Here is a 68,269-nt window from a genome sequence, read left to right as displayed (position 1 = left end):
TACCATGGTGAGTTAGTTTACACAGTTCAAGTCACGGTTACACTTTCCATTAAGGTGTCGACCATAAAGGATTTATAAATGGTTTATAACCTACAGTTTACTTGTTCATGAATAATTTTTTAACCATTAAAGGATGGGTTTGAATTTCTTGAACCAAACCACTATTTTTGATGTAAATAGAATGTTGTAGAAGGACACAGACAATTATGTGATTTCACTTGGTTTTGAGAACCGCACTGGGCACTAGCAATGCCCTCTTCAGTCTTCAATGGAAAGAATAGGGGCAGAATGGAAACCGCAAACAACGGTTCCAACAAGCTACAATTGGACAACAAAGTGGACTTACTGGTCAGGATAAATCAATACGTTATACCATGATAGCCAAACCAAACATTGGTGGGGAGCTATGATTTTTAACAATGTAATGTGTAGTTCCTTTAAGAGTGCAGTTATTGCACTTATAAAGCATAAACTATGCGCCTAATTGTAGGCTCACTATTTGGCAAGCACCAAGTGGCTATTGAAAAATGTCAATTCATGAGTTATAACTGTTTGATAATGGTTTACTAATTATTATTGAACAAATAAACTGCAGTTTATAAACTAGTTATAAACCAGGTAAAGTACCTAGTAAAATAAAGTGTCACCTAGTCTACTCTCTGCGGCTATGTTTACCATAACAGGTTGCTCAGTTGCAGAGTAAAACTGACAATCAGTTGTGGTAATTTCTGTTGAAAATCTACTTGAACTTCCTTGCATCAAACAGCAACATCAGTAAATGATTTCTCTCTATTCTCCACAGTGGACATCACTCTGGACCGTGATACAGGACATCTCAGTCACCTTCATGTGGAAGACAAATGTGTGAGATACAAATATAATGCTAATAATCCCTGGAAGTTTAAGAAGTCACCATGCGTCCTGGGAAGGGAAGGGTTCCCCTCAGGGAAACGTTACTTTGTTGTGGAGGTAACAGGTGCCTGGATTCTAGGAGTTGTCAGAGAGAATGTTGTCGGCAGGGAGAATGTTGGAGATGGTGCCTGGACTCTGAGGTGTGTGAAGGGGAACATACTTGTCCATGTTGGCAGTTTAATCTCTCTGTCACTGACCAAGGAGCTGAAGAGGGTGGGGGTGTTTGTGGATTATGAAGAGGGTCTGGTCTCCTTCTACAATGCTACCAACACAGTAGCTGAACACATCTTCTCTTACATAGAATGCCCATTTCAAAAGAAAGTCTATCCATTCTTCAGTTTTAAGCCTTTTAAGGGCCACAAAGATGAGCTTTACAAGATGGTGATTGTTCCTGTAGATGTCCAACAAAAAGATTAGAGATCATTTTACCAGGCATTATAGATGGAGACCAAAATGGGTTCATTGTGGGTCGTCAGGGTTTTCATAACGTAAGAAGGGTTTTAAACATCTTACATGCCCAGAGAGAGATACCAGATACAGCTTTTCTGTCACTAGATGCGTAGAAAGCTTTTGACAGGGTGGAATGGAAATACCTATTTGAGCTTCTCAAACGGTTTGGACTTGGAGAAAAGGTTTGTAATTGGGTGAAATTATTATATAAAGAACCATATGCAGAAATTGTTACTAACAACAATCTATCCGAGCCAATTAAAATCAATAGAGGATGCAGACAGGGTTGTTCATTATCACCTCTCTTATTTATTATGGCAATTGAGCCCTTAGCAATTGCAGTAAGAAACCATACACTGATTTCGGGCATATGGATAGGTCAACTTGAACATCGCATTGCTCTCTATGCAGACGATGTAATCCTTTTTCTTAAAAATCTTGGAGAATCAGTTCCAGCTATTATGGATCTCATTAAAAGATTTGGCAATATTTCTGGGTACAAAGTTAATAGCGGCAAATCATCCATCTTGATGCTTAATTCGGGGGAGAGAGATAGCCCACCCGAGCATGTTGGCCACTTTAAATCGGTTGACAGTTTTACCTATTTGGGAATACAAATAACTCATAGGTTAGAAGAAGTGGTACAAGCTAATTATAACCCTATTATAGCATCTATTTGTGAGTCAATTGACAGATGGTCATCACTTCCTATCTCTAAGATAGGTAGAATTAATATACTGAAATTGAATACTCTACCAAAGTTATGTGTTTTTTCTGGACTTCTTTGTTGATATTCTGTTTCTATTTGTTAAAATAAAAGTACCATAAAAATTATAGACCGCTCATTTCTTTGTAATCGGGCAAACTAACAAAATCAGCAGGGGATCAAATAATTATTTCCCCTACTGTATATATTCATATTATTATATGTATTATTATATATATTATTATATATATAATATATTATTATATTATTATAATACTGGTGATTTGTAAATCTGCATACATGTTTGTATTTTTGGTATTTTAGGTGTGATTGTATTTTTTATATTGGTTTTTATAACTTTCATAAAATGTAAAAACTCAATAAACATATTGTTGGAAAAAAAAAAGAATCCCAAACGAACAAGGCTACATCCAATTCGTAGTGTATGTAGAACGTAATCACTGTCACTGTTTTATTATTACTATACTGTATTGTTGATTTGTTGGTTGTTGTTGAACGAGGATCAAGATTCCCATATCAGTTACGGCCGTATACGATGTGCATGACAAATACAATTGTATTTAATTTAATTTGATTTTGTGATGACTGCACCTGCCTGAGCGGCCAATCATGTGGCCAATCATGTGGCTTTTCCCATTGGCCAGCATGGCCACATGCAACGGCACACAAACGCAACACAAAGCCTAAATCATCATCCAATGTATGACAGATATACCTCTCTTTCTGTACCTCCCCTCTCTCATCTACTTTCGTTCAGCTACCCAGAACATCTTCATTAACCCTGATAAAAGCTTTCTGATACCTATTAAACTTTTTAAAGTATTATGCTTTTTTTAACTCCAAAAACTCCCGGTTAACCATCAACTCTACCACTCAACCAACCAACTCTCTACCCACTCTACCCCTGGCATCCTAGATATCTAGATATCTATCTATTGAAACATATTTAAACCTTTTCCACTACCAAAATAAGACTTTGCAAGCCCACAAAGTTTGCTGAAGCAAGCCCACCTAATAACAAATAAAAAATGCATGATCCTCATCTATCTAAATGAAGGAGGATCACACAATATTCATCATCTGCCGTTCATGGCATACAGCTGATATTCATGGCAGGACCTAATGGGATTTTTTAATTCCCAACAATTTCTGTAGTTTCTGTAGATCTGCGAAAACAGGATAGGTCAAATTTGTCATCTGATTGGCTGGTTTGAGATTTCTCCATGTTGCTTACACCTATCCAATGCTCTCAGATCTAAGGGACCGTGGCTAGCCTAGTGTTGAAGCAGCACGCATGCGCTGTTGTTTGGGATTTAGCTAGCTAGTCAGCTAGCACACTGTGACTGTGAGTTGTTGACAGCCTTGTCCAAACGTAGAAGATCTCTTTCAATTCCCTTTTATTTACCGTATTTTCTTTTACTAGTGGCATATCTTGTTGTTGTCATTAGGCCTACCCTTATCTAGATTACATAAAATGAGTGATCAATCATCACTGCTGCTTCGGAAACAACTGGCAGGTAAGCTAGCTAGCTAGCCAACTCGAGTCGAAATTTAGACGCCAGGAAGTTTAGCTTGCTAATAGAAATGACATCTTAAAGTTAGCAATCTGACCACTCGTGGTCCACTTGTTATGTACTCGTTCTGGCGTCTTTGTATTATTTGGCTAACAGGAGTTAAAGGATCAAATTCGCTGATACACTGTGAAATTGTAGCATGTTACCTAACGTAGCACAAGGTGCCAGCGTGAGTCGCGCTGTCTGGTCACAGCTGATCATGTTCACACTGGTACACCGCACCTGATCTTGTCAAGTCTACCTAGTTTAAGATTGACGAAAGGATTTGAGGGGGGGGGGATAGCTATAGATCGTGTGAGAAATGACAATTTATCAGAGCTCTTTATATTTAGCATATTAGTCATGCCTTTGAACTTGCCTTGTCTGCTCAAGAATACATCTGTTAGGGCCTTATATAGAGGAGAGTGTCAGTTATGTATTATAACCCTGTGTCCTGTAATTGTAGAGCTCAACAAGAACCCAGTGGAAGGCTTCTCTGCTGGTCTTATAGATGATGATGACATCTATCAGTGGGAGGTGGTCGTCATTGGACCCCAAGATACGCTGTTGTAAGTCTGAGTGATTTTACTGTCTTGTCATTGTTGTGTGTCTAACACTCCATGCTTGCTTAAGGTAATTACCACCTCTCTGACGCTCATTGTCTCACTTTGTGTCCTTCGCAGCGAGGGAGGTTTCTTCAAAGCATACCTGATCTTTCCCCATGACTACCCTCACAGACCCCCAAAGATGAAGTTCATTACAGAGCTCTGGCACCCCAATGGTGAGAGTGACCCTGCTACACACACACACACACTCACTCACACTCACTCACTGTTGTCAGTCTCCTCATAAACCAAACTAAACTGTAACCTCTGACCCTGTAGACCTTTGTAAGGGTAACACTTGATCGGCAGGCAGAGCAATTGTATAGTGTTTGCAAAGTGAATGGTGACCATTGTGTGTTTTAACACCATGTGGCTGGACTGAACAATGACTTTTTTTTTCTTTTTCTTTTTTTTGCTGATTGACCATCCTATTGTTAAACAATCCATATCTACAATTAAAGACAAAATATTCCATGAACTAATGACCAGTGTGCCAGCTCAGGTGATGATGATTCCTCTACTCACCCTCCCCATGTTCTCTTTTCAGTGGCAAAGAATGGTGACGTGTGTATCTCTATCCTGCACGAGCCTGGAGAGGACAAGTTTGGCTATGAGAAGCCTGAGGAGCGCTGGCTGCCCATCCACACCGTAGAGACTATCATGATCAGTGTCATCTCTATGCTGGCCGACCCCAACGGTGACTCCCCTGCCAATGTGGACGCAGCGGTAAGCCCAGACGTCACTACGTCCCAATTCCGTCACCCTTTTTCCAGAAAAGTTTGCACACTCCTCCCCTACATGCAAGGGGATTCTATGCTTTTTAAATCCATGTTGGGGACTGCACAAGTGCACACTTCATGGAAAAGTGTGGAGGGAATTGGGACACAAGGGTGGACAGGGGTGTTCATTGTGAGGGTTAATCCCAGCAGGTGGTCTGTTGTGAGGCCCAGTGTTTTGATGTACGGCTGTTGTGTTGTCGTGCCCTGCAGAAAGAGTGGAGGGAGGATCCCTGCGGAGAGTTCAAGAGGAAAGTGGCACGCTGTGTACGCAAGAGTCAGGAGATGGCGTTTGACTAGGACTTCTCTCTCACCACTACGACTCAAAGTAAGTACCTGCCTGGATCGACACTTCTCAGCTAGAAATGTGCGTCTCTCACATTCGCACAGTCCACATTTAAACTGACCCTGATACTGCTTTATGTTCAGTCTCACAACCATACTAAATTTCACACAAGCAATATATATATATATATATATATTTATTATTTTATTTATTTTTTTCTTTTAACTGGGTTTGCATAGCTGGTACAGTGACCACACGATGTGTGAGATTTAAAGGTGTTTTACTGTGCTCTTTTATTTTGCTTTTCAGCTTCTAACAAACAGAGGATGAAATCATGTCTTCAGTAAAGACTTTTGCACCAGTGTTCTTCTCATAGGGGGGTTATGGAATAAAAAGCCTTTTTTCTTTTCACAATGTAAATAGGATCAACAGATTTCTTCCCGGAGAAAAACGTCCCCTCACGGTTCTGCCCAGTTTCCTCACCATAACGCGTTCCCACTCCGGCTTATTTATTTAGATGATGATGATTACGACAACCCAGGATGCATGTCTCTTTTGGTTTGTTTTGATGCGCTTATTACTCTTTATTTTTAACCTGCCTCTGAGCCATCTACCCTAGAACTATTGTCTCTTATGCAATTTTTGGAGTTTGACGCAATTGTGGTCATTGAGGGGATTATAGCAGACCAACAATAGCTTTCCTAGTCCCCGTTCTTTACCTCTGGAACCCCCGTCTCCCCCATCCCCCACCCCAAGTGTTCTGCAAAGTCCTTTCTCTCAAAAGGGGTCAACACACTCTGCTGCCTTAAGTTGTTTCCCTGTAAGCGAAGGAAACCGTCTCCGGTGATGTCAACGTCTGCGCCAGGTTGCGTTTCTTCAGTTTTTTGATCAAGAAAATTAATAAACCAAAAAAAAGAAACTACGATTATTAGCATGAGGGACAGAGAATATTTTTTGTAATAAAGATCTCAGCTCTAAAATTGTATTTTTTGTGTGTAAATATGTACTACTGTGTATCATAGATATCAAATGATTTGTCTTTTGTGTTTTCCCTTTAAGTATTAGTTTGTGCATTTGAGTCTCCTTCCTGTTGTAGTCTTGACTTCCTCTTAGGGTTGCTTTTCCAGGAAGCACACTTCTGACATGTTCAGTATAGTTCTGTCCTATATGTAATTTTTTTGACTTGTGACTTGAGTTCTAATGTTAGCATAGCATACCATAAACATGTACAGAGAGAAAATGTATCCCATTTCATTCAAATGACTTCAGCCATTTTGTCTGTTGTTTTATCTCTGTATTGATGGTGTGATCAATGAGGTGATGAAAATATTTTTTAGAAAAGCCCACAGTTATGTTGTCATTTTCTCCTGTGCAAGTGGTTAAGAAATCCCCAGAGGAGGTCCATGTGTGGAACACCCTGTCTAGATGCAATCCCTAGTCCCTGGACACAAATCAGAAAGGTTTGGATCAGTAAGGTGGAGCTACCACCATATTTCTTGAACCTTTCAGATCTACGCAAGTGTCCAGCAAGAATGGGCTATGGGTTGCTTCTAGTCAGGGTCGTAGTATTATTATTCAGGATAGATCAAAATGGTGATGAATTATTAAAACAAGCAATAAAAGCTCTTTAGCTCATATGACTGACAGTGGTCCTCAGTATTGACCCCTTCACCTGTGTGGATTTTCCTGGTTGGCATTAGGAGTTGTAAAACTGCAGACAATTCTCATCACATTTTGTTAGCGAATCTAAGTGTTTTCACCCACAATTGCTGTGTATGACTTGTGTGCCCAATAAAGTTTTTGAAAGAATTGCCCATGTCCTTGCTCATTGTACATAATGCTCATTATACATCAAGGCATACTGTGTCCACCTTTAGTATTTTGGACAAATTTGGAACATAATATACCTCCAAGATTCATAACACCCATGAATTCAAGGTGACAATTTATGTTTGCCTCATTTTTATTTATCGAAGTATCAAATCCAAGTTGCTGGAGTGAAGAGCCAACATTTCAACATTGGCTTCACTCTCCATATACTTATTGATTGTGAGGTGCAGTAAGAAAGAAAGAAAGAAAGGCAACATACTTTAATTGTTGATTTAATGTATTAAGCACCAGCTTAACATGATCATTGAAACAGTCGGATAACAATGTTATGTCCACGTTCTTATTCAGTATAAAATCATCTTAGCCACACAAAAGCGGAGGCACAAAAAAGGGGGAAAAACATGACAACACAAAAAAAAAAAGCATCTTCCGAATCCTAGAATTAGCTTCGATTCAGCTTCCTTGCATTAGTAGAATAACTACTGGTAGTCCTGAGTCATCTACTGTCCAGGAGCCGACAGGCTTTTGTTCATGAACTGTTTCTTGGTGAAGCACACCCACCACTGAAAAAAAGAAGTCACAGTCTGAGTTAAACCCAAGCTCAAATACCCTCACAACAGCCACACTGTCAAATTGCTAGCTTTTCGATAGGGCAGCTGGTTTACATCAGGTATTTGAGGAGACGGTCACGTGTGTTGGCAAGCCAGAGGTCGCAAGTTCGAGGCTCAGTCGGAGCAAGTCGAATTGCGGGGCGACTGTTTGCAACAACGTCTGTTTCACCCTCACATGAGATCTGACAGGTAGGGAGATGTATAAGTAAGTTATAAAGAGGTTTGACGTCTCACCTTGCTTGGCTTGTCTGTCTGGGGGTCAAACACACGGTCACACAGCCTCAGACCCGTCTCCTGGCGGACCTGCTGCAGGTACGCCCTCATGGACTCTGACAGGGGAACATCAGATCAACAACATCAGATACATCTGTCCAAACAAATTACTGCTAACTGAGCAGCCATAAACAGCTAAATAACAATGTCGTTCATGAGTGCAACACATCAGGACCTTCAGTCCCTTCTCTACTCAACAGTACTTTAATGTGAGGAAACATAGGAAATGAGCCGAGGTGCCGTCACACCTGCTGCCGTTGATAAGGCCCAAAAAGGGATGATTTTAAACCCCTCTCCCCAGTCCCCACACCTCGTCTTGAAGACATATCATAGTCCTGGTCCTTACCCTCTTCCTGCTTGTTGCTGGGCTTGGCGTACATGGCGTTCAGGGGGAAGCCAGGCTCTCCGGGGATGGGGAAGTTAGTGATGCCAAGAGTGTACATCTCCTTCTCTCCCTGGCCTCTGGAGCTGCACTGGAAACACAAGAACCAGAAATGCAGGGGTTGTGAAGTTAGCCATACAAAACAACCCTATGGAGGAGGGAGGGATACAATTTCAAATTGGTATATTTCCAAGTATTCAAATTGGGCCCATATCACATTACTGAAGGAGCGCAAAACTTGGCCTTTCAGTCATTTTAACCGTTAAATCGGAAATGTACGTTGGTAATTAATCAGATGCAGTTACCTTCTGTAGCTTCTTTAGGCATTCAGAGATGTACAGGGTGACGTAAATCAATGTCCTGTCTGCCTCGTTCTGAAAACACAAACAAATACAGTAACTTGTGAATTCCTGGGATACACCAAAACATCAAGACAGCCTAAACCTCAGTATCAATCTGTTGTCTGGGGGTTGCACACATCATTTCCAGATATGTCTACAGATCTACAAGAGCAGAGCCTAGTTCCAGTCAGGGCAGAGAGCTGTGAAGCAGAACTATGGGAAGACTGTATAGCCAAGGGCAATCTTCAGACAGGTTGCTGAGACATGTCGGAAAACCAGAGGCAAACCTCTAGGAAGAGGTCTAAAGGGGGAGGGAGGGGCTGCTCAGGAGCATTCCATTCCCTGAAATATAGTCTACTTAACAGAGCACACAATTAGGGCAACATAGGCAGTATGTATGTAGTATATACCACAGAGCAGTTATGCCATACATTCACCTTTTTCAATAAACATTTGAATAAACCGTCTGATAATCAAATAATCAAATGTTCCATACCTTGATTTCGTAATTCTTAAAGAAGACGTTGGCTTTGAAGTAGTAGATGGCCTCGTCAATTATGTCTGAGTCTTTGGCTGGAACGAGAAGGAAGAGAGTCGTTTACACTCTACAGTCGTTTTTTAGAGGATGCTGGTCAAGTTCTTCAAAATTAAGAGGGTGATGACTTCACAGACTTATGATAACACCAAATAAGGAAGCAAGATGCATTAACCACAGAGTGAGACAGAAATGTAATGACAGAGAATCTGACAGCAAATGCAGGTTCGATAATGGATATCAATCCAAATATGTGGTATCTCACTTAAGGGTTTGTATGCCATCATCTTGCAGTCCGGGACATTTAGTCAATTCTATGATGAATGGGTAGGAGCGGCTATGCGAAACCACATTCGGTCTTTATGAAGGCATTTTTTCCCCCAATATTCATACACATTTTCAAGTTCTGTGACTTACTCTCTTTCGGTGCAGGGCCCTTGAACTGGGTTTTGAGGGGAAGCATAGCCATATTCCCCACCATTTTGGTGTCAGAATCCATCAGGCCTGAGTGATATGCCTGCGGAGACAGAAGAAGTTGAGGGCTTTCATACTGATGATCTTTTTATCAGACAATGGTCTTTTTAACTGACGAGATACACTACGAGAAGACCCAGCTATGGATGAGATTGCTCGTTAGCTGTCATCACCACAACATAAGCAGCAAGCCAGAAGTACCACCATCAATTTGTTAGCTAGCTATCTGGCTAGCGCGATGTATTAAGATAGCTAGACGCTCATTTGTCAGACAAATAATCACATTTTAACGTATACATATTATAGAGGTGAATACATTGGGACATTGTGACAAAAGTAGGTTCCACTTACCGGCATTTTGAATGATAAATACCAATCTTTCAGCCCAGCAAAAAAAAAATATGTCAGCGTTGCAGGACGCTGCTTCCTGCTTGTCCCACCCAACAGAATTTACAGGAAATGGACAGATGTTGTGTGTAGTGTTGTCCACAGGGTGGCGACATACAAACACCATTCTCAGAGCTGACAGCTTGACATTGTTTTCCAAGTTTTATTGACAAAATATTTTTATTTATTTTTATTGAGAAAATAGCTTTTTTCAATTGTGGCAATAGAGTTCTGGTGAAATTAAGTAAAACAAATATCCTGGTTGTCACTGAGTGAGGAAACGTAACGGAAAATGATAAATAATGCATCTTAAAAACATCACAAATGGACAAATAATTATTCTAGGATTAGGAATAAATAACATTCAATGTCAAGGCATGATATTTGAAATCTGCACGGAGCGCTTCCCTTTGATTCTCAAATGTCCTTGTCAAAGTGGGAGTATCTGCTTTTTTTCTTGGCAGAGCCCCCCTTCCTGTCATTCCTCAGCCCTGAAAGAACTCGTCGTAGTTTGTGTTGCTCGGTTCCCCTTCCTCAGTCTCCTGGAGAGAGAAGGACAAGGAAAGTGAGTGGGACGACTGTTATAATATTGAGTTGTGTGTGCAAGGCTCCAGGCACAACTTTCGGTCCACAAGGAGACAGTGCAGTTTTCACCTTTGGCTCCTTGAACTCCAGGTCTTCTCCGTACTGTATGGAGAAGTCGATGTGCTGCAGCACAATGTTGATGCCTTCCTCATCTGTGCGGTCGAAGGGCAGGAACCTCACCATGCTATAGTCATCAATCTGGGAGAGCAAGAACATTTTCAATGTGATTTTTTCAAGGGTTCTAGCGTTGACACTTGGTTTGCCATTGTTGTTGTGTTGGTAATTCTATGAACTTCTGTAACGCATTAGGAAGTTACCCGCACAGATCAATAAAGAAATAAGAGGTTAACAGTCCGGCTTAAGAGGTTAACAGGGTCTGAACACGGCGTGATCTTACCAGTCCAACGATGGCCTCAGTCAGCTTCTTGAACTTCTTGCTCCTGTGGGAGCAATTGTCCTGCATCAACGAATACATGTCTGGGTCCAAGTACCTGTATGGAGAGAGAGCAAGATCCCTCAGCGCCAGCCAAAACAGAACTGCTTAGCATATATGAGCTAGAGATGAGGCAATCCAACACACAGAAAAGACACCCATCCAACCCTAGGAACACATGCATTCAGACACATGCAATTACGTGCACACGCACACACACATACATAATAGGAGGGATTATATCCCATCTGGCACATACTTTTCTATTTCCTTCTTGGCGTTGGGACCGAGTAGGTCAATTTTGGTCATAATGTTGACCGAAGGGATCTCCAAGGACACCATGGCACTCAAAGCAGCCATGACACCCGAGATGAACTGGGAAGGGAGACAAAGCAAGAGCTCATCATAATTGAACTGGCATCTGAAAATCCCTCAGATAATACTTACAGTTATTACATTGTAATTAACTGGTCTCGTATCATTATGTATTGAGACAGCGAGTGAAGAGCTGTGTGTGACAGGGCCTGAAGGAATGAAGTCAAGATGGTTGACATCAGAGACGGCGGCCATCTTGTTTGTTACCTTGAAGGTCTCCACCATGAACTGAGAATCGACCAGAAAGACGCCACACACACGGAACTCCCACTGCTGGAGCTGGTCCACCAGCTGCCTCATCACAGGGAGGTGTGTGTACAGCTCTATCTGACCTGCAGACATCACAGACACAGACAGGGTCAACCTTGTTGTCCTCGTCGTCCTCATCCTCATCATCATCGCCGTCCTCATCATTTCCACCACAATCATCATCATCAATACCATAATTTCCACCACAAACATCATCATCATCCTCACCATTACATCAACCATTACCAACCATGTGCTTCACTAGAACCAGTCAGACTGTCACTGTAATCATCATCATTGATCGTCCATACTCATCCCCCTCTTTTACTAGAACCTTACCAGGGCAGTCAAACAGAACCTTACCAGGACAGTCAAACAGAACCTTACCAGGGCAGTCAAACAGAACCTTACCAGGACAGTCAAACAGAACCTTACCAGGGCAGTCAAACAGAACCTTACCAGGACAGTCAAACAGAACCTTACCAGGGCAGTCAAACAGAACCTTACCAGGACAGTCAAACAGGATGTAGTCATCCTCCACATGACCCAGGCTTTCCTCCAGCCAATCAAAGTTGTTGGCGAAGTACTCCATGCAGAAAACTAGTCCTCCGTTAGGGCCGAACCGCATGGAGTCATCCTCCATCACATCATCCACCATGATCAGCTCTCTGATGTCTGAGGACGGGAAAACTGCCTGTCAGGACCTTTCTTTTCTCTTTTAAGATAATTTTTGGAGTGGGGCAGTCCCACTCTTATATTTTTTATTGGATAGAGACAGTGAAGATAGACTAAATTAAGGAGGAGAGGGTATGTCAGCAGGGCATGGGCCGGAACCCATGCCAACATGGGCATATGTGTGCACTATAGGCCATGATGCTAGATCACCCCAGGACATTACTAATGAACAGACAGAAGTGTCATTTTGTCCTGTATGACCCAGCTGATGAAATGTGCCTGGGGTTTCTCACCTGCCATGACCGGATAATCAAAGTGTTCAGCTGCTGGGTCCAGGTTGACCACCTGTACTGAGCGGTTGATGGCTTCAGCATGCTTGATCAGGGTAGAGCAGTAGGTACTCTGATATGGGGGGTAGGAGGAAGATACAAGTATTAGCTACGAAACAAACAGAACTGGTTTGAACAAAAGTCACAAACATGCATGGATGAGCTAGTATGTGAAAATAATGAGAACAAATAAGTGTGAGAAAGAAAATCATAAGATCTTGGAATGTCAAAACTGACACTTGTGCTGGTCTTTAGCGTGCAAGCAAGTCAAGTGTTGTTAGTCTGTTTAGCTGTAAAAGCCACATTGCATTTGTTGGATTCAGCAAGCAAAGAAGAAAGCTAGCTAGCTGACACTTTGAGCACATACTCAAAGTGCTTTGAGGTTTAGCGATAGCATTTCAGCACCACCAGACTGGATAGCTGATGGCATGGATAGCTAGCAGGCTAGTCGGCTACTACCACCAACCTTTCCACTTCCCGCTGGGCCCATCACCAGTTGTGCGTAACGAGGCATTTTAACACTCCCGTCCCAGACAATACGATGACTTAAACCACAGAGGATGAACTCTCCGAAACAATAAGACGTCGCCTGATGGGTTTGTCTAGAAAAGTCGGCTACACCATCTCCTGTACTTCGGCATCCCCTCCTGTCAGTAAATCGTGGCGCAGTTCACCGCTAACAACATGCTTGCTCGTTTCGCGCACAACCGTAAACTACGGATAGTGAATTGGGCCAATTGGGCTGTCGTTCCTAGAGAAATGTAGTTCTCGAAGGACTTCGGTAGATTACTATCTATCTGCGGACCCTAGTCTGTGCTGAATTCGGCAGGCAAGCTGTATTTCTGTATATGCGGTTATAGTCAATATTATAATTGGTATAGGCTTAGGTGTTTCTTGGTGTGTCACTGACTTGGCCCATGAAAAAGCAAGTGACATTTGTTGAAAATGCCCAAGGCAACAGAGCGCATCGGATGCAACAGGGTAGGAGTGTCTTCTTGCCATCAAGGTAAACATGCATCACTCACTGTCACTCGTTGCAATGGTCTTGCCTGACATTGTGTTCGTCTACCTGTGTTTCAAACATGTTGGACAAGTATTTGAATTGAACGTTTTCCAATTTTTCCAACGTTTTCCACGTTTTTGTTTGGCCTCCTTATTTTGTTGCAAGAACAATTTCCACATCATGTCGGATGAATTAAAGTGTCTAGGTCTTGCTGTAATTATGATTCTAAAGTCATCATCATGTAATCAAATCATTAAATGGGATTCAATGAAAAGGACTTCTTTGATCAATCAAATAAAAATGAACTGATTTGCATTGCAGGTCTGCACATCAGTCAAAGAGGGGTAAGTTCATACGCTTCAAGATAAATATATATTTTTAGAAAAACAACAACATTGCTTTCAATATGGTATGTAGATTGCAACCTGAGGACACTCTGTGGCGTGCCTTAATCAGAGGAAACACTACACCTGAGATTGGTCTGGAGACATCGGTTGGAACAAGAAGACAGCTCCATTGTGCTGTGTTCTCATTTAGGCTATAAGGGGCCGTTAACCTATATTCTGTCATGAAATGTCCCAATTTGTCATCAACTCATAGATAATCAAGTGCTATGACATTACCTTTGAGAAAGGGTGATGAAAACTACATTTGGGGGAGATAATTGATAGACTTGACCTAGTCATTAATCAGTTGAAGTCTGAATTTTTATTTCATGTCCTGTCTGTGCAGCATTGGTCAATGTGAACCTTGACAATGGGACGAGAATCCAGAGAACTGCAACGGCAGGGCAGACACCAAAGATCCAACACATACAAACCATACAGATTCCCAGGACGATGGCTGGGGCCCCTTTCCTACAGGTGCGTCCAGGAGAAAAGACTGTCGCACACAATAGGTCGCATTCTGCTCTTGTTAAATCACACTCCCTCCTGAGAGCCACATCTGTTGCATTTCAGATGTTCCCCCTGGTGCTATAGTGTGATGTCAGATGTGCAACCCTATCCTGTATCCCTGTTCCTCTCCTAGCACTCAGGGCTGACACCAGGGCAGAAGCGTTATCTGTACACCATTGCGGATGCCTCCAGCACAGACCACGTGCGTAAACTCATGCATCAGCATTACCTCAACATTCTACACAGGTGCATCAGCACAGGTATTAAAGTCCTCGTACATAAACACATACATAAACACATCTTTCAATGGGTATGCTGTTCCATTGGTCCATATGCAGTATGCTCCCATGCCTTATATACATTAATAAGAGGTGTCCATATGATTTTCACGCTATTTCTGTTTGAAGGCCTCAACTCTGTCAGGGACAGGAATCTAGTAATGAGTCCTGAAGTTGGATCAACACTATATCTAAATGAGGAGAGTGAGAAACAGTCCAAAGTTCCCAACAGGACCATGCCAAGGGGACAGAGACGCATCAGTGCAAAGCATTCTGGGAAAACCATTCTACCAAAAATCCCCAATCAGACAATGAGGTAGAGTGATATTGCTTTTAACTTAAAAAAAAAAGAAAAAAAAAAGAGGCTCCAGGAGGAAAGAAATATCAGACATCATGTTTGAATCATTTTTGTCTGTGCCGAATACTACAGGAATTCAACTGGTACCTCACCATCAAAAGACAGAAAGACCAAAAAACACAGGGCAGAAGTGTCCCCCCGCACAAGAAGTACGTCTCAGGTTGTAAAGAAGCTTTAGTCTATTGGGCAGTTGTTAATTCTCGGTTAATTTTCAGCTCATATCTACGCCTTTTGTTGTCAGGGTGTTTTATTATTACTATATTATATTGCTGATTTGTTGATTGTTGTGATTGTTGTTGAACGAGGAGCAAGATTCCAAAACTTCTCGGTTCATTTTCAGCTCATATTTACACCTTTTGTTGTCAGGGTCCAAACCTCGGGAGGATGACCTTGACTTGGAAGAGATGGCTGACAACTCTCTGAGCGATTGCATGAGCTCACTGTCCATGGGGGACGGGACGGGGACATGTTCTCCCATACTGTATGACACCCTAATGCCTGGAAATACTCCTGGCTCCTTCGCATGTCACAGTGATTTTATAAATAGTGACTTGAATTAGGTTATTGGTCTGCTACACCTTTGAAAACATTGTATCATTAACAATCGTGATTTATTGTTATGTAATAAGAACAAGTGAGTGAGAGTAAAATAGGATTTTATTATGGGGAAATTGGAAAATGAGTGAAAGAAGGTAAACTAATAACGTACTAAAGGCCTGGAGCTACATGTACTGTACGTAAAGGGAAATTTACATGACAATAAGTAAAAAATAAAAAAAAAAGTGGCACCAAATATTTCTTTAATGACATTTTGCAAATTCATGTGACATTATTGCATTCTCTACATACACTCGATGTTAGGTCAATCACAAGCAAATGCTGATGACATATAAAGGATATTATACATTTCATTGTTAAGTTAGCAGACAGTTATGGTACAGCATTAGCATTGTGGTGACGATGATGGAGCTGCAGGGAAAAAGGAATGAAATGATACACATAGTGAACGACAGCGCCCCTGCCTCACCCCTCCCTCCCTCCCACCCTCCCTCCCTCCCTCCCTCCCTCCCTCCCTCCCTCCCCTCTTGCACTGGACTGGACTTAGGATTTCTTGTATTCGATTCTCTCCACTTTGACATCATCTCCGATGAGCTGATAGACGTACGTGACCACCGTGGATGCTTGGATGTCCATCAATACAAATGATGGGATGATGTTGCTGAAAAGAAAGATCGGTTTATCAAGATTATATGTCACACTAGTCATACAACCTATTATGAACTAAGCAGGCCACTATGGACCAGAGCTTTTGTTAAATGTCTGAAACGTAGAGGTAAATATCAAATGAACAACTCCATCTTCCTCCATACCTCTCCAGGGGGTTGTAGGCTCCGGTGGCCGAGCCAGGGTTGATGTAGAACTTGTTCTCGTTCTCGAAGGCCTCAAACTTGTGCGTGTGTCCAGAGATGAGGATGTCGACGTCCAGCTGCCTCTGCAGCAGCGCCAGGCTGGCCATGTCTCCCCAGGGGATCACCTGGTGCCCGTGGATCAGGCCGATTTTAAACTGTCCCACCGTCACCACCTTCTGCTCCGGGTAGTTTAGGTTCTGGAGGACAGAGAAGGAAGGAATCTGACAATTATTGCTACTTCATTCATTGCACCTTTGCACTAATACTGTAAATTATTGCTGCTTGACATTGTATTACTATTGTTATTATTATTACAGTCATTACTGCTGCTACTGACACTACACCCTTAAGCACTACTACTGTCACTGTTGTATTGCTGATTTGTTGATTGTTGTACGAGGAGCAAGATTCCAAAGCAATCAATTACAGCTGTATGCGATGTACGTGACAAATAAAACTAGAACATTTAGATTAGATTCAAATGAAAATAAACAAACATCCACTGTTTTGATGGTCATGCCCAATGGACCTTCTCATAACCCATAGGACTATTTCTTCTTCTATAGCCAGTCACATGCATGTCTAAGGAGGAGTAGCATTTAGTACTGCTAGATTGCATTTCTAGGCCCGGCCAGGAAGCAGAGCTCACTAACTTCCAGGTGAAACAGGAAGGTTAGCCCCAGCTAGTTGTTGGTATTGGTCAATGCTCAAGGGTGAAATAGTGATTTGTGTCTGAATCATTTGGTCTATAGTATCAACAGATCAGATATAGGTAGTGAGACATGTAATAATTCTATAATAAAGAGAGCAAGGTGGATAATGACCTCGTCAAAGTCTCCTCTGACAATGTGGACGTCCCCAGCCAGAGTCTTCAGGTAGTCATAGCTCTCCTTGGTGCAGAGGTTGCCTGTACAGAGGATGTGCTGGATCTTGCCTGGCACCAGCAGTTTCTTGAACTTGGCTGGGAGGGTGTTGCATCGGTGGGGAATGTGCAGGTCACCTAACACCAGGACCAACTGGCAGCGCACAGTTCACAGAGGCTTGGGTTAGCAATGAATAAAGGATAGAGTTTGTCTGAGCCAGAATTAGGCCTAATTGAATCAGCCTCCTTTTAGATAAACAAGAGTCAGCTGATTTGATTTTGGACCATCATTTGAACAATGGCATAGAAATAGCATAGCCTGTTTCTTTCATGTAATCTAACCAACATTCCACTTGTTTCTCTTCTACTGTGTAGCCTGAATTGAAATTAAACTGGTACATAAGAGAACAGTGGGGGTGAGTGAACCAGGGTCTCCAGGGACTGAGTGGCTGAATCCAAACTGTGCCTCTCGTATACGCTACAGAACAGCAGCTAGGATTAGATTGTATCATAAAGAAAAATAGTAAAATAGTCATGTCTATGAGCAATGAAATAATACAAAGTTTTTACAAGTCTAAAATTAGAATAATATAAAGGAGACACAAATGGATTGGGACACTCAATAACAGGAGACACTAGAAGGGTTCGCCTAATTCACCATCAAACCACCAACACACAAGGTATCCAACACTACAGATCACAAACTGTGAAACACTAAGACTCATTCACTAACTAATTTGAACATAGTGTGTGCAGAGTGTCTTTGTGTGCACATGTGTGGGTGAGCTAGTAAATAATAGAAATGCAGTAAAGACTTTGTTACCATCCTCACAAGTGTTCCAAGCAGAGAAATACACCCTCACTGTGAATCTGCAGCCCTGACAGTGCAGTGTTACCATGACAGCCACCCACCACCATTAGAGTGCAAGACAAGCCTCCACAAGCAGGGTGAGGAGAACAGGCAGAGGACAGGGTCCAACACAGAGAGCGGGGAACTTACCCGGTGACCAGCCTGAATACAACGCAGTGGTTGATTGGAGACGAGGCGGGGGGGAGGGAGGAAGGGAGGGACGTGGGGGTGAGGGACGTGGGAAGTAGGATGTGTGTGAAGATGTCAGGATGAGGCGTGATAAAAGATTTTTTTGGGGGGGGAGAGAAAAGAAAGAAAAACAGATGGGACAAGAAGGAAAACTGAAATTAGAAATTAAAAGTGGATGGATTAAGTAATTAGGCATTCCAAACACATAAGAAACGTTAGGTGACACAATGGCAGGCTAAAGGTTGCTGGTTAGTGATCGACACTGAGGCGTGAGAGAGTGAATCATGGTACCGGGATTAGACAGGTGCCAGGGGCCGGCCATGGTCTGGTCTGGTAAACATCAACTATGGTTGGTTAGCTAGCGAGCTAGTCATGCAACTTGAAGCTACGGTTTCCTCCTTATCACACAGATAACAAAAAGGCATTGATAATGAACAAATAATAACCAACTGATACTAGGACACCGTGCGGGTGGAGAGGGTGAGTGGAGAGCATAGCTGCAGCTTGTTGCTTTCGGTTTATTTACTGATCAGTCCAGTAGTCTGAACACTTCTTCAGCTGTCATGTGATCGTTCATCCATCTCGGGCCAGCTAACCAACATCCTGTACAAACTACAGGCTTCCAGAGAAGGAGTTTTCCATAACAAGGCAGCTAGCCTCACCACCAACATGCAAGCGAAGTTCACAAAACACCCCGTTATAAAGAGAACGCTACAAAATAGAGAATTGACGGTGTTTCGGGCTTACCATCTTCTATTTTGCTGTATCTGCCTGGCTCCAGGAAGCGACTACGACGCACGGAAACGTAATGCACGTAGTCACAACGTAACGCCCACAGCCAATGAATGGCGAGTAATTTCTACGGATTCCAATGTAGGACCCAAGGAGCGAAGCCTTCGTTCGATAGGGATTCTTCGCATCTTCTTCATCTGCTCTGTCATTTTTTTGACGACCCAGGGCAGACAGGACCACTTTCACTGAGTTCATGTTGCTTGCCGAATCTTACAACTGCAAGTCGTTCTCAAGCCTCATCTTGTTCATAAAGGGACTGTTAGCCAGCAAGTAAGCCTACTGTTTCTGCTAAAAGTCAACTGACATACCAGAAACTTGAAGTCACCATTTCTAAAACATCAAATCATCATGTGACAATGACACTATAAATCAAGGTGATTTTTTTTTTTTTTTTTTTACAAAGGTTTATTGAAGTACAGTACAATTCATCAAAAAGCAGAACAGGGAAAATGAAAGGGTGGGCAGAAGAAAAGTAGGGATGGAGGAAGTGAAAGTGCATGTTCAAGATTTAAGATTTTGCACATCTACGCAGATGCTGTAGAAACATGAACAGCAACATATCAGTTTGCTATAATAATCCCATGATCTGTATCTGTGTATCCAAAACACACACACACACACACACACAATGTGAGTCCAGAGATCTTGGTGGTGTGCGAGTCTCCTGGTGCTGGCTGGCTGGCTGGCTAGCTGGCTAGCTGGCTGCCATGCTCTACTCCAGAGAGAAGTGCAGGGCCAGGAGCCCTCCAGAGCCCTGCAGGAGCTGGGTGGCAGGGTCAAACTCCAGTGGCACAGTCCTGGCCTTCGTTGTAGGCTTCAGGTCGCGCTCCATCAGCTGAGTGCACATACAGAAATGGATAGGCACACGTCAGTGACAGAAGAGATACATGCGCGCGCGCGCGCACACACACACTGCACGATTTATGGTGACAGACATGCATGCACTTGAGTATATATATTAGTCAATAGGACAGAAGAGTGGGGGGGGGGGAGTAAGGCCTTGTGACTTCACCTCATAGGTCGATAGTTCCAGCAGCTCGCTGATGTCCACCTCCTGCTGTGACAGGGGCTTGTTAATCGCCATGGCAGCCTTGGCCACGTCAGGGTGGTAATGCTTCTGCAGGGTCTATAACCAGGAGAACAGGACAGGAAATAAAGTTTGTTTTTATTTATTCTTCCTGTAATGCGCATTGTATGATTCTATTTGTCTCGCAAGTGTGCTATATCAATAAAGTTTGATTTGAAAGTAGTAAGTGAGTGAGTGAGTGAGACTGTCTGTGTTTATCCATATGAATGAACGATGTCTTGTCTATCTGGAGGGATCTACACACCTGAAGCTCCCATAGGCTGCTCTCCAGGGCGTGGCACTGGGTGGGGTCCTCCTCCTCCATCAGGTACGGGTCATCACAGGGTTCTGTTGGAACAGAAACAAAAGCAGTTAAACATTTGTCTCTGTAAACACAGGCAATGACACCAGCTATGACACCACCACGGTGTGTGACACTGATAAATCAATATTGTACCCATTGTAAAGCACTTTGCATGAGGAAGCAGAATACCCCAGGCATTTCTTATCACCAAAATCGTTATCAAAATGCCTGACAGGCTGATTGGAACCCGTCTTCAGAGCATGTGTGGGTATTGGAGCAGACGTGTACGGTTTAGCCAGTTAAGTGTAAGGGGGTGAAATAAGGAAGGGACACCCACCGGCTGCTGCACTGGGGCGGTGAATCAGGACGCGGCAGGAGGGGTGACGGCGGATCAGGTTGCAGATGAAGGGCAGTATCATGAGCAGGGCAGCAGGGGGCGCTGTGAGGGCCAGCCGGGCCAGGCGTTTGGCAAACGCAGCCACCAAGTAGACAGGCAGGTGACTGAGGGGAGAGAGGGGGAGGAAGAGGTGGGGGGGGGGGGGGGGGGGGGGGGGGGGAGAGAGAGAGAGTGTGTGTGTGTGTGTGTGTGTGAGAGAGAGAGAGAGAGAGATGGTTACTTCTCTACAGCAAGACAAACGTTCAAATTAAAATGGCTGTCGTCAATAGAGAATGGAGTGAAAACGGAGGAGAGGTCTTACGTGGAGGAGAGGAAGAGGTTGGCCAAATGGAAGAACCGTGCTCTGTACTTGACATGGAAAACAGACGGCTCCAGCAGATTGTACAAGTTCTTGTAGAAATCTGGGTAATCTCTGTAGACAGACAGACACACTGACTTTGTCAGAGGGGGGGGGGGTCGTAGCTGGAAAAATTACACCACACCGTAGAAAAGCAGCTTCAACCTGAACAAGCGGAGTGGACCAGGAGGACCCCTTCTCATGGTTGACCATGTGGAATACTCACAGGTTGTGTTGGTGGATGAGCACAAACAAGCCGTTGAGGGCCAGCAGACTGATCGCTCCTCCTGTAAACACACACACACACACACACACACACACACACACACACACACGTCAGATGACCTACTCCATACAACATTAACCACATTGTACACATTCACAAAAATACTCTCTGCAGAGAACTAGGAACACAGCACGTAATGAAAGGCCCACTCACCAACTTCATAGGCTGCAGAGAGGAAGTCGATCATCAGCGTGGGCTTGCTCATGTGGGGCAGGATGGAGTCATGGAGGATCACCAGCACCCTCTTGTACATGCTGCTTGGCAACTACAGGGGGCGACAGACAGACAGACAGACAGACAGACAGACATGAGAGGGGAACTGGACAAGTGTATGCCACTGCAACCTGCGTTTATGTCTGTGTGGATAGAAATGCTTGCCAGGAAAATGTTACTCTGGGCTTGTAAAGACCCCAATGAATAAACACAGGCCAAGGTGGTGTACATGGTATACAGGGGACAGTTTACCTTGTACTTCAGAAATCCAAGCCACATCCGCTCAAAGGCACGCTTATGTTCCTGGAGGGAGAGGAGATGGCATCTCAGTACAGATTTATCATTCAGTGATAAACAAGGCTGAATTGTGAGATTATGCTTACTTTCAGTTTAGCTGCTTTCCAGTCCTCGTGTTTAGCTGTAGAATGAAATAGCTTGAATTAAAAAAAAAAAGTGTTGCATAAGTGTACTGGAAAAATGCTGAAGCAAGGAGTAACCATGCACATTTTCACCCATGAGACCTTGTGACAACCAAGCAATGACCAATACCAACAAGCGGCTGGGACTAACCTTCCTGTTTCACCAGGAAGTTGGTGAGCTCTGCTTCCTGGCTGGGCATGTTGATGTTGGACAGCAGGGTGAACACGTTGTTTTGGTAGACGGGCATCACTGCCTGAGGACAACAACAACAACAACAACAACAACAACAACAACAACAACACACACACACACACACACACACACACACACAACGTTGGTCGGCCGACAACACGGACAAGCATGTCAGTAGAAGAGACTTTGGAAGAGTTTTAAGTCATTTAGCAGACGCTAAGTAAGTGAATCAACGACACAACAGTCATCGTAAGTAAAAGCCGATGATAAGAATAAGAACAAGTGCCATCGGCAGTCACAGCGCTGGAGAAAGGAAGAGAAAATGTTTGGCCACATGGCCAAACAATCACTTGGCCAATAGCAGACCCGGTGGAATTAGAGCTTACCCCTTTGTTTTTGTCCAGGACCTTGGCCACGTTCTCCCGTAAGGAGCTCATCACATAGAAGCGCACATCCTCCATCTCCAGGAACTCCTGGAACCTGGATATGAGGAGTGCCATGTCTTCTGTCTGAGAGAGAAGCTTCTCCACCAATGCCTGGCGATCACAGAGCAATGGATCAATACAGACAGCAGTAGCCAATATTAATCTCACACAGATCCAGACATGTGCTGAAGCAAGGCAAGGCTACTAACATAAGGAGAACGCCAAACATGGACATATAAATATAATATATATATATACACAAATACACACAGCAATTCATTATGGAGTTCATGAACAATTTCCCACAATGATTGATTCCACAGTGTGTGACTCTGAAACTCAGAACTGCCTCAAAAGCATTATGGTGCCTATGATTGAGCTATGCCTCTGGTCTCACCTGTATGAGCTCTCTTGGGAAGCTGTAGTGTTCACTCCAGTCCAGGTCCTGCAGGGGAAACTTCCCTTCCACGGAAGCAAACTTCATCAGCGCACACACGGCACTCTCCTGCAGCAGACGAGAGACAGCGTCACAAACCCAGTCAGCATTCTACCAACACCTTCACAAGGACTCTCTGAACAGCAGTAACAGCTACTCATACATAACCCGTTTGCTCGTACGCTGCGTCCCATTTGTCCCCCTTTTCTTCTGAAGTATGGACTTTTCCGCTCTCTGATATGGACCGATGCTTACACCAAACCTATTCTTACAGTGTTGCAGCCACCAGTGACACAGTCACAACACAAAGGACAAGTGCAAAGACGTTACAAAGTACACACTAAATAAACACAAAATGTATACTTTCATACTTTGTATTTGTGTACTTTGTTACGTCTTTACACTTGTCATTCGTGGTGTGATTATGTGTCACTGGTGGCTGCAACACTGTAATTTTCCCTCAGGGAAGTATTATCTATCTCTCTTATTCATCCATGTTGAGGAAGCACAAGCACACACGACAGGATAAGGGTGGAGGATAAGGATGTAGCAATAAATAACGCATTGACAGCAGGACCCAGAATCCTTTCCCCTGTAGATGATGGTATCTCGTGTTGACGGAGAGACGCCTCACCTTGACCTGGAAGGACTCATGGCTGATGTGCTCCAGGAGCATCTCCACACAGCTGTTGTAACGATGGCGCACGAACATGCTGTACTTCTCCTCGCCGCTGCGCTCTCCTGCCACATATCAACACAGAGCACAAGTCTGTCACTGGCTCAGCCCGAAACATGACAAGACCTGCAACTACAGCATCCATTTGCTGAGTCCCATGAATGATGCCCGATTTGATATGATTTCATCATCAGTTTTATTTGTGTTACTGTTTATATTTCATCTATTATCCTTGTCACATTCTCTTGTTGATGATGATTGATGTTGTAGAGCTGCTCTGCCCTCAAGCATTTCGTTGCCTTGTCTACTTGCATTCAATGTAATGACAAATAAACGAGACTTGACATCATGCCACTAAGATAAAGCAATCTTTCAATTCATGTGTAAGGCCACTCACAACCAGTAGCCTAGCTGGCCGGCTCTTTGAGACAGATAAGAGTTTAAACTCAGAGGCACGGCTTGTGCCACACATCCCCTCATTTGAGTTTGCACAGTTGGCATGCTCACCATTCAACATGTCCTCCTCTTTGGGAAGTTGTCCGACATACAGGTCGCCCCTCTCCAATAACGTGCAAAACATTTTGCTGCATGAATAGATGGCATTGACAACGCTCTTCTCTTTCTCTGACTGAAGGTAAAAATGGACAAAAAGACATTCGTTTGGTTAATTCATGCCGGCATTCGACTCTTATCGTACACATTGATGTTTGTAATAAAGTTCCTTACCTGAAGATACTCGAGAACGTCGAATATATCGTTAGCATGTTTTCTACTCTGAATAATAAGCTCTATTTTACTGTCGATATCAATTTTGGGTGTTTTTTTACGATCTTCTGATGAGTTGTCCGCACTCACGTTGCGCTTCTTGGTCGTCGCCATGTTGAATGTAGTTCAACATAAACAAGGAGTTACACTGTGTTATTCCGCCCTCTGGCGGTTGGCGGTGCTGAGGACCTTCACTTCAGTGTAAAAATAAATGTACAGTGAGACCATGATGCTTCCCATTATTTACATGATCTATAGCTCTTGATTTAATTATCGGATAAATCATGAAAACATCTCATCTTGCAAGGCAAGTTAAGACAGACAATAGCTTTCTTCAGTTGCATGTTATTCTGGACATTGAACTGACATTTTATAAAATGTGAAATGTATGTGTAACATACGTCTACCAATTGTTAGAAAGGATTGACAGTAATTGGTTAAGAAGGACAAAGGTTTTATTTCATTATTGAGGAAATAAGTGACATTATTGATCATATATTTTACATAGCAAAAAAACTAAACGCTTGTCATTTTTGGAAGAGACAGACAAGTATAAAAGGTATGTCCCCCACTGTCTTCTTGTCATGGGTGTCTTAATCCGACCCATTTCCCTCCTCATCATCGTCCTGGGAATGGGAAAAAAGACATGATGAGTCATCACAACAGAGTACCTGACCTGAACATGACATCACACGCCCTTCACCTGCTAAAACAAATACGGTACAACCACTTAGAATTGAACTGAAACAGCTAGCTCTGACGCAACACATCATTTCATGAGATGGAGTATCGTGGCTCATCACAGCGTGTTGCCACTTAATTCTTAATTCTTCTAAAATATGTTTTTAGGGCATTTCTGCTTTATTGGGAGATAGAAACAGTAGAGATTGACAGGAAGGATGACATGCAAGATGACATGTCGAGGGTGGGAATCGGACCTGGGACCTTGCGATTATGTGGTATGCGCATTAGTGTGCTACGCCACGAAGCGGCCCATTGCGACTTAATTCAACCGTGAGCGCCCTTAGCTGTTTCAGCATCACTTCTCCCAGTTCCGAGAGTATCCACGTACTCACCATCCTCTCGAGATTTTCATCGGCCCTGCGAAATATCCAAAAGGCGGTACCATACAGATTATCTTAATACCCCTCGTTAACCCAAAGCCACGGTGGAAAATTATGGGTTTTAGCCAATCACCCTCTGGGATACCTGGATACTATGCGGAAATGCTATGTTTGGAATTTTCCACCATGGCTTCGGGAAATGACGGGTATAACATTCATTTGTATGGACATTAAAGCAGCCTTTTGGATATTTCGTGGGGCCGATACGTCTCTGACGTACGTAGAACCAGTCCTGGTTCAATTAAGTCGCAAGCTACGACAAGCCAATACCACGACACATCCTGACATGGCAACGTCAGAGCTCTGAAACAACAAGCTGTGCAGTAGTCGTCACCACCACCACCACCACCACCACCACCACCACCACCACCACCACCACCACCACCACCACCCTCAACCCACCTGCAGCTTGTCCTTATCCCCCTGAGCCCCCGAAGCCGTGGCATCAAAGTCGTGTATGGGCAGTGTGGCCATCCAGCTGGCCATGGAGCCTTCCTGGCACTCCGTCTCCACGATGCTGGGGTAGATGTGCTCTTCCTTGAAAGCCTGGATAGCGCCCTCCTCCTGGCTCCACTCCAGACACTCGTGGAGTCCGTCCCCGCCGAAGCGCTTGTTGTACCTGTCAAAGTGCACCCTCTCCAGCACCAGGCCCAGCCCGGGGGCCTTGGGCACGTCCACCTTCCCCTCCCCCCAGCTGCGCTCCAGCACCTGGTCCTCCGCGTAGCCCTTCACCACGGCAATCACCAGGCCGATCATCTTCCTGATCTGGTGCATCATGAAGCTCTGACCGCGCACCTTAACCACGGCGAACTCAGCGCCGCCGCGCACGAACGGCGCGCCGCACGCCATCTCCATGATGTAGCGGCGGGCGCTGGGGTCCCGCGCGGCCTTCTGGGAAGTGAAGTTGTGGAAGTTATGGGTGCCCTTATAAGAGGCAAACAGACGGTTTGCTCTCTGCAGTGTCTCTGGCTCCAGGCGGAAGGCAGCGGAGTCCTGGGTGTTGTAGTCCTTCGGGGCGAAGGCCACGGTGGGAAGCATGTAGCAGTATGTGCGGGCGTCACAGCTGTTCTTAGAGTTGAAGCCCCCCGTAACGCGCTTGAGACCTGGGGGGGGGGGGGGATAACAGACGGTGCAAAGCATTTCTTTAGGTAAGTCTCAGTTGCCTATGTCTTGTCTACGGATTAGGCCTGGTCCTAGCATCAGATCCGACAGGAAACAGTGTTCAAAAGTCTCACCCAGGATTCTGATCTCTGCCGGGAGGTGGGAGTTGATCTTATCCATCACGTCCTCAATCAGCCAGAGCTTTAGCGACACCACTTGGCCAGCTGCAGAAACACCCTGACGGAAAGAAAATGGAGCCCATCGCAAAGCACAATAATCAACGTGTGTCAGAAGGCGCATGCAGCGTACGGCCTACTAGTGTCCATAGCTGGCAGCCCCTTGTGATGACACGCATTTACATTCATATTTTTGACGCCTTTATCCAAAGCGATTTACAACAAGTACATTTGTCTCAGTAAGTGAATCATCTATACATCAGTCAGCATCAGAAAAACAAATCTATGATAAGACCAGGGGCTATTGGCAGTCACAATGCTAGAAGGAAGGAAGGATTACTTAACTTTTTTTTATGATAAATGATTTACATGGGGGGGGGGGGGGGGGGGGGGGGTAGTGGGGTTGAAGAAGTCTTTAAGAGGCATAGTCATGATGGAGCCTGAAGAGACGGGTCTTCAGTCTACGGTGGAAGACGGGTAGTGTAGTGACACACCACACTAACCTCCAACCTCCATACCTTGTCTGTTCTCGCACATCTTTGGAAGGACATCTTCTTCATGTCGTCACCGTGGTTTTCAGGGATGCACTCTGCCTTCACCAGCGCTTTGACCAGCTCGTCCTCGATGGTTTTGAACTGAGCCGATCCTGAGTTTCTCTGAACCTCACAGAAACAAGAGCAGGTTGCAAATTCAGTGAAGTAGTAGTAGTTTCAGTGGGGGGTAGTAAGCTATTCAAGCGTCCCTCTCTAGGATGAGACTTCTGGAGAGAGGGGGGGGGGGGGGGACCAACCTGCATTCCATAGTATCCTTTGCCTGAATATGCCATAAGTAGGACCACTTTTCTTTTCTGGAGTTTCCTCTCGTCTCCTCCAGTCTGCTCTACGTCGGTTTTAAGTTTCTTTCTGACGTGCCCGTTCTCGCTAGAATCTCCATTTCCCTCTTCCGATCGTTTCAGGGACTTGGTCTGAGCGTTACCTGGCTCTTCACTCATGATCAGATGTGACCCCTCACACGCAAGCCAACCTGATGAACACAGTTAAACACCAGACACTGAAGTGAATCCAAGAGTGTGTCTCTTCCCCACCGCTGACGTTGTTCAACTTCCCATCACACCATCAGAGACGACTGGTGCTGAAAATCAAATGACCCCCCTCCCCTCCCCTCCCCTGGTCCCTGCATCTTAAACACTTGTGGTCATCTGAGAGAAGGCTTACTGGATAGGTGTGTAAGCTATTCCACTCAGTCTACGGAGGCAAGGTGTTGAAATGACCTTACGGGTTCCTAATTCTACACAGGGGTGGCTAGGTAGAGGGCAAGGGTTCCATTTCCACAAGACCTATCCTATCATCAGACCTGTGAAAGTGAATGTGGGCGATGCCACAGGGGAGAGAGCACCTGCCTGGAATGAAATGCAGTCATAGTCCATACTAGTACAGCAGTAGCAACTTAACGGACATCTAATGTATCTGGAATGTATTAAGATGACACATAACAGCCAGCTCTGTTTCTCTAAGACTTACCGTTGCTTTTTTTGATACTCAACACTCGTGGTCTTGCTAAGGCACTCAATAACGGTCTAATTCTCAGCATATCTTGTCAAACAATTGTTATTAGCGTATTTAGCTGCATCAGACACTGACATGAAATCGCTAGCTAAACATTAAATATCATGACTGGCTAGCTTGCTAACTAGCCATTGAAACAGTGCTAGCTACAAATCAAATTCAATGGGAAACCCCTTTCCAGGAGACTCACAAATTATCCACAAAAAGTCGTCAATTTGCCCGGTTTAGCACTGACATATATGTATATATATTGTTATATTGTAATTTTGGCACAGAGATAGTCAGTCAAGTAGCCAAGAAAAAAAAACTATAAGCTCTGAGCAACAGCAACACACATGGGAGTGATCAACTTTGACCTAGCTGCTATCGCGAGACTCGAGTTCACATTATTGACAGTCTGATTTATCCACTAGAGGGCAGCAGATCATTACAAACAAACACCGTTCAGAATGGGGCCGTAATCAGCATAAAGCAGTGTACATTTAGGCCGGTCCTTTTCATTTTCCCTTTGCGATCAAATAAAATCACCAAATGCCAACATTAAATACTAGGTCAACAAGCTTACAGGTGAATTGATCCAGATATCAGAAGAGAGTACACTGTATGAACATAGTATATAATTCGATGTTTACAAAAAACCCAAACAGAAATGTTTACTTTTATAAAAACTGTTTATGTCCAATGAAGCATAATATAGGTCCTGTTTGCAATAATGCATACGAGAGGCAATACATTACGTACAATTACATGCACATAGTTAGATCAGAGATGGTGGATTGTTCTACCATCTCTGATTAGATCTCTCTATTACCACAGAGAGCACCTTCTATTTTCATGACATTCCAGATTCTTTCTCCCACTTTTTCTTAGCACCTTATAAGGTAAGGTCTGGCACTGTGCCCAGAAGATGATGCCAAACTTAGCCCCACTATGGGAAAAGGACAGGAGCCGCCACACCCCCCTCTGAATACAAACAAACAAACAATGTTTCATTTGCCAATCAACCATCAATCAACTGTTTGGAATGTGGTATCTTCTGCCCCCAACCAAGACAACATACATGAATAATAAAAAGTAATTTAGCTTGATAACTAAGAAACGTTTAGGGGGTGATAGATAATGGCATCTGTTAACAATATAACAAACCTTCAACCGTATATTAGAAATACAAACAAATGTATTCAACTCATACTATAAGCGTGATTAAATAGCTTTGTATGCCTGCAGGCCCAAAGTGTTCAGGTATCTCCAACTGTGTTGCAAAGCCTGCTGCAGTCTTGGGCACCACATGATTAATATTAATACAACATTAATGCAGCAATTCGTATGCTGTGCGTCATGTGCCTCAAACCTCTGCTCCACTGTTCAAAAAATCCACTGTTCAAAAAAAGTGCCTTTGACAAGTTGCACGACACATCTCCATAGCAACACCCCCATCAGCAGAACCGAGTTGCAGAACTCTGTTATCTTTCTTCCAGCAGGGGTCTTATATCAAACTCAGTGTTACATTAAACACAGTGTCTGAAAGTAATCACTTTCTCCTGCAGAGAACCGTCAAGCATCAAGAGACGGAGGCTATCTACAGTTCTACAGTATAATCCACACACCCCTCCCACCAGGCTTGTCTGTAGGGCCTCTACTGGGGGATGGGACTACCATGTCAGTCATCCTGATTCATTATATCAAAGGTATTATTCTCTCTCGCTGAAATGCTGGTGTGGTCTATTTGTGTAAATGTAAATCAAATCAATCAAATAAATTGGTCATTTACACAATATACAGGATACCATGTAATGAAATGCTTGAGAGTAAGCAATGTATGTACAATGTCATACAGGTATAATAATAATTGTGTCTTGCATCTTTTTTTCATGTATGATATGCTTGAAGGAGAATGTCACTCGCTATTTTTAGCTGCCACAACAGATGTCAATGTTTGTCAAGAGATAAGGGCATAGATAACAGATGAGGAGGTCAGGTGTGTTGCATCTACGACAGCCTCTATCACAGCATGGTACTCTTCTCCCACAGCTCTGTCATTCTGGCGTCTGTGAATCCTCTAGACAGACAGTGCAGACAGTGAGGCTGAGGTACAGTTCTACAGTGTGTAGTTAAACTATCAAATGAACTGTATTTTGCATTCGCTTGGTGGTAGTTCAACTTAATTCAAATCCTAGTAGTTTTTGAAGTAGTTAAGTACTTTTTTTTGCCATGTAGCAGTGTTGTAAGCTACTGTCACTACTTTTTTCCCCCTAAAAAAAACAAAAAAACATTCTAATTAAACTATTATTATGCCCTTGAACTAATATTTCTTCTCTCACTGCCTCCGGTCTGCCCAATTTGCTACACCTCACAATTATTTCAGTTACTGACTGTCGTGTGTTGGAGGAAGTAGTTTCAGTGTAGTGAACTACTTTTTTACAATAGCTTATATTATATATATATATTTCTCTCAAAAAAGTGTAGTTCAACTTCTTTCTTTACAAAGTAATTGCTAATCTAGTTCAATACATTTACAGAGTAGCTTCCCCAACACTGCAGTTCTCCCACAAAGTGTCCCTCAAGTATTTTTCTGTCACAGTAAATGGTTATGTTTTGAGTTGGCAGGTGAAGCTTTATACAGTCACGTGTCAGTGCATGAGTAATGGTGTTATTAAGAACTTCCCAAATGCAGGTACTTTTCAACACTCTGGGGGAAAAAAAAACAACTTCACTCCTCCCTGTTGCAGGAACCTGATCCTTTGATGAATCCTTTGAGAACTATTTTGTTTTGGCATATTAGTTACATGCAAACCCACAGAGTACACAGTAGCAACTGGCATTTCCACAGTAGAGACTGTTACCTGTGTTAAAAGGACAGGCCACCCTAGCTTGGGTTTCCCCTGCCCAGTAAGTTTCCAGCCCCTTTCCTTGCCCCTGTCACTCTGTGACAACCTAACTTACCAATTCCACCAATCAGTGCTTTAGAACGCGCCCACTGCCACTGCCCTGCACATAGTATCAGATTCTGCATTCATTGTCCAGAGAGAAGACGCAACTTTTGTTGCCACACAAACCCTAACTTTTTACCTTTTGTCCATTACAAAACCATACCCTAAAAGATTTGGAGATAAATGTGTGTGTGTGTGTGTGTGTGTGTGTGTGAAAAATAAGTAGACATGCTCTCTGAAGCTTTGACCACCTAGGCTAAGACACCATTGAAATGTAAAAAAAACACCATTGTATCATGTAAATTCGATGCTGTGCAGAGCCAGTATCTATCTGTAGCCTGTATGAGTCACTATGACGATGCTGTGTGATCACAGCCCATCCGCCTCACACTCCTGTAACAAACCAGTAAATGGCATGCACGACCATTGACCAATTGTTCAAAACTCAGCATTCCACAGAAATATGCCAAATGGACAAAATAACAAACAAAACAAGGCTAGCAGTCAGACTCGACTTACCAGATGGGGTGAGGGAATGGGATTCTGATAGTGTTATTGATTTGCATCTTGCTGACCTGAGAAGAGCTGTGAGGAGGGGGGGGGTATAGCCTCTTAACAGGTGTCAAACCTCTACAGCATAACGCCATCATGTCATCATAACATGTAACATGAACCAACAAAAAGCGTTTTCGTTCCAGCACTGAGAGACTGCCATAGCCACGGGTCTTGAACACTTGACAGTTCGGTGTGGGAGATGGATGACAGACGCATACTGAAAGCACAGGTTGAATGCACTGCGCCAGGCATTTCATTGAGCAAAGACGACATTTTTGAAATAGTTCTAGTTAGTAGTTACTACCAAAAAAAGGTTCTTCGTTTGGGTGCCCCTACTGGGTTTTTGTTATGTTAGTGTAGTTGCACACCCATGCTCTTCACCAGATAGGCAACTACAGCCTACACCGAGCAAGGGCATTCATGATACTACACCCCCTCTCTGCATTTTTGTTCTGTTCAATAAAGCAGCAACATTATTCGGATCAGGCCACCTATGCTAGCCATATACATTCGTTCTGTATCAAGACGTGACGTGACGATGAAAATCGACATTTTACACAAATGTATTTTCTCTGTGTAGGATACTGCTCACTCCTATCTAAAGAGACATTTGAAGACTGTCGGATCCCAGAGCGAGATAGAACGATCGGGAAAGAAAAGGGGATATCCGGAGTCTCCAACCAATGAGCGCATTCCACATGCGGACACTGAACGCAGCTTTCGGAGCGGCGAAAGGGGGGTAGCGGACAAACGCTATTGGTGCTGATGAGGACACCAGTGATTTCACAGCGGCACGGCAGAAGAAATAGACTGTGGACATCTAAGAAGAGAACACTTTCTATACCTGCTGTATAGACACTTGTATTGTTAACCAACGAGGACACATCTTCTTGAAGCTATTTCTCTGTCAAAATGTGCCGGTTTTTATGGTAGTATGAATCATCCGTGTTAGCTACATTGTTGTGTGGCACTGGGAACGCTAGCGGGTAGGAAGGAGCCTTTACAACCGGCGAGTTTTGACAGCTAAAAGACATCGACCAAAATCGCTCTACTAACAAGGGCACTCTTAGACAACGGACCAAACACAGTTTTGAAGTACACGTTGAAAACGTTGTGTCGCATGCTATTTTTACAACCATTTTCCTCAGTGTGAGAGCGGAGATCAACGCTAAAGAAGTAGTACAGAAATCAGCGAAGGTTGACGAGGCAGAAAGATCGATTCAGCCATGGACAACACTCACACAAAGACCGTGGAGGAAGTTTACAGCAATTTTAACGTGAACGAAAGCACAGGTCTAGGCTTAGACCAAGTAAAGAGGCAACGGGAAAAATGGGGACCTAACGGTAAGTCTCTACCATGTTCGGTTGGCATTATCCGTGAGAAATGTGATATCCCCGTGTCACGTAGCTAAGTTAGCTTGCCGGCTAAGTTGCTAGCTTGTTAGCTAGCACTCATTCTTCAGCAACCGGCGAGGTTGCTGACGTCACGACATGCCGTGTTGAAATAGTGTACTTTATCCCTCAGGACAGATTTGAAATTGCCTATCTACATAGATGTCAGCGAATAGCACGTTTATCCCGAATAGGTGTACTTTTGTCTCTGAGACAAATGTTGCCTACAAACAAGTGTCATATCTAAAGTATATCAAATGAGTCATTTCGTCCGTTTGCTCCTTTTCCTGTTTAATTTCCCACATGGGCTGTCAACTACAAATATTCCGCATGGCTTCAACAGTGTCAAGACGAACCCATTGTAAATCATCACGTTTCACGTGTTGAGTAAAACGCAGCCCACAGAAACTCAAAGAACCATTGTTTTGTCGTTGGGTAACCTGACCTTGTCTTATTTTCCTCCCTAAATATCTGGTGTGGTGTCCCTTGGATTAACTGCAGAGTTGCCTGCTGAGGAGGGTGAGTGAACAATACATGTTTGTGTCATCTGATATGATGATATCCTAACGCCAATTGATTGAATACAATCAAACCTGCTGTTATGTATCCTCAGGGAAGTCTCTATGGGAACTGGTCGTGGAGCAGTTTGAAGATTTACTCGTGAGGATTCTTCTTCTCGCAGCCTGCATATCCTTTGTGAGTATATACAAACGTTGACGCACGATATAGGTGTCACGGCAAGCTCTGTGTACTTTCAGAATAACGGGATGAACATAATTGGAACAAAAATCGTCCTCACTGTTGAAAATGCAAGCCCCTGGGTTTTCATTGATGTCTGCTGCTCCAGCCTCATTATACTGGATTTATTTTTAGTTGTGTATAGTCTGTAGCCTGCAGTACTTGCTTGTGTGAGTGAGATGGAGGAACCATTGATTTTAGCAGCAGTGCGTTTGTTTATGTTGTATACCTGCTGTAGGTATAATGTGTGTTGAGACTGATACTAATATTGCAGAAAATGTTACCCTAACACCTAACACCAAACTGCCCCTATACCTGTGTTTTAACTCATTTAGCGCCGAGGGTGAATAAACCTGCCCAGTTTGTCAACATTCCAGAGTGCCAGGGGTGACTTTTTTAACCAAACATGCATAAATGATGATGCTTAATTTTGTAGCCAATCAAAGTGTTGTTGCTAGGTAAATATCACATAAAACACTTTAAACTTTGAACTCCAGGTGATGAGTGTTCCGGAATTCTTTGGCAGTTAGTGTGTTAATGCAATTACTCTATTAACAACATTGTATTGACATGCTATTACTATGCAATTACCCAAACAAATCGTATATACCCGACTTACAGCAACAGGAGGACTGAGTGCATTTGGGTTATACATTAAGGCAAATGCATTTTCTTGTGATATCAATACGAGGTGATGGTTTTGATTTTGCATTGCAGGTCTCTGATGGTAGACAGGGCATCTCATAATTTAGGGGATGAATGAATATCACTCTCACTTGTGTTTGCCATTGGAATGAGAGGCTGTGTGTGTGTGTGTGTGTGTGTGTGTGTGTGTGTGTGTGTGTGTGTGTGTGTGTGTGTGTGTGTGTGTGTGTGTGTGTGTGTGTTAAAGAGGGAGAGAGTGAGGGACAGCTGAGAAAGCTGTCTGCAATGTTGAGAACAGCATTAATGAGAGATTGAGTTTCTGGCTGTGAGCTAGGCACAGGTCAGCCATTTTCGGACACCGGTCTTCAGTTTCCTTTTCTTACTGTTGCCCAATTATGCCTCACCAACTTCCTGCTGTCCCATCTCGTCCCGTCAGGTCCCGCTGCAGCAGTTAATCTCCACATCATTTGAGATGCTTGTGTTTGTCACTCGCGGCCTCCCCAGTGGTGACAGGTCCCGGAGAGTGACAAGTTCACGTCTCCGCGGTCGTGTTTCACATCCCGTAGCCTTGGCAGGTGTTCAGCGCCGCGTGGCTGAGAATATCACCATCAACGGCTGGCATAGTGACGAGGGTCAGGAATGGGCTAGCCTATAAATCACATACAGCAGCATGCAGATCTTTTTTTTCCCACGAACAGTAACACACACAGACACAGGAACACACACACAGACACAGGAACACACACATACACACAGGAACACACGCGCACACACAGACACAGACACAGGAACACACACGCACAGGAACACACACAGGAACACGCGCACATACAGACACAGACACAGACACAGGAACACACACGCACAGGAACACACACACACACACACAGGAACACACAAACACACACAGCTTTACTTGTTTACGTGTTTTGGCCCTTCTCTTGTCTCTTTCTCCTCACCTTTCCCCGGGGGTGCTTCAATCAGCAGTTTGTATGCTGTTGCTCCTCCAAGTGTCTCCTGGAGATCTATGATGCAGGATGTTTTTTGTCGTAGCAAATGGGCTTGAGGGGAGTTAGTGTGCAGTGATTGAGGCAGGCATCAACAGCGGTACTCTGGTTCACAAGATCCACATAAATGTGTGTATGCCAGAGAAGCATACTGAAAGAAATACACGTACTGTTTCTGTACGATAATGTTGAGACAATATGTCCTTCACATTTTCCTGTACTCTTGTGCCTTACTCAACCCTGGATACTCAACATTCAAATATACTAGACGAGAGTGATTCACAGATTTCATTGGCATGTGATTTGATAGGCTGTACCTAAGTGGGTTAGAAGGAGGAGAATTCTGTATGGCACTTTTCTGGTTGTCTTCCAGATTCCAATTCTGATTTAGGAGACAAGTCACTCCTGTCCCTATCATTCTGAAAATGGTAGTTGAGAAACACTTGGCCCATTCTCTGGATGAGATCTGCTAAGTTGTGTGAATGAGACTCCTGCTTCGGGAAAAGCTACGTTCGTTATGCTCAATACATCTAGTAATGTGCAGCGAGTGGCTGTCATTATGTGTATTCATAGCGCAAATGAATGTCATGTTATATTGACTGCTTTATTGCCAGAGTACCTGACAGGCTAATTACCGGGGGCTCTGAGTTAATGATGCTGAGGCCTCTTACTCTGATGACAGAGGAGTACTCTGTTCCTCCTCCAGGTCCATGGGTGACTGACATCAAAGTAGAATGACATGAGGAGGGTATTTTTAACCTTTAACCCTTTGTTCTGAGAAGTGGTGATCAGTGTTAGCACACAGTACAAGAGCAAGCACGGCCTTTTTTACGAGGACAATTCAGCTGTTGTCCATCAAACTAACTAGCGTAGACTCATCTGAGAGGCACTGTGAAGTTGCCACTTGCGACTGTATGCGATTAGTATTGACAGAGTGACTCATTCTTATGAGGTCAAATTGTTCCACCCGCCTCGTCAGATTGATCATTTGAGACCGTGGTGGTTGAAAGTCACGCATCCCATTTCAGTGGCTGAGATGTAGGGCGATGTGGAAATGACTCCTCTTCAGAGTGACTATATGTAGCCCATGTAGATGTTGAGAGACCAGATGCGAAGATGACGTTTGGTGCATGAACCGGGTAGATTACGGCTGCTTTGAATGTGTATGGTTATGCCCAGCGTTAGATTGGATTGATCTAATTGGAGTACATGCTAGCATATAGCTTTTCGCTCTGCTGCTGTAGCTGAAGATGGGGAAGAAGTACAGTTGAGTCATAGAGCTGTACACTTATTCCACAAAATTACATTCAAACTGTTTAGACATGACAAAGCAGACTCTACATAATAGGTGTCTCAAAGCTAGTGACTGACTCTGACCAACTGATGCTGTTGCCCTTAGGTGGCTGTTGGGGTCCAGCCTGTGTGTCCTGTACATCAGACCCTTGCTCTCCTCCATCTCCTTATCCCACAGCTGACATCTGAATCACAAAAATCTGCCATGGCAGGGTATATGGCAGACATAGCTAGTGACACAAATAAACATTAAGTTGTATCTGACTCCAATTTAATAAGATATGACTCCAATTAATATAAAACATGAATGCGACTGATCATGATTATCTCTATGCTATGGCTGTAGAAAAAATTGTAAGGACTTATGAAAAGTGAACTGCACAAGACTAAGTCAAATAACTCAAGTTTTTATCAATACAAAAATAATCAATTTAATAGTTACAAAGAAACATAAAAGAGAAGACTTGTAAAGAAATGGAAATGTAACTTTAAGTCTATTAGGTTGTACCCTCAGGAGTTGATGCTCTAGGCCTAAACCACTCCCCACTCACTAATTAGCTCAACAAACTGCCAAATCATTCCGGAACATTCACCACCTAGAGTGCCAAGTGTTTTATGTGGTATTTGCCTAGTATCAATACTTTGATTGGCTGAAAATGAAGCATCATCATTTCTGCATTTTTGGTGAATAAAGTCACCCTTGACAATCTGGGCGACTTTATTCACCCTTGGCACTAAATTACTTAAAGAGCTTCCCAGGAAGCAATACACATCAAAGACCATATGAAATGGGAGAAACCTTTTGGCGAACTATACATCATCAACAACAGAACAATGGCAAGGAATTAATTTTGCTCTCTCTTTGACCTGAGCAACCTTTTTTGTCTCGAACAATGTTGAACATTATCAAAGACACAATACTGAAAATAATATCAAACTTCTACTCATGAGATATGCTTCAAAATGAAACTAACCCTAACAGGACAATAGTGATCGAGAGTACAGTTCCTCCACACAAGCACATCAAACCAGACTCAAAGTCTCCTGTCTCCAAAACCCTCTACACAGCAGCAGGCCTGGGAGTTCTGTTCGATGGCCCACAATCTGAGCCCAGATGAGCCTTGTCACTCTCCTGGCTGCTACTCCACCTCTGCTAATGAAACTGTCTGCTGTGGTATTGTACTTCAGACCCGCTGGCCTCCCCCTCATGATCCATCTCCTCCTAAAGGTGATTTATGAGGCAAATTTAAACTGACTTTGTGACCAACTGATGCTGTTGCCCTTAGGTTGCTGTTGGGGTCCAGCCTGTGTGTCCTGAACATCAGACCCTTGCTCTCCTCCATCTCCTTATCCCACAGCTGACATCTGAGTCACTAACGTCTGTCATGGCAGGGTATATGGCAGACGTAGCCATTTTTTAAAGATAGTTTTTTGGAGTGGGGCAGTCCCACTCTAGTTTTCAGTTTCATTTGATAGAGACAGTAGAGAAATACAGGAAAGTAAAGAGGAGAGAGTGTGTCAGCAGGGCATGGGCCGGATTCGAACCCATGCCGCCATGGGCATGTGTGTACACTGCAGGCTGCGGTGCTAGACCACTGGACCACCCCAGGCCACCTGTAGCCATTTTGAATGTATGTTTGAGTAATGCTGCCTTGTCTGTCTGTCTGTCTAGGTGCTGGCCTGGTTCGAGGAGGGAGAGGAGACCATCACAGCCTTCGTGGAGCCGTTCGTCATCCTGCTGATTCTCATAGCCAACGCCATCGTGGGTGTTTGGCAGGTGAGCAGACAGATCTCTCTCAATCTTCTCACTCGCTTTTCCCGTCAGATAATTACAGTTTATTTGGAAATATTGAATGAGACTGAAACAAGTTAAACACGTTGTGCCAGATTGAATTATCTTAATCTACCATCAACTGTCCTCTGTGGCTTCTCACCATAAATGGTGCCTCACTCTAAATTGAGACGACTGCATACAAGAGGATGGATCTGAAATCATTGGTGGTTAGGGTTAGGGTTAGGATTAGGGTTAGGATTAGGATTAGGGTTAGGATTAGTGTTAGGATTAGGATTAGGGTTAGGATTAGGGTTAGGGTTAGGATTAGGGTTAGAATTTTTTTTTTCTTGCTGGTTTGATGACAAGGTTTCTGCGTCAGCCTCCTCAGCGATGGCCATGGATTTGTCTGTGATTGGTTACTGAGCTGTTTCCCCATATGAAATAATAATAATAATAATACACTTTATTTATATGGCACCTTTTTAAAACAATGTTACAAAATGCTTTACATATAGATGAAACAGATATGCAAATAAAAACAAAAATAGAAGTAGAAACAGTAAAACACAGATGCATTGAAAAGAGTAAGAGCAGCATCGAAAACAAAAATAAAAGTAGAAAACCAGTAAAACACAACACATGGAAAAGAATGACCGCGTCCGGATGCCAGGGAGGCGTTGTGAAGGGATCCTCTTGGATGTTTTCTGGCCGGTTATCTGCCTGTCTCCACCCAAACAGACCCACAGAACCTCCAGTTATCTGCCTGACTCCACCCAAACAGACCCACAGAACCTCCAGTTATCTGCCTGACTCCACCCAAACAGACCCACAGAACCTCCAGTTATCTGCCTGACTCCACCCAAACAGACCCACAGAACCTCCAGTTATCTGCCTGACTCCACCCAAACAGACCCACAGAACCTCCAGTTATCTGCCTGACTCCACCCAAACAGACCCACAGAACCTCCAGTTATCTGCCTGTCTCCACCCAAACAGACCCACAGAACCTCCAGTTATCTGCCTGACTCCACCCAAACAGACCCACAGAACCTCCAGTTATCTGCCTGTCTCCACCCAAACAGACCCACAGAACCTCCAGTTCTCCAGCCTGTCTCCAGATTCAAGATTCAAGATTCTTTATTTGTCACGTGCATACAAGTATACAGTGAAATGCAAAAGTGACAGTGCCACAGAGGAGTGCAACAATACATTTAAAATAAATAGAATATAAACAGCAGTATAAACAGCAATGTACACAATGGAATGACTATATACAATGGCATTGACAGGTTGTCAGTACAGTTAATTACAGTGAAAGATGAGTCTGCAATGGGTAATTATGTGTGTGCGTATGTGTTGTGATGTCAGTGAGTGTGTGAGTGACCCCAAAAGGACCCACAGAACCTCCAGTTATCTGCCTGTCTCCACCTAAACAGACCCACAGAACCTCCAGTTATCTGCCTGTCTCCACAGAGCCTCTGGAGGAGAAGTGCCACAAACAAATAAGACGTCTAAAAATAGACCCAGGCTTATATCTTAGCCCGAGGGTATTCTCCTCAATTCTCTGCTATGATGCAAATATGTCTCTGATCAAGGCAGCGTTCCAAATCCCCACAGCCAAACCGACTCTGTTTGCAAGAGGTAGTCAGTTTTGAGTCTTAGCTGTGCTATGATGTTGCCAAGTTACACAAGGGGGAAACAATACCGAATGTGAAGGTTGGCCTGTTATGTCTTTACCATTTGATTGATTAACTTGATTAAGATTAGTTACCATGATAACCGTTTGTACCTATTTTTGTATTGAGGGGAAAATGTATTCACTTTGCTTTGTCCACCCCTGGAGCACTGTGTACATTTCCAGAGCATGGCTTTGGTAGACCTAACTCAGTGTAGCTATGCTCCCCACTGATGAAACATGGTAGACCTAACTCAGTGTAGCTATGCTCCCCACTGATGAAACATGGTAGACCTAACTCAGTGTAGCTATGCTCCCCACTGATGAAACATGGTAGACCTAACTCAGTGTAGCTATGCTCCCCACTGATGAAACATGGTAGACCTAACTCAGTGTAGCTATGCTCCCCACTGATGAAACATGGTAGACCTAACTCAGTGTAGCTATGCTCCCCACTGATGAAACATGGTAGACCTAACTCAGTGTAGCTATGCTCCCCACTGATGAAACATGGTAGACCTAACTCAGTGTAGCTATGCTCCCCACTGATGAAACATGGAATGAAATGGAAATGGTCATTTACACAATATACAGGATACAATGTAATGAAATGCTTGAGGGTAAGCAGCTCCTCAACAACGCAACAGTCAAACAATATCAACATCAATTTAGCAGTGCAATGTCATAATAATAAGAAAGGAGGAAACAATAGTAATAATAGCAAAACAATTGCAACAGCATAAAGTGTAAAGTGACACAGATAGCAGCAGCAGCAGCAACACTCACAATGAGTACTCGCATGAGGCTAGCATGGTAGTGGATGAGGAGGTCACCCTCACCCGTCACAATGTGATGACGCGGTACGGAACCTCTAATGGAAAGGTGTTCCATAAACACCGGATCATTATTCCAGAATCATGTCATCACCCCATGCAAAGCCTTACAGTCAGGTGTGAGTCAGGACTGTGTGTTGCAGGAAACAGGTTTGTTTTCCGACCTTTACCGTAGCGTGACCAGTCGTCACCCACGTCTTTATGAGGGCCAGTCAAGTGCATCTACTGAGTCATCTGAGATGGACATACTGTGTGTAGCAGATAGCCAGGTGTGTCCGCTGTCCGGGGCATGGGTTGATAATGAGCTTTGAAGCTTAACTCACTTACCTTGCCCGCCCAGCTGTTGTCCTAACATGCTTGTGACATTGATAGCAGGATTAAACCAACCAGAGTAAAGGCTCGAGGACACTTCCAGATGGTTTAAAATGGTACTTATAGAATTGTCTTCTATAATTCTATGGTCTTCCACTATTATGCTAGGCATATAGATCACTCTCGATGCGTGAGAAGTTGTACTCCTCGTTTCCAGTGTCAACCAGGTTCCCTGGGAGTAGGAAAGGGTGGAGCTGGATCGTGAAACTTTCACTATGTGAAGGAAGGACAGAGTAGCCTAGCTTATATTTATAGAATTCATTGTAAAACTCCTAGATCTAGATAACTCTCTCGATCCAGGCTAAAGATAAACCACCAGGCATCCCACTGGACACCCTGGAGGAGAGAGAGAGAGATCCTATTTCCTCCCTTTGCATCTCAGTCACCCTGAAACGCTTGTCCCAGTTTCTCCTCCATCCCTCCCTCGTTTTATTTTTGGTCATTCGTTACCTTGCCTGCCCTGAGAAACCCCCGGCCCTCCCGCACACCAAGTTCTCCCTCTGCTCTTGGGACCATTTAGGGGTAAAAGAAGAAGAAGAAAAAATCCCCACAACCTTGTCCTGAAATGGCATCAATGTGTGTGCTGTAGATATTTCCTATTCCTTTCTACTTGCCTTCTGCTTTTCCCCCTGCAGCCTGACCGTACCCTAAGGGGTTAAAGTGTCAGGTCAGAGAGAGAGAGATGGATGGAGGGAGGGAGGGAGGGAGAGAGAGAGAGAGAGAGAGAGAGAGGGGAAGGGTTTGATTTGGCAGTGTGTCGTGCACCTGGGTGGCAGGAACAGGACTTGGAGGCATAGCGCCTAATTACCTTCCTTTCTGCTTGGTCGTCTTTTCCAATCAGAGTCGGAGAGAGGCAGAGGCAGGAGCAGAACACCCTGGAGCGGGGCCTGTTTGCTGGGCACAGGCACTGCTAGTCCCAGCCCCTGCCTGGTGGATGACAACACTAGATTTAGAGCCCCATAAAAAGAGTACAGTAAATAACGTTGTTGCCGTCTCTCAGCAACCAGGTCTACTACAGCTGTGCGTGTGTGGTAGTAGTAGTAGTAGAGAGAGAGAGAGCTACTAGTAGTGGGGGTAGTGATGGACAGGGATATCAGTGTGTTTACACTGTTTCACCCACAGGAATGAGATAAATCAGTGTTTTTGTTTAGCCTAGTTTGTGAGGATTTCTCGGGGGCAAAGGCTTTGTTTTTGGAGATTTGAAGGGATGAGTCCAGCCGAGTTTGGTGCCTGGTCTGACACATGGCTTTGGCAGTTGGATGCGTCTGTGTTTTATATTGTCCACTCATGGCTGTAGAGGCTCCCAATTGGAGCAGGTCCATGCAGTCATTTAGTTGAGTTAGTCAAACGTCTTTTTCATTCATTTACTTCAGTTTTGTAGCTACCGAATAGTTTATTTTGCCGAATGGCTTTCAGCTTCTGCCAAACGGTGGATTGCCTTCTCCTCCCCCGGGAGGCTGAAGTCTGGCCCTAACCATTGAACCCTGCGATGAGTTGTTCTATTGGAAAGGACAGGCCTGTGATTGAAAGCCAAGTGTTTCCTACATGTGTAAGATGCAAATGAGAGATTACCTGCTTCTCAAAGGGAGTGTTGGCGATTTATAATTCACACCAGCCCCCCCCGTTTGGCTTTCACTTGTGAACAATCAGTTTCACAGTATTGCACTGTTACGGAACACAGCCCTCGTCTGCTCGGGACAGTATGTGGCTCTCTGTGAAATGGTTTACGAGAATGTGTGCCCCCCGGCTAAACTGAGGTTTGTGTAAAAGAAGAGCCGTTAAGTGTCACATCGTTTGCCTTTGTATAAGCAAACAGAGGTTGTTTGTGGACAGCCTGGGGATGGTAGCTGATGAACATGTCTCTAGTGCTTCTCCTCACCCTCTGCTTACCTCCTTGAGTCGGCGTCTTGGGCCAATCAACGCTCTCCTCTCTGACGTCACAGCAACAGTGTTTCGCAAGGCTTAAAGACTCGTTAGAGGCTGTGACACTGTGGTCTTCCTGCCCCCTCATTGGGCATTGACAAACAGAGACTTTGTGTACACCCATCCTATGAGAAAGGCCAGGGGTTGGGTCTGCCCTATCCTGCCCTGTCCTGCCCTGTCCTGCCCTGCCCTGCCCAGAGTGCTACCTAACCTGCCAGCCTGGCTGTCCCGGCCAGAGAGATAGTCCCTCAGGGAGTAAGCACACAGAGGGAAGGAAAGGTCACAGGGAACACAGCAGATCCCTGGCGGGTGATTGGGGAGGAATGAATGGGTGGAGGGAGAGAGAGAGAGAGAGAGAGGGGGATGGATTGATTGAGGAAGGAGGGGGTGTAGTGTGGTTTACTGCGGTGTTCTCTTCAGTCGTATCTGATGGCACATTGTGACGTTAGTTGTGGCTAAAATAAGAATTCCCAGGGTGGAGTGAATGACCCAGGAATGTATTGTTTCATCGTATCTGAAACGGCACCCCCTAATCAAGTGAAATGGCCATATTTTCATTTGGTTCTTCTTATGTTTGCTTTCTTTGGCATGTGACATGATAAGAAAAAGGCTCTTGAAGTATGTACCTTGTGAAATGCTGTGGTATTTCTGTCGGACCGTTTACAATCATCGTTTGTTGTTGCAATTGGGATACAATTGGAGGTTGTTTAATCTCACCATCTTGAAGCCAAGGTCACCGGTCAAGTAAACATGTTGTCTCACCGTTGCCAGCTGCACACGATGGATGAATATTGATGAACATTGATGAATATTGATATCCTTTTGTCTTACAGGAACGCAATGCAGAGAATGCCATCGAAGCCCTCAAGGAGTACGAGCCGGAGATGGGCAAGGTGTACCGGCAGGACAGGAAGAGTGTCCAGAGGATCAAGGCCAGGGACATCGTGCCAGGGGACATCGTGGAAGTGGCCGGTAAGACGCCCGACTGAAAGGAGGATGATAAATGTCCATTTAAAGAGTCCCTGTGTAGAAACCGTGTTAAATAAGTGATGATCTGACAGTCAGCCCCCCCCCCCTCCCCACATGGACGTTCTTTAGGAACAAACCCTGGGCCAGCAGAGTCACTCTGGGTCTGTCATCGAGGTCCTGTCTTTGTGTGATCACCCCATGCAGGACATTGTTTGTGAGAGTGCAGGTGTGAGTTCATTTGTGTGCGCACGTGTGTGCGTGTGTGTGCTGGTTCTTCCGTGTGTGTGTGTGTTTATATTTGTGTGTGTGTGTGCGCGCGCTGGTTCTTCCGTGTGTGTGTGTGTTTATATTTGTGTGTGTGTGTTGTTCTTGTGCTGATAAAGGCCTTTCATCTGGGCAACCAGACATGAAGCAGAGAGAGATCAAAGCTGAGGGCCTGCTGCTCCTGATCTCCGCCCCCCTCCTCTCCTCCTTCTGCATCTCTCCCTGTCTCCCTCGCTTCTCTGTCACCACCGCAGAGACCCAGAGACAACAAAGCTCAGCAGACACCACCTGTCTGGACCCGCTCTGCTAATTGATTTAGAGGTGCATTTCCTGCAATGGATACACACACGCAGAAACATGTTTGATCTAGATCTAGTTTGAGAAATGAGAGACGAAAAGGCCAAACTTTGGTCAGGGGGAAGAGTTGAACCCTGGTGTTCTACTGATGGAGAATTCTATTCTCAAACACACACACACACACACACACACAAAATACACACACACACACACACACTCACACACTCACTCACACAGAGAGCAGCTGCAGCAGCTGTTTTGGGATGTATTTGTATTTGTTCTCCCCATATGTGAGAGCGGTGCTGTGCCACGACAGTGTGCCACCACATTTCAGAGCAACTGAAACTGTTATTTAGAATATGACATCGCCAATGACATTGTGAACCGTCCTCATGTTCCTCCGTTAATTCAGCGTTTCCATGTATTTTAAGCACCTATTGACATGAATAAATGCGAGCGGGTTTTTAGATTTTTTGAATGCCGTCCAGCGCCACCTCGTTCCAACATCCCGGGGAGAACCCTGGAGCTCCTCCAGCTGATCTATTTTCTGTCCTGTCAAAACCGTGCGTGGGTGTTTTTACTGTGGCTGAACCCAGCCCATCACCACACACTCAGAAGAGCCTCTCTCCTGGCCCTCCAGTGAAATTAAAAACACGTCCACATTTGGAGTGAGAGGACTGGGAGGTCAGTGGTGTTGACCCTGCGGCCAGCTGACCCTCTCAATGTACGACTCTCGACTCTGCTGATCCGTGTTCAGCCCCCTCTGTGTGTGTGCGTGTGTGGGGAGAGGACTGAGGTCAGTGGTGTTGACCCTGCGGCCAGCTGACCCTCTCAATGTACGACTCTCGACTCTGCTGATCCGTGTTCAGCCCCGTCTGTGTGGGTAACTCTCTGTCTGAGTAAGGAGCTGCACTGAAGGAGGTTTTGACTCCAGGGGCTGTGCATTCTCCCATGGCAAACACACCTGCATGTGGAGTGGGGCAGGTGCTCCAGATAAGGGACTCAGCAGGCTCTGCTAGAAGGGGAACTAATGTGCCGTGGCTGGCTCTCATCAGCAGGGTTTGGCATTTAGAGGAGTCCTCCCCAACACACACACACACACACACACACACACTCAGACCCACCTTGTCATGGTGGAGGTGGTGTAATGGTGTGGGGAATGTTTTCTTGGCACACTTTGGGCCCGTTAATACCAATCAATGATCGCTTGAATGCCACAACCTATTTGAGTATTGTTGCTGACCATGTGCATCCCTTCATGGCCACAATTTACCCATCTTCTAATGATTACTTCCAGCATGATAATGCACCATGTCACAAAGCAAAAGTCGTCTCTAACTGGTTTCATGAACATGACAATGAGTTCAGTGTTCTTCAGTGGCCTTCCCAGTCACCGGATCTGAATCCAAAAGAACACCTTTGGGATGTGGTAGAACAGGAGATTCACAGCTTGAAAGTGCACCTGAAAAATCTGCAGGAATTGAGTGATGCAATCATGTCATCATGGACCAGAATCTCAAAGGAATGAGGAATGGACATCATGGACCAGAATCTCCAACATCTTGTGGAATCAATGCCACGAAGAATTGAAGCTGTTTTGAGAGCAAAGGGAGGCCCTACCCAGTATTCGTATAGTGTTCCTAATAAAGTATTTGGTGAGTGTATATACACACACTCTCAGTGCTTATCTCCCTGACTAATCCACTGAAACCGCTGCACTAGGTAAGTGTCGCTGTTACATAACACCAAGAGAGAGACATGTAAAGGTATGGAGAGGGCTTTACAAAATGGAACTGTTGCATGTGGTTGTGGAGATGAGGCTTTGTTGTCTTGGCTTGGACACCAGGGTTAAATATATGGTTCCTGTGAAACCAGAGTACAGTCGCTGGGAAACATCTGTAGATGGCATGCCCTGCCCTCTCACGTTTCCTGCGTCTCCAAGCCCTTCCTAAGACGATGAAACGTCCTCCTCCTCCTGTCTTCTGAGGCCTCAACCTCATCCCTGATTGGCTGTACTCCTTTTGCGTCACACGTTCCCCCCCAGGCACCTCATTTCCCTCTCCTTGTTACTTTGTTACTCGGCTTCCAAGAAAAAATAATCTGTCTCTCGCTCGCTCTCTCACGCTCTTTCTCTCTCTCTCTCTCTAGCTTCTGTAGTCTCCTTCCCCTAACCCTGTCAACTGCATAAAGGAGGCTGAATGAATGGGTTTGGTTAACCCTTCACACTCCAGTCCATGGGCTAGGCTGAGCCGGTACAAACCAGTAGAGAAGACAATGTTTATCGGGGTGGGTGGGAAGGATGCCAAGGAGAGATGCATTTCTAGAATGCTAAATTGCTAGGTGCCGGGTTAAAGCAGCATCTGGTTTATGTCACAGGCTTAACGTAGCACGGTGAAATGTGTGTATACAGTATGCTGCAGTGTGTGTAGTCTACCTGCATGTGTTGTCTGCACGCACTACTGGCTTTACGCAAGAGTGTTGTTGCTCACTTCCCCTCCCCCCACCTCTCTCCCCCCTCAAGGGTTGACAGATTTGGCTCTGAGGCTGGGGTCGGCCGTCTCCCGACCGTCTGGGCGCCTGTGACCTTGGAAGACAGCCCGTCACTTCCTAAACGGGTCACGACCCCTGACCGCCAAAATCCTCTGACTCACCTGTCTTTTAAATGCTTTCACTGATTTGTCATAAATGTGGGACTTTTTTTCTCTCAAGTTTGTGTGGGTGTGTGTGGGGACTGCTTTTTGGCGTCCTAGACTCATGTTAGCCTACAATCATGGGGTCAGATTGATGACAGGTGGGTGGGGGGGTGAGGAGTGCAGTCAGGACCCCCCTGACCCCCCCCCCCCAACGAGACCATAAACACAGCAGTGGTGCTAACGAGACGTCAGCGAGGCTGGGGGGGGGGGGGGGGGGTGTAACCTCAACGTGAGCTGTATCTAGAAAGTGTTAGAAACCTTAGAGAGCGTCTGCTTTCACCACCAGAGTACAGCTGCGGCTTTTCACCTGACTGCCTTCAGTGCCTCAGTGCTTGAGAGAGATACCATGCCCTCTCCTGGGAGAGACGTGAGGAGAGAGGGAAAGAAGGAGAGACGTGAGGAGAGAGGGAAAGAGGGAGAGACGTGAGGAGAGAGGGAGAGAAGGAGAGACGTGAGGAGAGAGGGAAAGAAGGAGAGACGTGAGGAGAGAGGGAGAGAAGGGGTGCTTAGCGCGGGCTCTCACTACTGTCAAGCATTGATTTACCCTCCAGAGCTAACAGCAGCTTAGAATAGCATTCTCTCAAAAGACTACCCCCTCCCCTCTTTCCTCCCCTCTCCCCCCCTCCTCTCTCTCTCTCTTTCTCTTTCTCCCTCCCTCCCTCCCTGCCTTCACTCCCTATTCAACCTCCGTCGGCTCCCAGGAAACGGGAGTTCTGTGATGTTTTCCGAAAGCGGTGCTTTTATCTCCTGCCAGCTCTCTCCTCTGGCTCTGGGTGACCACCTCATCCCCCTCTCTTTTTAGCATTCAGCTCTTCACCTCCATCCCCCTCTCTTAGTGTTCAGCTCTTCACCAGTGGGAAAGAGTTACTCTGTTGCTACGGCAATGGCCCTGACCCTAGGAGCAGAAACATCCTGTGTATAAGGAATCAAACAAACAAGCATGGCCTCTCTCTCTCTCTTTTCTCTCTCTCTCTCTCTGTTTCTGTCTGTTTCTGTCTCTCTCTCTTTTCTCTCTCTCTCTTTCTCTTTTATCTCTCTCTCTGTTTCTCTCTCTCTTCTCTCTCTCTCTCTGTTTCTGTCTCTCTCTCTCTTTCTCTTTTATCTCTCTCTCTCTGTTTCTGTCTCTCTCTCTCTCTCTCGTGTGTGTGACCCAGTTGTATGTATAATGTGGGTGAGCTGTTACCCAGCAGCCCTGGGCCTGTGGTGTTGCAAGGCCTCCACCGGCACAACCATCAGACCAGGGCTGCAGAGTAAAAGTGCATTCACGTGATAAGCCCAAGAACAGCATTGCACAGGGCAGAGCCATTGTTTTCAACGGAGGACGCGGCTGCGCTTCCCTAATCAGCTGTTTCCTAAGTGGCGCGCTAAATTAATTGAACTCTGGGCGCACGCTGCGAACGCTGCGCTGAGCCGCAGCGCCTGCGGCTGATCATGTGACTGGATTGGAAGGGGCAGGATAGGACGTTTAGAAAGGAGGCAGTCTTGATCAGATTAATCATTTGTAGACCAGATGGCTGCACTTTTCTTAGTCTGTTCAAAGAGGGGAGGATGGGTCTGTCTTTTGTCCTCTCTCTCTCCGGTCGTCTGTCTCTGCCTCACTGTCTCTCTCCTTCTCTGTCTGTCTCTCCCTCTTCCTCCCCTTCTCATTCTCTCCCCAGCAGTCTTCGTCTTGCCTCCCCTCTCTCTTGTTTTCTTACTCTCTCTCCCCCTCTCTCATTCTCTCCCTCTCTCTGTTCCTCCTTCTCTCACTCTCTCTCTCCCCCCCCTCCCTCTCTCATTCTTTTTTTCTTGAGTTCAGATGGGCCTTCGCACTTCAGAGTTGGCTCGCTGGAGTCGGAGCACTCAACCAAAAAGGCAGAGATTGATTTCTTATAGCTCACTTTAATCCACGATCAGGATGGGTCTAGGTGACTGACGTCTTCCTCTGAGGAGAATGGATTCAAGTGAGCTCTAACAAATCAATCTGCCTTTTTTTTTGAGGGCTTTGACTCCATGCAGCATCAAATAGGTCATTTTGGAATTTTTTCTTGGTAAGTACCTCTCATCCTTTTCTCTTGTTTCAAACTTTTCCTCCTAATGTTCATTAAGCACTGAGAGGATGCAGAGTGTCTGGTCTGTTTGGCTGCATGGAACCACTCAAGGAGCTGTAGTTGTACATGCTAACTCCTATCAGGAGAGAAGACAAACCTCCCTGGACCCCCCCTCCATGTAGAATGAGCTCTGGGTGGGAGAGTGGGTGCCTGTTCACATTACTAAGATCTAGCACCCTCCGACTAACCTGAATGTTCTGTAATAGAAAGCCTACTTTTATGTGGCCTCTGTTATGGAGGTCAATGATATACGTTTGCATTTGTTACTCTTTGGGAAAAAGAAGATTACATTTCCTATATTTAGGGGAAACATTTCACAAGGAGCACCAGGAGCATCATTGCAGCTTTGGCCTTGGTCCCCTGTCGCAACAGAGACATGTGTGCATGGGGACCGTGTGTTCATCTATGTTCTGAAGAGGACCCCTTCTGCCTCGGCCTTTACAGGCTGATTGACTGATAACTCCCAAGTGTGTGTGGCCTGACATTTGTGTCTGACTCGAGGGGACAGATAGGACCCTCTTTGTTCACTGTGGAGAGGGCCCTTATCCATGTCTCCAAACCTGGAACCGCCTGACCCTTTCTCAGAAATGATGGATGGCTAAATACAGCCTCCTCCGTCCGGACCGGGAGGTTGGCTTCAACAAGCGTTAATGTAGGCTGGTTCACACTTCGTCACGTTTTAAACACTCCGTCCTCTCTACTGAGCAGCGGAAAGAGACAGTCGGCTAGGGCTAGGGTTAAGGTTAGGGTTAGGGCTAGGGTTATTAAAACCAGAGCAACGTCAGAGGGGTTGCATGAGTTGGCTCTGGCCAGCAGCCTGACGAACAGCAGGGGGATACAGTTACGTTTCCCCCCCCGTCACTGGTTTGAATGAGTACAAAACAATCTAATACTAATTGTTTTCTCATCTTTTGAGTTGTTATTATTAGACGACCCTGTTTATTTTTCTTGGAAACCCTTACTTTGGATGCATCACCTAGCTGCATAATGAGGGGTTTGGTGTGAGAGAGAGAGAGAGACTGTCCTTGTTTTCATCAAAGACACGCTGTTCTATGATGAACAGATTGTCCTATTCTCACTGCTCTCATTGTCTGAGGAAGTAGGTTACCCTGGTGTCCATGACCCTTTTCACCAACCCAAGGTATATATTGGGAACATGTCCCATTATTAGTTTGGGTTAGGGGCGTTTTGATGGTGGCTTTATATAAAATGGATTCACTTGGGGACGGAATCTTTAATGTGTTCTGTTCTTTCTAAGATCTACCCTTCCCGCCTACCTTCTTTCTTTCCTCCCTCTCCATTATCTCCATCCTTTCTCTCCATCTTCCCTCCCTCCCTCCCTCTGTCCTTCCCCCTCTTCTGTCCTCCATCGTCAGCTCAATCTCCTTGTGTAGAAATTGATCTAATTTGACGGCTGGCTGGTGATAATAAAGTGAGATAGGCAGACTCCAGGGACCCTGGGGGATGTCACTTCTCCGTTTGGAGCTGCTGGCACATTTCAAGTGTTTTAATGGAAGGAGTGAAGCAAGCTGTGTAGAAAGTCTCTATCCAAGTTTGATGTATAGTCTCCACAGTTCCCCTGTCCCCATGGTGGTGCTAGCATGATGAATGCATGTCAGGAGTGAGTGTGTTAGGTTGTATGGCAGGAGGAAACAGATGGTGAAGTCAAAGCTGTTGGTCATGTGGTCCCTGCTGTTCCAGGAGGCCCATAGCAGATTGAGATGGATGTCCTTCCCTACTGTGCTCACGTTTAAACCCCCACCACCCCACCACAATGCTGAAGAACTCAGCAAAATAGTTTTCCCATTTTTGGACGTGTGTTTTGCAGGTCTCATGCAATCCCCCTGCCCCACCCCCCACCTTTCTTCTCACAAAAGGGCACTGAAGAGGCCTAAGGGTTGGTTTACATGTCTGTCAAAACTCTGTCCTTCTCAGGAGAAGGAATTGGTCAGGGGCTCTAGTTGGTGCTGTAGGTTTTCATGCCGTGGCTTTGTGTCAGGCAGTGTCTGTTGTAAAGTTAAAAGTTTCTTATTTCCGTGTGCAACCACAGCCTCTCGTTATCATTTCCTGTATCTTCCCAGATGAAACCCAAATAGCGTTAAAAGCCCCTCTGTCGCTGTGCTCTGTTCGAGTGGGGCCTACACTAGGGGATGGCCCCTCAGACGTAGCCAATAAAAGTCAAGGGCTTTTAATAGGTTCTTGTGCCTGTACCTTTCTGTGGTGCAAAGATTTGTTTGGAAACGGGTCCATATTTACATTGAAAATTTGTTTTACTTGCCATTACCAAAGCCTTCTGTTAGTGGAAAGAATGAGCAGTGTTCTATTTCCGTCCCCCGCAGAAGTGTAGCTTAGTGGAACATTCATATTTCTGATGCATCGCTCAGCTGTTATCAAGCAAATATGTTGAGTTTGATATGTTTATTACATTCAAGAAGTATGAGTTGGCGTGGCCAAGCCTGTGTGTGTGTGTGTGAGTGAGAGAGAGAGTGTGTGTGTGTGTGTGAGTGAGAGAGAGAGTGTGTGTGTGTGTGTCGGTCTGTTTTAACATGACTTGTTTAACATCATTAGAGTGTTGACTATTTTTCCCATGAAAAGACTTACTGTGTTTTATAAAGCTGTCCTGTCTCTTAAGGTGGTTGGTCATCATATTGCACCACATTTAAACCTCTTTTGACTCAATTATGTTTTTAAAAATGTCAAGCTGCCCCTGTACCTTTAGGTCTGAGCTATGTGTGATCTGTGACCTAATAGGTTAGAATGTAACCCATTTACTGATGGTATCCGTGTATTGTATAATCCACTGAACTGCCAGACTCTTTTAAACAATCTTCATCGTACTTAACCTCCCCTCCTCCATTCTGTTCTTTTCTCTTTCACAGTTGGCGACAAAGTTCCAGCAGACATCCGTCTCTCCTCCATCAAGTCCACAACCCTGAGGGTGGACCAGTCCATTCTCACAGGTGGGGCCGACGTTCTCATCCTCTAACTCTCTATTTGGTCCTGGTCTCTGTTATCTCCCTCTCATCAAGCCTGACTGGATGTTATGCCTGATAGTTGCAGCTGCTTGTACATCCGTCCATCAGACAGGAACGCAGTGTTCCAGAGATTTATGCTGTGAAGCCTGTCAGAAGGACTTCTTCTTTGTTAGTGACTTGTTGTTTAGTCCCCTGTGTGTGTGCGTGTGTGCCTTTGCGCGTGTACATGTGTGTGTGTGTACGTGTGCGCGTGTATGTGTGCGCGTGTGCGTGTGCGTGCGTGTGTGTGTGTGTGTGTGTGTGTGTGTGTGTGTGCGTGCGTGTGTAGTTTTCATGGCTGGTGATGAATGGCTCCAAGTTGGTCCAGGGAGGGTGACCCTGAGGCACAGTGAGAGAGAACAAGAAGATCATATCCCTCGCTCCGAATGACTCACTGCACCTTTTATTCAAGGAGAGGTCATCAGTCCTTAGTCAATACAGAATAGAGAGGGGAGGGGAGGGGGGAGAGAGAGGAGAGAGAGAGAGGGTTAGAGAGAGAGTTGGAGAGAGAGAGAGAGTTGGAGAGAGAGAGAGAGGGTTAGAGAGAGAGAGAGAGAGAGAGTTGGAGAGAGAGAGAGAGAGAGAGAGAGGGTTAGAGAGAGAGTTGGAGAGAGAGAGAGAGGGTTAGAGAGAGAGTTGGAGAGAGAGAGAGAGAGAGAGAGAGGGTTAGAGAGAGAGAGAGAGAGAGGGTTAGAGAGAGAGAGAGGTGGAGAGAGAGAGAGAGAGAGGGTTAGAGAGAGAGAGAGTTGGAGAGAGAGAGAGAGAGAGGGTTAGAGAGAGAGAGAGTTGGAGAGAGAGAGAGAGAGAGGGCTAGAGAGAGAGAGAGGGGGTTAGAGAGAGAGAGAGGGGGTTAGAGAGAGGGTTAGAGAGAGAGAGAGAGAGAGGGTTAGAGAGAGAGAGAGGTGTATGAGAAGTGAGTCCTGAGACTCCTGTGTCGCTCGGCTGCCTTAATTGGTAGCAAAGTCTGGAGGTATTTCAGTATTTCAGCAGTTTTCTCCTTCTCCTTCTCCTCCTCCTCTCCTTCTCCTCCTCCTCTCCTTCCATCTCCCATTCATGGCCATGACCTGTGACCAGCTACCAGTCATACCAGCGCTGCAGACCTCACCTCGCACAGCTGGTTACCCCAAGCCCTTTACACACACACACACACACACACACACGCTGAGCCTGTTGTCTCACCCAGTAAAACCAGTGCTGCAGCCCTTGCACAGCTGATTACCCACAAGCCCTTGCTTCCCCCCCCCCCGCGCTCCCCCCCTGCAGTGCGGATTTCTGGGAGCGAGGGTGGGAGTTGTGAGAGTCGCTCTGATGCAGCGTTTTCTAATTGGCAGCTCTGCTCAGTCAGCCGTGAAGCTCTTCCTCACACGTCTCCCTAGAATGTCAACCTGCCGTCAACACAATCCCTCTGTGTAAGGCGGGGGGGTGTGGGGGCGGGAGACGTCAAGGTTTTTCTCTCCTCCTCTTCTCCTCCCTGGCTCATCATCCCTCTCTTCTCTCCCTCCGTCTGTAGGAGAGTCTGTGTCGGTGCTGAAGCACACCGACCCGGTGCCTGACCCGAGGGCCGTGAACCAGGACAAGAAGAACATGCTCTTCTCTGTGAGTCCCGCACACACACACACACACACACCCCCACACACGTCACCATTAGAGACCTGCTATCTACCCCCCATCCCCTTTCATGCTCTCTCTCTCTCTCTCTCTGTCTCTCTTCTCCTCTCTGATTGATCCTCTCTCTTAGGCTGAGCAGACTCTTAAAGTTGTACTGTGTCACCTCTCCTCCCGCTCCACCCTTACATGTTCCACTGGTGGTTCTAGGTCATCGTAGACCGATCTAGTTGTCCTCTTCTCTCTCTCTCTCTCTCTCTCTCTCTCTCTCTCTCTCTCTCTCTCTCTCTCTCTCTCTCTCTCTCTCTCCCTTTCTCTCTCTCTCTCTCTCTCTCTCTCTCCCTCTCCCTCTCCCACCTACACTCCAGTATGATTAAATGTCATCAGTGTACCCTTGGTCTCTGGTCTGACCTCTCCTCCCTCCCTCCCTCCCCCAGGGCACCAACATCGCGGCAGGCAAGGCCGTGGGCGTGGTCGTCGCCACGGGCGTCAACACGGAGATCGGCAAGATCCGCGACGAGATGGCGGCCACGGAGCAGGAGCGCACGCCGCTGCAGCAGAAGCTGGACGAGTTTGGCGAGCAGCTGTCTAAGGTCATCTCCCTGATCTGCATCGCCGTCTGGCTCATCAACATCGGCCACTTCAGCGACCCGGTCCACGGGGGCTCCTGGGTCCGCGGCGCCGTCTACTACTTCAAGATCGCCGTGGCCCTGGCCGTGGCTGCCATCCCCGAGGGTAAGACTCCCTCAGGGGGGGAGGGGGGGAGCTGTGGGTGTGTGTTTGTGTGTACGTGATACTGTATATTGTAGTGTGTTGATTTGTGTTTATTGCTATAATAAGGCACTTATTCTTTGTTTGTCTAATCCTCTCTCTCTCTCTCTCTCTCCCTCCCTCCTGCAGGTCTGCCCGCTGTCATCACCACCTGCCTGGCCCTGGGTACCCGCCGCATGGCCAAGAAGAACGCCATCGTGCGCAGCCTGCCCTCCGTGGAGACCCTGGGCTGCACCTCCGTCATCTGTTCTGACAAGACCGGCACCCTGACCACCAACCAGATGTCTGTCTGCAGGGTGGGTCTCACCTTCAGCACCGGGGGGGGGGGGATGCACACACACACACACACACACACACACCTTCCCTGACCACCAACCAGATGTCTGTCTGCAGGTGGGTCTCACCTTCAGCACCAGGGGGGATACACACACACACACACACACACCTTCCCTGACCACCAACCAGATGTCTGTGTGCAGGCTGGGCCTCTCCTTCAGCACCAGGGGGCGATACAGTATGGGGCTTCACACACTAGAGGGCCGACCCAAACTGCTCTCCTGGCCCGTATATCTGCTTTTTCACATGGTTCTTCCCAGTACTGTTAGCACTAACCAGTATGATGGAAGCGAAACCACAGTGTAGCTCAATTTGTCTCACCTCTGGGATCTGTGGTGTGATTCAGGTGTATGCGTGTGTGGTGGGATGTAGAAGTGTGTTTTCTAGAGGGACAGGGTGCAGTGAGACGTGTGTGTGTGTGTAGGAGGTTACATCCAGCCAGTCATTTTCATAGCACTTTGAATGCTGTGAATCTCTCACCTGGATCTGTGATTCAAATGTGTCATGTCTGTTGGCTCTGAAGCATAACCACATGGGCAGGGCGGAGTGACGCTGATGCTGATGGTGGCTCAGTCACAATACGACCCGGCAGCTGAACCTCGGCTCTAGTCACTGCCAGTGGAAATGCAAATCACCAGCTGCTCAATGCAAACACAGCTCCACGTATGAGGGCACGCCCGCGCCCACACACACGGACACGGACACACGGACGCGCACACAAACACACACACACACACGGACACACAGTCTGTATACAGTAGGATGTGTCAACAGATGTAGTTCAGGAGTCCACAGCAGACACACACACACACATATTTCAACAGTTCAGGTGTTCTCTTCCTGTAAGCCAAATCCTTCTGGTGTCTTTGTAGCTCAATTGAAACCCAGCTTTCAAAGAGAAGGCTACTTTCTTGCCAACTGAGAACAATCCACTGGGGTGAAAACTAGCCCGAGCAATAGAACAGGCCTGACAGCGCTTGCTGACAGAGGGGATTTATCCCCTGAGTATAGTTTCTATTGAAAGTCAACACAGACTAATGAAGGATTTATTTATTTGCCAGCAAGGCTTAAACGGAATTGGAAAGTGGAGGCTGTAAAATTATGTTGTGTGCGTATTGATTGAATTGCGCCCCATTAGACTGAATGATTGAATTTACCCACTGAACACGGCACAGTGATGTAAACCTACCTGTCCCTGCCCCCCCTCCCCACGTGTGAGTCATGTGCTGTTCAATGCTGTCAGATTAGAGGAAAATGCAAAACAGCCTCTCCTTCACTCCTCAATGGTCTCTCCCTCTCCCTCTGTCATTGCACTGCCCCCCCCCCAAACCCTCCTTTGTCTTTTCTTTTCCTGTTTCAATCCATCCTTCTCCCCCCTCCCCTCTGAGCCACTATGCTGATCTGTATGCAGCAGTCAGTCACTTGCAGTAGTGTTGCATAACTGACCTTGTGTTAGAGGTTCTCTCTCTCTCTCTTTCCCTCTCTCCCCCTCTCTCTCTCTCTCTCTCCCTCTCTCTCTCTCTCTCTCTCTCTCTCTCCCTCTCTCTCTCTCTACAACGCAGCCCAATACAGCCTAGCAACTCTTCACAGTGCATTGTGATATAATGCAGCGTAGCACGCCATCGCAGTTAAGTCCCTGGGACTCAAAGTGAGAGGGAAGTGTGTTTGTGTTTTGAAACGACCACGTCAAATGAAAGCGCTCTCCAGGGCTAAAAACCATCTGAATGTGACCCTGCTCCTGTGCACTGAGATCACGTGAAGTTCCCCTGCGCAGGAAGGCTATCTCTAGCTCTAAAATTAGCCTGCTGAAAGTGAAGGAATGTTTTCCTTAATTCATTCTGTGTTTTGGTAAAACGTCCAGACGTCACAGCTCTTTGAAGTCGGTCGTCTGCCTCAGGAGGGGAGAGAGAAAAAGAACACCGGATTATCCTTTTATTTTGATATTCCCTCCATCCTGCCTCTTCTCTGCAGAGCCCGGCGCCCAGGAGATTACCGTGTGTGTATGTCTCTGTGTGTGTGTGTGTGTGTATGTGTGTGTGTGGGGGTTCTGTTTCTGTGCCAGCTGTGGAATATGAAGGCTTGCCCTCTTGCTCACACTCTCTGCGTCTCTCTCTCACACATGCCCACTCTCTGTCTCTCCCTTTTTACGATTCCTCACACTTCACTCCTCTCCTCTCCTCTCCCCCTTTCTGTCTGCTACTCTTCCTTCCACACCTCCCACGTCCTTCCTTGGCCGGTTTGTGTGGATTGTGTATTCTCCCCCCTCCTCTTTCCTCACACTGTGTGGGCTCTCATTCATTTACATTGAGATGATATCCAAGCGTTTTAAAACACTATCATATATATGATGGTCTGCTCTGAGGCAGGATGATGGCATTCCTCCAACCCACCCACATGCATCAGTGTGAAATGTGTTAGTTGTTTGTTTTTTCCGGGCTCAGTGTAACTTAGTTAGTCATTTCTCCATGTTTCGCTGCACGGCAGTATGTCAATGCTCTACTCAGACTGCTGTTGTCTGCTGCCCTCTGCTGGACGGGACGTGCTACAGCTCAAACCAGTGGGACCGTCCCCCCAGATAGTGTTCATCCTCATTTAGGTTTTATTGAACCTTTATTGGAGCAGGGAGTCCCACTGAGACCAAGGTCTCTTTAACAAGGGAGCCCTGCATACACACAGTTTACAACCCTATATGTTACAAATACTATATGTTACAAATGCAAACAAATACAACGTAATAAAACACTGTATTAAACTGCCCGAGCGGCACCACAGCAACCAGCTGGAACGTTCTCTGCAGATTGTATCAGCAGTGAGGTGCACCACAAGTTAAACTGGATGATCAGGCTAAGGAGCCACAGAATGTGTTTTGTTAACCTGTGGTTCTCTCTCTCTCTGTCACTGTGTTTGGGTTTAGATGTTCATTGTTGACCAGGCTGAAGGCGACAAGTGTTCCCTGAAAGAGTTCACCATCACTGGCTCCACATACGCCCCTGAGGGAGAAGTGTGAGTACACTCACACACACACACACACACACACACACACACACACACACACACACACACACACACAGTCTCACTCAGTCACTGTGTTGTGTTTCCAGGTACCATGATGGTAAACCAGTGAAGTGCTCCCAGTACGATGGCTTGGTGGAGCTGGCCTCCATCTGTGCTCTCTGTAACGACTCCTCCCTGGACTTCAATGAGGTTCGTGTCCCTTACAAATGTCACTGTTTGATAGTGTAAAGTCCTGGTCAGTTGGGCCTCAAGGAGTTCACTGCTCGTGTGTGTGTGTGTGTGTGTGTGTGTGTGTGTGTGTCTCAGACCAAAGGTGCGTATGAGAAGGTTGGCGAGGCCACAGAGACGGCCCTCACCTGCCTGGTGGAGAAGATGAACGTGTTTGACACGGACGTCAAGGGCCTGTCCAAGATCGAGAGAGCCAACGCCTGCAACTCTGTAAGTCACTGCACCCCCCCCCCCCCCCCCTCCCTCTCTCTCTTCTCTCTATCAGTTCATCTGAAATTGTATGCCAGAAACTGAGTGTGTGTTGTTCTAACCTCACTCAGTAGCAGCCAGGTTCCCCTCTCCTCCTCTCCTCTCTTCCTCCTCTCCTCCTCCCCCCTCCTTCTCTCCTCCTCCTCCCCCCCCCCCCCCCCCCCCTCTCCTCCAAGCGACAGTCCTCCGGTGGTGAAGCGTGTGTGTGTGTGTGTGTGTGGGTCTCTTATCTCTCTCTCTCCCTCTCCTCAGGTGATCAAACAGCTGATGAAGAAGGAGTTCACCCTGGAGTTCTCCAGAGACAGGAAGTCCATGTCGGTGTACTGCACGCCCAACAAGGCTCGCTCCTCCATGGGCAAGATGTTTGTCAAGGTACCGACGGCCATCTTCCAAACGCTGCCTCTTCAGTGTCAGCAGCATTTCACGTTGACAGACCAGATGCGCGTCGTCATTTGACAACGATAATGATGAGTCACTGAACATCTGCGTGATTTATTCATCGAATGCGCAGTTTTGTTTGAACACGCAATGGCAGTTGTTGGGTCATGTTTAATGACGTCTCATCTCTCTGTGTGTTTGCAGGGAGCCCCGGAGGGCGTGATTGACAGGTGCACACACATCCGTGTGGGCGGGAACAAGGTGCCCCTGACCCCGGCCATCAAGGACAGGGTTCTGTCGGTGATCAGGGAGTACGGGACCGGGCGGGACACCCTGCGCTGCCTCGCCCTGGCCACCAAGGACAACCCGGTCAGCAGAGAAGCCATGGTGCTGGAGGACTCTGCACGCTTCATCGACTATGAGGTGAGAGGGAGGGAGGGAGGAGAGAGAGAGATGGGTTGTAGTGAAGTTAGGGGGTCAGGGAGGGTAGATGGGACGTAGATGATGTCACATCATTGACTCTCAACACCAAACATAGGATCTACTGTAATTCAGCAACAAAGTTGAGGTGATAAACTTATTCATATCAAAATTCTGGGTAGGTGTTCTGGTCTAACTAGTCTTCCCCCCCCCCCCAGACGGACCTGACGTTCGTGGGCTGCGTGGGCATGCTGGACCCCCCCAGGGCCGAGGTGGCCGCCTCCATCAAGCTGTGCCGCCTGGCCGGCATCCGCGTCATCATGATCACCGGGGACAACAAGGGCACGGCCGTGGCCATCTGCAGACGCATCGGCATCTTCAGCGACAACGACGACGTGGCGGCCATGGCCTTCACCGGCCGCGAGTTTGACGACCTGTCGCCGGCGGCGCAGAGGGACGCCGTGATCAAGGCGCGCTGCTTCGCCCGGGTCGAGCCCTCGCACAAGTCCAAGATCGTGGAGTTCCTGCAGTCCATGGACGAGATCACGGCCATGGTGAGGCTTGTAGGACTCAGGACGCCACACGCCATGTAGCGGCTTCCCGGGGGGGAGGCCGGTGGAGGTAGAAACCGGGAGGACGGGCTCGATGTAATGCTGGGATGGAATGAGGAACGGTATCCAACACCCTCGTGTTGCTCATGGAACGTTCCGTGCATTACAACGAGCCCGTCCTCTGATTTCTACCTCCACTTAGCACTTGTAGAAGAAGAACCTCAGCGTTAAGCGTTTCATGCTGGAAGAGAGCCCGAGACGTCAACATTGAACAAGGGAAACGTCTTCCTCTTCAGTTGTTTTACTTCATGGCCCTCAAAGTAGTCAGTCATCACATTTTCCAGAAACAGTCAAGTGGTTGTCGAGACAACGACGTCATCATCATCATCACTTTATTCTCTGTCCCTCTCATACAGACCGGCGATGGAGTGAACGACGCGCCCGCCCTGAAGAAGGCGGAGATCGGCATCGCCATGGGCTCCGGCACCGCCGTGGCCAAGTCGGCGTCTGAGATGGTCCTGGCGGACGACAACTTCTCCACCATCGTGGCGGCCGTGGAGGAGGGCAGGGCCATCTACAACAACATGAAGCAGTTCATACGCTACCTCATCTCCTCCAACGTGGGAGAGGTCGTCTGGTGAGGACACGCACGCACACGCACGCACACACACACACACATATATACATACATACATACACGCGCTACCTCATCTCCTGCAACGTGGGAGATGTTGTCTGGTGAGGACACACACACGAACATGCAGACACACACACACACACACACACTATGATCTCCCTGGGTGAGATTAATAACATTGTGTTGTTTCTGTGTGTCCAGTATCTTCCTGACGGCAGCGCTGGGCTTCCCTGAGGCTCTGATCCCGGTCCAGCTGCTGTGGGTCAACCTGGTGACAGACGGCCTCCCCGCCACCGCCCTGGGCTTCAACCCCCCAGACCTGGACATCATGAACAAGCCCCCCCGCAATGCCCGCGAGCCCCTCATCTCCGGCTGGCTCTTCTTCAGATACCTCATCATTGGATGTAAGACTGTCATAAGCACTAAATATGGCTATCATATATCATGATTTATGTATATTGGATTTGGAGTGTGCGTGCGTGCGTGCGTGCGTGCGTGGGTGGTGTCTGACCCCTGTACTTGACCCCTGCAGGCTATGTGGGTGCTGCTACAGTTGGAGCTGCTGCCTGGTGGTTTGTCGCTGCTGAGGATGGACCCAGGATCAACTTTTACCAACTGGTAACAACCAATATACATACCCCACACACCCACACACACACACAAACTCACACACACACACACTCTCACTGAGCTGCTTCTTTTCTCCCTTCCACAGAGCCACTTCTTGCAGTGTAGTCCAGAAAACCCAGACTTCCAGGGTCTGGAGTGTGAGGTGTTTGAGTCTCCGTACCCCATGACCATGGCTCTGTCTGTGCTCGTCACCATAGAGATGTGCAATGCCCTCAACAGGTCAGTCCGTCTGTGCCAGAGCACTTAAAGGGGAAGTTTACCTAAAATCAATTTTCATGTGTATTTCTGGTCAATTCATAATGCATACTGTCTTGGAACTGTCATCATTTCGCCTGTAGGGCATTCAAAGCGAGATATCTTGACTCGATTTTTTTGTGAATGTGTCTACTATTGACACTATATGAAAACAACAATCCACTGGATTATAGGGTAAAATCCTGTTATGTGGTATTTTACCTAACAACAACACTTGATTGGCTACAACATGAAGCATCATAATTTATGCATTTTTTTGTGAATAAAGTCACCCTTGGCACTCCTAGAATGTTGACGATTTGGTGACTTTATTCACCCTCGGCACTAAAGGAGTTAACATGTCCATCCCTCCCTTCCTCCCCCCCCCCCATCCTCTCTCTCTCTGTCAGTGTGTCAGAGAACCAGTCCCTGCTGCGTATGCCTCCCTGGGAGAACGTGTGGCTGCTGGGGGCCATCTGTCTCTCCATGTCCCTCCACTTCCTCATCCTCTACGTGGAGCCCCTCCCGGTGAGAACGCCTGCACTGACACTGACAAACCACATCAGGGATTATACAACCAGACAGTCATTTGATGAAAGGGAACAGTTGTGTAATTTTTAAGCAATATAAAAACCTGGACAGAACAGTCTTTTGGGAGTGAGAGGAATAGATGGAGAAATGTGGGAGCGTTCAAAAGGTTTTTTCCTTCCTCACCCATGTTGTCCTGACCTGCGCAGAGATCTTCCAGACCAGCCCTCTGAATCCCAGTGTCATCTTTGGGGCTGGGGGGGGGGATGAGGGTTTTCATGAGGAGGGATTTGACTGATGTTTTCCTCTCTCTGTTTTAGATCATCTTCCAGATCACCCCCCTGAACCTGACCCAGTGGCTGATGGTGCTGAAGATGTCTCTACCCGTCATCCTCCTGGACGAGGTGCTCAAGTTCGCGGCCCGGAACTACCTGGAGTCCGGTAAAGAGCTGGAGGAGAAGCCCAGCGCCAAAGGCTGCTCCCTGGCTGCATGCACGGAGGGCATCTCCTGGCCCTTCGTATTCCTCACCCTCCCCCTGGTGCTCTGGATCTACAGCACCGACACTAACATGGCCGACATGTTCTGGTCTTCTTGACTGACTTGAGCACAACCCCCCCCTCCCACACCCCCACCCCACCCCCCACTCCCCCACCACCCTTCTCCTCCTCCCGTGTGTGCATAGCTAGTGTGTGTGTGTGTGTGTGTGTGTGTGTTTGCGTGTGTGTTTTTGTGTAGAGGTAGAGTGTGTGCCTCTGTGTGGCTGCCGAGCGTGCACGTGAAGGACCAAGTTAACAAACACACACAAACCTAACAAATAATATAAGAAATGTAACAATCGAAAGAGTCTTTTTGAAAAGTCCCTTTTTGGAAAATATTGTGAGTGGGTGAGGCTTTTGTGTGCAAGTGTCAGTTGACCATCACTCCCGTAGCTGTGGACTTTTTGCTGGTTTGAAACGGAAAATACTGTTTTCAGATTTTCTTCTTTTTTGTTATTGTCGATATTGCCTTTTAAATTTGTATTTTTTAATGATTTGGGATTATCATTTGTCTCATTTCACAACAGTACAAATAATTGATTCCTGGGTTTGTTGCGCAACCCTTTTCTTACGAGTATTCAAATTAGATATTTAAAAAAGAGTCCATTGACCTGTACAGAGATTTAACACTATTTTATGCAATTGTTATTCTTGTTTTGGTTCATCACTTTTAAATTGTCGGAAGGGATTGCAGAGAGAGTGGCTTAGAGAGAGAGAGAGAGAAGGAGAAAGAGAGAGAGAAGGAGAAGGAGAGAGGTAGAAAGAGAGAGAGAGAGAGGTAGAAAGAGAGAGAGAACGGATAGTGTTATTTTCTAATGTTTACCGTTGTGTCTTCAGTATGGAACTTGGAACTCTTTCAGAGCCAATGGACAAGCGTGGTGTGGGAGGGGTTTGGGAGTGAATGTTTGAATGCATCGCTGAAAACAAAACAAAAGTATCCTCAAATGAATTCTGCATGTTCTGTGACCCGAGCATGAACTGTATGTGGTTTTTCATTTCTGATTTAATTGTGTGTCTCTCTCCCCACATCAGTGTAAAAATGACCTTCATGGATGTTTTTTCTTTTTTTTTCTTTTTTTACTGAAGTCTTTGATTTGAAAAGCCAGTTTTTCTGCACTAGGCAGAGCACAGCTACCTCAATACGATCAATTATTGCTCATCTCTAGTTGCTCGACACCTACATGGCTTTATACAGTCCTTATTCAACAGTTATTACATGTAGGTACACCTGAGGTGTGCCCCTATTTGCTTGTGCAGAAAAAAAGAATATGAAAAAAATGAAAAACAAATTGTCCTCCCCTCAGTAACTTGTTTTAAGGATATTTCTTCTTTTGTATTTTATAATTGACTTGACTTTCATTAACTTTATTTGTGTTGTGCGGCAAGATTGGGTGGGGATGGGGATTAAGGATGTCAAATGTTGCCGTCTCTATTGGGCATGGGTTTGATTCAAAGGAGAGAGAAGGTAAAAAACAAATAAAATAAAACTCTAAAAACAACAAACAGATTGACTACTCCAAATATGAACTTGCAACCACAAATAGACCCCAAATGTTTAGTTTTTTTCTACTTAAAAGAAAAATACACTCATGAACCCTTTGAATCAAAGTGTTGTTGTTGTTTTCATTCACCAGGACAAAGATAATGTGATGACCAGATCATTTCTACATTACAGGATACAGTGATTTTGTATTGTGCACATACTTGAATATAGATAATGTACAGAATCTTAAGAATGCGTTATGCATATTTGGCACAACATGGCTGGCAGGCCGTGTTTATACAGAACTCAGATGTAGGGTATTTTTGGCCCCTCTAGGGGGCTTACATGTACAGTATAGAAGTCTGTACGTTTGTACTGGACAGCCCGCGGTACAGCAGACGTGTAGAATAGGAGTCCATAGCATCACACCTGGTCTACTAAACTGACCACCCGATCGACCACCCGAGTGTGGAAACACACCTCTGTGAAGCATGTCTTTAGGTAGAAGTCTTGGTTTGATTGCACTCTGTGTGTGTGTGTGTGTGTGTGTGTGTGTGTCTCTGTGTTCTCTTCTTAACAACTGTGTGCTTTCTCCTTCAATGCCTTCCATTGGCCCTCCTTTCACCAGAGTGAGTACTCCTTCCCTTCCTCCACCACACTTGTCTTTAACACACCACACTCTCCACGGCTGCAGAGCCCTGTGAGGAAACAAACCCAATCTATGAGAGATGACCCGTCTCTCTACAGTACAGCTTCGGCCCGCTGCAAACTTCAGAGACGGCTGAGAAAATCGATATATTTCTGCTGGTGCCTTCAGTTTTAGTAGTTCTCCATCTGGCGTTCAGTCAGCGCATCTCTGCTGTCACAGCAACTTGATGACAAGGTTTCCCACTCATCAGATTGAAGTAGCTTCTCTCCGATTAGCTGGCTATTGATTCTGCATGTGAGGATGTGCTGACAGAGGCCGAACGGTTTTATTGCCGTTTTTCCCCCTCCATAACTTCTAACGCAACACACATTCGGCTAGCATGAATCTGATTGGCTGCTTCCGGTCGACCTGCTGGTCTGAGTCAGTTGGCTGGATCGGTTGACGTCGAGACAGATTTCGTACCTTTACCGATTTGACAGCGTTCTAAAGGACGTCACCAAAGCACTTGTCTTTGCACACCCGTTACACTTGCATACAATCACTCACATAAATGATGGTTTGGCTGCATGGAAATGTATATTAGTCTTGTTTTTTTGAATGACGGTTGTCTTTTCGTGCAGATATGTTATGCTCATATTTTCCTTTTCTCTGTCTCCCCCCCCCCCCTGCTCCTCTCTCTCTCTCCCTCCCCCTCCTCTCTCCAACCCCCCCCCCCCCCCCCCCCCCCCCGCCCCTCTCTCTCTCTCTCTCTCCACAGCTGAGGACGTGTAGACCATCCGTTTTCTCTGGTCTAGGTAGTGTAGTGTAGAGGGCAGCATGTGTGTTCTGAGTAGCATCACGCCTCAGATGTTCATATATCACCACCTGTACTGTCATGTATGTTACCTGTACAACCATAAAGACAACGCATCCACAATGTAATAGGGAAAAAAAGTGACCAAATTGAAAGTTGAAGGGTGTGTGTTGGGGTTTGAATAGAGTATTTCTAGGGTTTGTCTGATCCATTAGGCAGGGGAGAGAGAGAGAGAGGGGGAAGCCGCTTGAATTCTCGTGCGCAGGGAAGCCTTCCATATTCCTGACATTCCTCCTTGCATGAAGAGGAACCCTCAACTTTCAAGTTTCCATACCACCTTATAACCCTCTGAGTTCATTATCATAGTTTTATATCAATGTAAAATACACACAAGTGCATGCATTCCATCCAGCTGTAAGCAGTCATACAGTGTATATTTCTATAGTAGAACAGTGTACAATACTGCTTGACATGACATAACAATAGGTGATTCTTCAGAGAAACATACAACCTTGCTGTATTACGTGATCAGATTTGTTTCTCAAGGATATCATGTTTTTTTTTTTTTTTTTCGGGGGGGGGTTGCACAATGACGGGCGGGGAAACTAGAGTGACTGAGGCCTGTGTGAACAGTATATATCATATTATTACCACTCAATCACTGACTATGTTCATTCTGGAGAGCCAGGACAGGAGACTGACAATGACTTTGATTCATCTGTGACTTGCAATAGAGCAGTGTTCTTTGCCTGTTGAGATACAATTCACTCTCTTTTGTTTTTGCAATATCATGTAACTTATTGAAAACTGCAGTAACTGTGATCTGCTGAGAGGGAAGGTTTGTTCCCTCAACACCATGTTATAAAAACCATCAACATCTGTATATAAGAATGATCATTATCTATGCCCAACGATTGTAACATGCATCACTGAGATTGTGGTTTCAGGTAAATAAACCAATTCAACTGTTTCCTTGTCTATTGTGTCCTGTGTGTGTCGATGAACATTTCCCAGAACCGGTTTTCTCCTGAGATGGTATCTGGTCCCATTTGCGTCCCATGTTGCAATCCAACACACTGTCGTCATTATAGAATGTCTGCTGATAAGGGAATGTACAGAATCCCACAAAGTTCAACTACCCCTTTGTTAGTTGTAGTTTTAAATGGACAATGAGTGTGGTAGAACTACATTACCCCGTGGCTTTACAGTCCATTAGTACAGTAGAACTACATTAGAAGTGTAAAACCACAGGGGGGCGCTATAGTGTCATTTTAGCAACCCAGATTCCGATGTAACCACAAGTATCACACCTGCGTGGCAGGTTGACTCAATTATCATTATTGATTCTCAGTCCATATTCAGAGACCACAATGCTGTGTGTGTGTTTAAAAAAACAAAACAAAAAAAACATTTAACTGTGGTAAAGACTGAAATAATATTACTACATAATCCATAAATGTTGGCTGAAAGATTCGTTGACATTTCAAAAAGTCAATCTTCTGAAAAATAGGTCCATTTGTTCTCCTGGAACACTTGTCCAGGTTGGGGACTGAATACTGTACATCGTTGCTCTGTCTCTTTAATGTGAGCAAACCAGCGACCACTGTCAATCATCTTCCGACTGGTCCCTCCCTTTCCTGCAGCCTCCGCTGTGCGAGGCTGAGATGAAGTGAACACAACCACAGGCGAGGGAACAGGCAACATCTGAGTCAACTGTACCCTGACAATGAACCGCGAAAACATGGGATAACAAGGCAAAAACCAACTTACATTTTACCCTAGATTCCGATCAGGGAACGGGAGAGACGGAATACATCGTGGGAAAACTGTTTTTTGTCATTCTCGCTTTTTTT

General features: G+C 45.8%; 8 protein-coding genes across 12 annotated transcripts in view; 3 read left to right on the top strand and 5 right to left on the bottom strand.

Annotated features, from left to right (window-relative positions):
* LOC310804258 (butyrophilin subfamily 3 member A2-like) overlaps positions 1 to 2,685 on the top strand; it is an 8,157-nt gene extending 5,472 nt beyond the window's left edge. For 2 of the 3 annotated variants that reach the window (XM_083669420.1, XM_083669421.1), the window contains 2 exons: positions 1 to 7; positions 803 to 2,684. The exon at positions 1 to 7 is cut by the window's left edge and continues 20 nt beyond it. In XM_083669420.1, the coding sequence (XP_083525546.1) occupies positions 1 to 7; positions 803 to 1,329 (534 nt within the window). In that variant the 3' untranslated portion in view covers positions 1,330 to 2,684. Of the gene's footprint in view, positions 8 to 802 lie in introns of all 3 variants that reach the window. The other variant, XM_083669419.1, reaches the window with a different exon arrangement.
* Positions 2,686 to 3,404: 719 nt separating this feature from the next.
* ube2g1b (ubiquitin-conjugating enzyme E2G 1b) lies at positions 3,405 to 7,112 on the top strand. The gene is made up of 6 exons (XM_083670440.1): positions 3,405 to 3,606; positions 4,109 to 4,211; positions 4,326 to 4,423; positions 4,795 to 4,973; positions 5,237 to 5,351; positions 5,619 to 7,112. Exons 1-5 carry the CDS (start codon positions 3,564 to 3,566, stop codon positions 5,321 to 5,323), a joined length of 510 nt encoding a protein of 169 aa, XP_083526566.1. The 5' UTR covers positions 3,405 to 3,563; the 3' UTR covers positions 5,324 to 5,351; positions 5,619 to 7,112.
* A 283-nt stretch (positions 7,113 to 7,395) lies between these two features.
* Positions 7,396 to 10,203, bottom strand: arpc3 (actin related protein 2/3 complex, subunit 3). The gene is made up of 7 exons (XM_083669388.1): positions 10,107 to 10,203; positions 9,699 to 9,798; positions 9,243 to 9,319; positions 8,711 to 8,779; positions 8,370 to 8,496; positions 7,985 to 8,079; positions 7,396 to 7,702 (listed from the first exon to the last, which is right to left on the bottom strand). The coding sequence occupies exons 1-7, from the start codon at positions 10,110 to 10,112 to the stop codon at positions 7,640 to 7,642; spliced, it is 537 nt and encodes a 178-aa protein (XP_083525514.1). The 5' UTR covers positions 10,113 to 10,203; the 3' UTR covers positions 7,396 to 7,639.
* Positions 10,204 to 10,289: 86 nt separating this feature from the next.
* On the bottom strand, positions 10,290 to 13,484 carry gpn3 (GPN-loop GTPase 3). The gene is made up of 8 exons (XM_083669387.1): positions 13,255 to 13,484; positions 12,753 to 12,861; positions 12,292 to 12,459; positions 11,743 to 11,867; positions 11,420 to 11,535; positions 11,125 to 11,218; positions 10,797 to 10,925; positions 10,290 to 10,684 (listed from the first exon to the last, which is right to left on the bottom strand). The coding sequence occupies exons 1-8, from the start codon at positions 13,300 to 13,302 to the stop codon at positions 10,628 to 10,630; spliced, it is 846 nt and encodes a 281-aa protein (XP_083525513.1). The 5' UTR covers positions 13,303 to 13,484; the 3' UTR covers positions 10,290 to 10,627.
* Positions 13,485 to 16,405: 2,921 nt separating this feature from the next.
* vps29 (VPS29 retromer complex component) lies at positions 16,406 to 19,438 on the bottom strand. The gene is made up of 4 exons (XM_083669787.1): positions 19,381 to 19,438; positions 17,557 to 17,748; positions 16,694 to 16,929; positions 16,406 to 16,542 (listed from the first exon to the last, which is right to left on the bottom strand). Exons 1-4 carry the CDS (start codon positions 19,381 to 19,383, stop codon positions 16,425 to 16,427), a joined length of 549 nt encoding a protein of 182 aa, XP_083525913.1. The 5' UTR covers positions 19,384 to 19,438; the 3' UTR covers positions 16,406 to 16,424.
* Positions 19,439 to 19,823: 385 nt separating this feature from the next.
* On the bottom strand, positions 19,824 to 24,809 carry noc4l (nucleolar complex associated 4 homolog). Its single transcript, XM_083670109.1, has 14 exons — positions 24,685 to 24,809; positions 24,136 to 24,242; positions 23,463 to 23,570; positions 23,027 to 23,176; positions 22,599 to 22,701; positions 22,412 to 22,446; positions 22,281 to 22,331; positions 21,969 to 22,080; positions 21,756 to 21,816; positions 21,494 to 21,604; positions 21,133 to 21,296; positions 20,757 to 20,839; positions 20,438 to 20,551; positions 19,824 to 20,260 (listed from the first exon to the last, which is right to left on the bottom strand). Exons 1-14 carry the CDS (start codon positions 24,755 to 24,757, stop codon positions 20,138 to 20,140), a joined length of 1,395 nt encoding a protein of 464 aa, XP_083526235.1. The 5' UTR covers positions 24,758 to 24,809; the 3' UTR covers positions 19,824 to 20,137.
* A 576-nt stretch (positions 24,810 to 25,385) lies between these two features.
* Positions 25,386 to 29,227, bottom strand: pus1 (pseudouridine synthase 1). 3 transcript variants are annotated; one of them, XM_083669546.1, is made up of 6 exons: positions 28,864 to 29,227; positions 28,134 to 28,366; positions 27,862 to 28,005; positions 27,302 to 27,404; positions 26,469 to 27,169; positions 25,386 to 25,568 (listed from the first exon to the last, which is right to left on the bottom strand). In XM_083669546.1, exons 1-6 carry the CDS (start codon positions 28,931 to 28,933, stop codon positions 25,536 to 25,538), a joined length of 1,284 nt encoding a protein of 427 aa, XP_083525672.1. In that variant the 5' UTR covers positions 28,934 to 29,227; the 3' UTR covers positions 25,386 to 25,535. The 3 variants fall into 3 exon arrangements, with proteins under 3 accessions (XP_083525672.1, XP_083525673.1, XP_083525674.1); XM_083669547.1 differs by having other exon boundaries at positions 27,862 to 27,999; XM_083669548.1 differs by having other exon boundaries at positions 29,099 to 29,171.
* A 3,916-nt stretch (positions 29,228 to 33,143) lies between these two features.
* atp2a2b (ATPase sarcoplasmic/endoplasmic reticulum Ca2+ transporting 2b) lies at positions 33,144 to 66,329 on the top strand. Its single transcript, XM_083670331.1, has 21 exons — positions 33,144 to 33,737; positions 34,287 to 34,304; positions 34,399 to 34,481; positions 39,141 to 39,245; positions 44,879 to 45,017; positions 53,238 to 53,318; positions 54,883 to 54,968; positions 55,415 to 55,712; positions 55,878 to 56,044; positions 58,999 to 59,087; positions 59,186 to 59,288; positions 59,406 to 59,537; positions 59,829 to 59,948; positions 60,159 to 60,377; positions 60,593 to 60,928; positions 61,342 to 61,562; positions 61,764 to 61,966; positions 62,095 to 62,180; positions 62,278 to 62,411; positions 62,837 to 62,954; positions 63,275 to 66,329. The coding sequence occupies exons 1-21, from the start codon at positions 33,620 to 33,622 to the stop codon at positions 63,548 to 63,550; spliced, it is 3,132 nt and encodes a 1,043-aa protein (XP_083526457.1). The 5' UTR covers positions 33,144 to 33,619; the 3' UTR covers positions 63,551 to 66,329.
* Positions 66,330 to 68,269: the final 1,940 nt, after the last annotated feature.

This window comes from Argentina silus (genome assembly GCF_951799395.1).
Source record: "Argentina silus genome assembly, chromosome: 5".
Lineage (NCBI taxonomy): Eukaryota > Metazoa > Chordata > Actinopteri > Argentiniformes > Argentinidae > Argentina > Argentina silus.
The sequence above is the reverse complement of the archived record's forward strand: the minus strand, read 5'-3'. Positions and strand labels throughout refer to the sequence as shown.

Bases quoted from the DNA above. Each gene is read 5' to 3' on its own strand.
- ube2g1b (XM_083670440.1), top strand. From the start codon at position 3,564: ATGAGTGATCAATCATCACTGCTGCTTCGGAAACAACTGGCAG. The intron at 4,212-4,325 runs GTAAGTCTGAGT...TGTCCTTCGCAG, and splicing joins GGACCCCAAGATACGCTGTT to CGAGGGAGGTTTCTTCAAAG. The intron at 4,424-4,794 runs GTGAGAGTGACC...TTCTCTTTTCAG, and splicing joins AGAGCTCTGGCACCCCAATG to TGGCAAAGAATGGTGACGTG.
- arpc3 (XM_083669388.1), bottom strand. The intron at 9,320-9,698 runs GTAAGTCACAGA...TTCTCGTTCCAG, and splicing joins GGGCCCTGCACCGAAAGAGA to CCAAAGACTCAGACATAATT. The intron at 8,497-8,710 runs GTAACTGCATCT...TTGTGTTTCCAG, and splicing joins GCCTAAAGAAGCTACAGAAG to TGCAGCTCCAGAGGCCAGGG.
- gpn3 (XM_083669387.1), bottom strand. From the start codon at position 13,302: ATGCCTCGTTACGCACAACTGGTGATGGGCCCAGCGGGAAGTGGAAAG. The intron at 12,862-13,254 runs GTTGGTGGTAGT...CCCCCATATCAG, and splicing joins GCCCAGCGGGAAGTGGAAAG to AGTACCTACTGCTCTACCCT. The intron at 11,868-12,291 runs GTAAGGTTCTGT...TGATGTCTGCAG, and splicing joins CATCCTGTTTGACTGTCCTG to GTCAGATAGAGCTGTACACA.
- vps29 (XM_083669787.1), bottom strand. The intron at 16,930-17,556 runs GTCATTATCCAC...TCTGTCCTCCAG, and splicing joins TCAGAGGAGACTTTGACGAG to AACCTAAACTACCCGGAGCA. The intron at 16,543-16,693 runs GTATGGAGGAAG...CTTTCTTTTCAG, and splicing joins GCCTACAACCCCCTGGAGAG to CAACATCATCCCATCATTTG.
- noc4l (XM_083670109.1), bottom strand. From the start codon at position 24,757: ATGTTTTGCACGTTATTGGAGAGGGGCGACCTGTATGTCGGACAACTT. The intron at 21,817-21,968 runs GTGAGTGGGCCT...GTGTGTTTACAG, and splicing joins CTCTGCAGCCTATGAAGTTG to GAGGAGCGATCAGTCTGCTG. The intron at 21,605-21,755 runs GTGAGTATTCCA...GTCTGTCTACAG, and splicing joins CTCATCCACCAACACAACCT to AGATTACCCAGATTTCTACA.
- pus1 (XM_083669546.1), bottom strand. From the start codon at position 28,933: ATGCTGAGAATTAGACCGTTATTGAGTGCCTTAGCAAGACCACGAGTG. The intron at 27,170-27,301 runs GTGAGACTTTTG...CCCCCCCCCCAG, and splicing joins GGCAGAGATCAGAATCCTGG to GTCTCAAGCGCGTTACGGGG. The intron at 25,569-26,468 runs GTGGGTTGAGGG...TCCCATTCCCAG, and splicing joins GGGATAAGGACAAGCTGCAG to GACGATGATGAGGAGGGAAA.
- atp2a2b (XM_083670331.1), top strand. From the start codon at position 33,620: ATGGACAACACTCACACAAAGACCGTGGAGGAAGTTTACAGCAATTTT. The intron at 60,378-60,592 runs GTGAGAGGGAGG...CCCCCCCCCCAG, and splicing joins CACGCTTCATCGACTATGAG to ACGGACCTGACGTTCGTGGG. The intron at 62,181-62,277 runs GTAACAACCAAT...TCCCTTCCACAG, and splicing joins GGATCAACTTTTACCAACTG to AGCCACTTCTTGCAGTGTAG.